Source organism: Lepidochelys olivacea (assembly GCF_965140295.1).
Source record: "Lepidochelys olivacea isolate rLepOli2 genome assembly, chromosome: 6".
Lineage (NCBI taxonomy): Eukaryota > Metazoa > Chordata > Testudines > Cheloniidae > Lepidochelys > Lepidochelys olivacea.
The window spans coordinates 68,691,288-68,763,102 of NC_140416.1; the positions used below are offsets into that span (position 1 = coordinate 68,691,288).

Here is a 71,815-nt window from a genome sequence, read left to right on the forward strand (position 1 = left end):
CATTCTCTGTTAAATTCCTGCTTCCCAGGCCTTGATGCATTCTCTGGGTCAGGTGTAGTAAAGCAAAGCTCCCAGAAGAGTTTAACAGAGCTGCCAGCAGGGGCTATCGCTGTGGTACTCCTGGGAGAATTCTGTGCCAAAAAATTAAAAATCATGTGCACAATATTTTAAAATTCTGCAGATTTTGTGTGTCAAAACAAACAATATAATCACACCAGTTTCAATTATTTTGGTAATTTATTTCAAAACACCTGTCAGCAAGTATGTCTAACAGTAGAGAAGACAAAGATTCAGGAATTTTTGACAAATAGATTCTAGGCATACTTATACTAGGCATATTTATACAGAACTCTGAGTAATAATTCATTCAAACTACAATACAGAACCATATTTCCCACACCCCCAGAAGCAGTGCAAAGACTTGGGGGAGTCAGGGATAATGGAGAAGCTCAGGGAGAGGGAAATAATTGCTTGAAAGAAGTCTGGGTGTGAACTTGGAGGGTTGTTGGGTATGGGTGGGAAAAGTATGGAACAGGTTTTTTTGGGGGGGGACAGCAGGGTGGGATTATTAGGGAGCTTCCCCCATGCAGACCCTGGCTGACCCCAGCCTCTCCCATTCAGGCACATCTTCCCCTGTCTCCATATGTCCCTGCACCCCATCCCTATGTATTTCTGTGCCCCCGCATTCCCCCTACCTCCCCTCCTCCATGTAGCCCTAACACCCCATCCCCATGTCCCACACCCCTCAGCCAGCCCCCTCCCCATCCCGATATAGCTCTGCACCCATCCTGTGTCCTTGCACCCCCTCAGACAGCCCCCACCCCTCATCCCCATGTGTCCCTGCACTCCCTCCCCCATCCTTGTGTCTCTGTGCCCCAACTCAGCCACCCCCCCTCCCCCATGTGGCCCTGTGCCTCCACTCCATTCAGCCCATGCCCCAGTCTGTCCTCCCCCACTAGCCCTTATGAGCCCCTGTCTGACCCCCAAGCAGCCCCATGCTGTCTGTCTCCCCATATCCCCTTTCTCCTGACCTGGCCCGACAGGCCCTGTGAAGAAGAGACTGCAAGTTCTCTCTCTTCCCTAGCTGACTGCTCTGTTCTAGTGCCACAGCTCCCTTGGGTGGGCAAAAGGCAGAACTGCAGCAATTTTCTGGCAGAAACTATTTTTTTGCGGAAAAAATATAAAAGTACGTGCAGCACATTAATTATGCACACATGCAGAATTCCCCCAAGAGTAGCGTGTTCACGCATATTGGTCTGGTGTGTGGCCATCACTCTACAGGTCCCGGTTCATTACTGGGATTCCTGTGCACTACAGCAACACAAATAAGTGGTGACTTGCATGTAAAGGTAACCAGCCTCCTCTGCCACATATTCTAGTCCCTGTTGACCCAGGGAGCAAGGGATGTATTTGCCTTCAGCAGCCCCAAGCTAAAAGCTGCTGCCTGACAGTGCATGATGCCAAGATAGCACGCTGGCCAAGTCCAATCTATGGAACCCACCCAAAGAGCCTCATCCACATTAAGACCAGAGCCTGTAGCATTCACATCACACACACAAATATCACAATTAGCCCCCCTTGTTGTCAGTTTAGCACAGAGGGCCAGGAATGAATGAGTCACAAGAGACTGACCAGCCAGCAGCCTCTTTAGATTATGGTTAAGGCACATTAGCAAATGGGCAAAAAGCCTGTACTGTTGTTGTCACTGAAGTTCTCTCTACAAAGAACAGGTATAGCAATCTCAACAATCTTCACTTTCCCCGAGCATCATATCCACCTACATGAAACATGCACAGAATCACTCCATGACGAAGGCCCGCTACCCCATGGTTTTAGCTTAGAATTTTTTTTTTTTTTTTTGCTTGAATCAGTCATAGAGCAGGGTTTATGGTAAACATGTTGACATCTTTAATTATACTACCTTGTAATTGCCTTTGGTATGTTCAATTATCTTTACAAAAAGGAAACAGATTGGACTGCACAAATCTGGCTATCTGCATACAAATTACAACTCATACACACACAATATAACGTAGACAGCAGCTTTTAACTCAAATAAAACAATGAATTGCAATGTTCACAGGGAGGATGCTTGAATAAAAAAACCGTAACCTCCCACAGTTCAAGTTGTTTTGGGGCCAGTAATCACAGGCAGTTTCTCTATCAGCAATGGGACACAATAAATAATGTGGTGGTGTATGAAGGCCTTAATAGTAACTGTTAAGCATGGCCAGAAAAAATGAAGTGGAGATATAGCACTCAAAATATTATCTGTACTTACTCCTTCCCCCAAATTTTCCACAATAGGTCTTTCAGTCTTCCGTTCTCCACATAGGAACATAAATTACTTCCACACTTTAGCATTATAAAGTATTTGCTTCATGTGGTAGTCTTCTTACAGAAGAGATAGAAAAGGCAGCAGAATTAAATTTGGGATTACAGTTGGCTGAAATTTGGAATTTCCAGGTCATGGGAAATTTCAACATTAAAAATTTCTCATGAACTGGAGATTCTGAAAAATTGTGTTTCAGAAACACTAAAACAGTATTTTCAAAATGAAATATGAAGGGGGTGCTGAGAGTCATTAAACCAAACTGTAAGCCCTGTATACAATGGAAACCATTTCAAGGCTGGGGGTGCAATATCACCCCTAGATCCAGCACCTATGGAAATATGCTCCCAGGTAATTGCTTAGTGAAACTGAAATGATTCGCGTCAGTTTCACTACTTCCCCTCACTGAATAGCAGCTATCAAACTGTCATTTTCAAGGCTACCATTCAGTCCTGAGCAGCCATGAAATGGACATGAACCAGGTCAGCAGCTGCCAGGGATTCCATGGTCCACTAGCCCCATGACAGCCTGACCACATGGATGGCCCAAGGCTGGCAACCCTAGGGCTACCAAATTCCCATGCCAGCTGGCTCCCTGAGCTAATAGAGTATAGGCATCTGGGGCGCAAGTTGACCAGGGAGCCTGGCTCAGTGGCAGACAGCCTGGAAGCCCCAGCTGGAGATGTGGCTCTCCGAGCTTCCAGGCTCCCTATGGTACTGGGAGTCCAGATCCTGAGAGCAACAGCTTGAGGTAGGCCTGCCATGCCCTCATTAGGAATCATGGAAACCCTGAGAGCTCCAGCTGAAGCTTTCACGGCTTCCAGGCTCTCTGCTGTAGAGCTGGGACCTCAAAATTCATTTCTTCAAAGGATGGACAGAAGAGTTTGCCTATATTGATAAAACAGCACTTTGTTCTTTACCATCAACTTTATGCAGTGATCCACCAAGGGTTTTTTTTTTTAAAGTGTGTGTGTGTATTATATATGTAGGGTGGGCTGGTTTTTTTTTTTTGTTTTTAATGTGTGCATGCACTCTCAGCAACTCTGGTCTTTCCTGGTGTTGCTAGAGGACCTCTGTGCTGGATGTGTTTATTCAAGTGGCAGAATGATAAATTCAACACATTCTTCAACGTGTCAGTCAGCAAAGATAAACCAGAGTTAAAAAACCCCTTCCCCTGGTGGTGTTACCCTAATGATCTTTCATTTTGCAGAATGGGGCACTGTGACATACTAGCTGGTAAACCATGGAGCCTCTGTACTCCCCCCCCCCCACCACACACACTATAGCCACAGAATAATAAAGAAAGCACTTAGCATTAACACACAAATTACTAGGGAAAGTGGCAGTTGTGCAGTTTCTTACTTTAAGTCATCTTTGTATTTCACAGGGCCAAGATCATGAATCCTGAAGAAACCCTCTTTGAAGATATCACTCCTGTTTGGGCATATAGAAGACTAGATGCGAATGTTCACAGTTAGTCTGTAAACCTGAACAGGGCAGGGGCTACCTTCTTATTAGGTGTGGGAAATGCATACCATGGTAAGGCTCTCGTCAAGGCCTCTAAATGCTGCTATAATAATAAAGGGACTATGTATGTTGATCAAACATAGCACTGGGTAGTGAGCGAAGATTTTTGTTTGGCCAAAATCCACACACACTTTTTTCTATTCTAGATGAACTCTTGGCATCGTCAGAATAAGCCGATAACATTCTAGACTTCCTAATATCAACTTACCAGCAATGCACTGGCTTGTACAGGTTTGGGTTTACTGTCTAATGCAGGGCAAGTACAAGCAGCTAGCACACATCTACCAACATTAGCATTATTATTTAAGGTTGGGATGGAAAAATCCACTTTGCCATAGCAAACAGGAAAAGTCCCAGTGAGTACATCACTGTCCTGCCCTTCAAAAAAAAAATAAATAAAAAAAATGAACACAAAAAAACAAAACAAAAACCCCACACAAGGTTAACATTTTTTTACATCCTAAAGTGTCTCACACACAAACAGATGGAGTGTTCTAATTCTTGAAATGCCTCAGGTGTGGGTTAGAACTTTCAGAACAAGCTGCAGCAAAGTGAAAACTAACCAAAGTATTTTCAGTTTTACTTCTACTATTCAGAACCCTATCACTGCTGCAATCAGGTGTTTCATTCTGCGGCAGCTCACAAAGTTTCTGAGTAATAGCAGAGGCTGATACTGAAACTCCTTCTACGGAGGCTGGGAGCTGCAAAATGAAGGCTAGGGTAGTAGAAACACCCCTACTTAGAACAACCAAAAAGTCAAGAGGGTGGAGTAGAGCCATCCCTGAAACAGCAAGCCCCTGCCACCTTCCATATCAGACTTAGCTTTCTGGCTATTATATGTTTGGCATACTTTCTAAGCCCTGTGTGTGGGTACATGGAAGGGGGTGGTTAAGATATGTTAGAAAAGATATGCACAGTACAAGATGTACAGTAAAAGGCATAATGGGCGTTAAGTAATAAGGAGAGAAACTATATGGGAGGAGTTAAAAAATATAGGGAAAGGAAACAGAGACTGATTAAAATATGTAGAGATTGTTTTGGATGGGAGTACCTACAGATATGGACTCATTAACAGCAAAGATGACAATTTCTTTGGGCTACTGAATTTTTAGTTGGAGCAGTATGCTTTTCCAAGGAATTTTGCAAAGCTGATTTAAGGACAGACTATACTCCATCTAGAACAAACAAAAAACGGAATCTGGAAACACACACAAGGATGGAAACGTCTTAATGAGAACTGCACAATGCAACAGAACTCCAAATAAAATGAATGAAGATTAACCTGCCAGGAAAAGAACCAGCCTGCACAGTGCCTTGGTATAAACAAAACTACGAACATAACTGAAAGTGATCTGGGTGTGACACCTGAAGTATTTTAGATTGACTAACATCTCCCCAACCCTTACCCAGAAAGACAAGGGAGTTAGATGACAGACACAGGAAAAGGGCCAAGATGCTGATTGTCTTAGTTGTATGCATTTAGTAAGCAACTGCATTCAATCTGCAAACAAGGATGCACCCTGAACACCATGTGGTGAGAAGAGGAAGCAATTGTTCCAAGCTTCCCACCTTTGAGTAATATTTTTTACCCATCACTGTTACCATCTTAAAGGAAAACATAGTTAAAGTGTCTTGGATTAACCATCTCTCCCTTCAGTAGCTGTCAGCAGGTTCATTATTAGGAAAGAGTTCTCAACGCTAATCAGGAAGAACTCTTCCCACCTCCTCAAAATTCACAAGCAATCCAGGCACAACACAATAAATAATGATGGAAGATCGCAGTAGCTCCAATGAGATATTTTTACCGCACACAAGTTCAGGACTTTACCAAATACTTTCATTTTAGCTTTGTTGGAAGGAAACTAAAAAATCTCAGTATCTATTCTTAGCTCTCATCCCAGTCCTCTAGAGCCCAGTCTGGCATCTTGGAATTGTATTCAAACTCTGCTCCCTTGTAGCGTAAGGCATGCAGGTACATCACAAGCTCCCTAGGAGATGGGTCCTGCCTCACTATTTTACACTCCTCACACAGAGGGTCCTTTTCTTCTGTATGTCCATCCTGATTCCCACTTGAACTAGCTCCTTCAGGATTTGCTTCATGTGTTTCTGGTCTGGTGTCAGAATTCTGCAAACAAGCCTGTATTTCAGCTTCTTTCTGATCCTTAGAGTCCTCAGTTCTGCAGGAGTCTGCGCTTATAGGCATAATCTCAACTGGCTTAGTACAGTAACCTGAATGGTCACATTCTTTACTTCCCACAATGGGCTTCAGGTCCTCCTCTGAAACATCCAAGATGCTCAAGCTCTGTTTGGAACGATGTTCTTCCACTAAAGCCCTGAGAAGCTCCTCATCTGTTTTATTAATCTCACCACCCTTACCCTTAGTAGGACCCCAGGCTTCCATATTGTAGATGGGGTCATTGACAATAGGATATCCCAGGAATTGCAAATGGACCCGGATCTGGTGAGTGCGACCTGTGTATGGAAAACACTTGACCACACTGGTCTTGCCATTATAACTAAGCCTTTGGAAGACAGTTTTACAGGATTTGCCTTTGGGGTCCACACGACACACCCCCACTTTGTAAGAAACAACCAGGATGGGTTCCTCGCAGGTCACTTCATTTTCTGGAAACTCCCCAAGCACACGGCAGACGTACTCCTTTTCCAGCTACAGGGGAAAACAGAGTGAATATCAGAAACACATCAATCCAGACAATGTAAATCGCTCTCGAGCTCCAAATACATTAAGCTAAAACTAACCATTCCTGCCCTCCCCTCCACTTACAGATATGTGGGGAAGTTCAGACATTTCAGTTATAGGATTGCAGCTAAACAGGAGAAGCAAACAAGCATCTCAAGTGTACCTCATTACAAAGTGAAGTCTTCGATTTAGACCTACAGCGGCTTCTGTTCCATTCAGGTGTACTTTATTAATGGAATTTGATAACTTCATAATTCAACATTTCAGCTAAGACCTAGGAAACTATTTTAACATTAAACCCAAATTTATTTCAAGATTTATTCTCAGATTTGTGTTATATCCCTTACTTTTGTGCCCTTGCTGCAAATCTTAAAAGCCAGAGTCCCACACTGGGATTGGCAGGTTGCGGGTGTGACACCCTGTATCAGACGTTCAGCATTTTTAGATGGTTATGATATATTTTGAACAAAGCATGCCTTGTGAGGTATCTACAGAACACTGTCCTGTCAAAATTTGTGTATCAACATTGTATATGGAGCTTTGAGATTTTACTTTATGATTGTTACTGAAATATGCTGTAGTTCTGGGTAATGCCCACACACTATTTTCTCAAAGACAAAGGCACACTGGCACGCCAGCTAGGTGCCAAAAGGCCATTACCTGCTTAATCTGAGATACACCAGCAGGAAAGTTGTTAACAAGAAATTGATAATTCACCTGAAGGACAGTTGGCAGTTCACATACGCCATGGAACTGCCGACACCATGACCCAGCAAAGACTTTTCCAGTACAAAGAGTCAGAGTATAAGAAGGGAGAAAAAATGCCTCTAGAGACCTCTTTTCGCCCATCTTTACTCACAGAAGATCACTTGAAAGACAAAACGTGCATCACTAAACTAAGGAGAGCAGGGGTGCTGGAACAATTTTTATAGTGGGGGTGCTGAGAGTCACTGAACTAAGCTGTTAACCCTGTATATAATGGAAACCACTTCAACATAAGAACGGCCATACTGGGTCAGACCAAAGGTTCATCTAGCCCAGTATCCTGTCTTTCAACAGGTGCCAATGCCAGGTGCCCCAGAGGGAATGAACAGAACAGATAATCATCAAGTGATCCAGCCCCTGTCGCCCATTCCCAGCTTCTGGCAAACAGAGGCTAGGGACACCATTCCTCCCTATCCTGGCTAACAGCCATTGATGGACCTACCCTCCATGAACTTATCTAGTTCTTTTTTGAACCCTGTTATAGTCTTGGCCTTCCCAACATCCTCTGGCAATGAGTTCCATAGATGGACTGTGCGTTGTGTGGAAAAATACTTCCTTTTGTTTCTTTAAACCTGGTGCCTATTAATTTCATTTAGTGACTCCTAGTTCTTGTGTTGAGGAGTAAAGAACGTTTCCTTATTTACTTTCTCCACATCAGTCATGATTTTTTATAGATGACTTCTATCATATCCCCCCTTAGTTGTCTTTTTCCAAGCTGAAAAGTCCCAGTCTTATTCATCTCTCCTCATGTGGAAGCCATGCCAGACCCCTAAACATTTCTGTTGCCCTTTTCTGAACCTTTCCCAATTCCAATATATCTCTTTTGAGATGAGGCACCACATCTGCACGCAGTCTTCAAGATGTGCGCTTACTATGGATTTCTGTCTTATTATCTATCCCTTTCTTAATGATTCCCAACATTCTGTCTCTTAATGTTTTCCCAACATTCTGTCCCAACACCTTTTTGACTGCCGCTGCACATTGAGTGGATATTTTCAGAGAAACACCCCCCAGCTCCAGCACCTATGAGGGAGAGTGGTCCTAGCCTGAAGGTTTTTCCAGCCAGTAAGACTACTGAAAGTTTTTGGGTGAGACAAACTTTTTGCTTTTAAACTTATTAACCTTGGTAAAGTTTAGGAATTTGCTTGCGTGTTTATCTTTTTTCTTCTTTTGTAACCAACTCTGACTTTTATGTCTTATCACTTGTAAATCACTTAAAATTAGGGCTATCAAACAATTAACAAAATAATCACAATCGCAAGATTAAAAATAGTTGCGTTTTAATTGCACTGTTAAACAAGAGAATACCAATTTAAGTTTATAATAAATATTTGTGGATGTTTTTCTACATTTTCAAATCTATTGATTTTAAATTACAACAGAACAAAGTGTACAGTGCTCTCTATTATTTTTGAGTACAAATATTTGCACTGTAAAAAAATAGTATTTCAATTCACTTCATACAAGTACTGTAGCACAATCTCTATCATGAAAATGCAACTTACAAAGGTAGAATTATTATTTTTTGTTTTTACATAACTGAACTCAAAAACAAAACAAATGTAAAGCTTTAGAGCCTACAAGTCGAAGCATGAAGGGCATACAAATGTTTAGCCTATCTGGCACGCAAATACCTTGTACTGCCGACTAGAACAGTGCCATGCAAAAGCCTGTTGTTACTTTCAAATGACACTGTAAATAAGAAGCAGGCAGCATTATATCTCCCGTAAATATTAACAAACTTGTTTGTCTTGAGTGATTGGCTGAACAAGAAGAACTGAGTGGACTAGTATGAGGTGAACTGAAAATTACTATTTCTTTTATCTTTTTTACAGTGCAAATATTTGTAATAAAATATAAAGAGAGCATAGTACATTTTATGTTCTGTGTTGTAACTGAAATCAATACATTTGAAGATGTAGAAAAACATCAAAAATATAATAAATTTAAATTGGTATTCTATTATTGTTTAACTGTGTGATTAAAACCACGATTGTGACTTTTTTTACATCTAATTAATTTGTTTTGCGTTAATTGCATGCATTAACTGCAATCAATAGACAGCCCTACTTAAAATCTAAAACAAGTTTATTAACTAAGAAAGATACTGTTTTATCTAAACCAGTGTGTTTGGAAAGTCTCACTTGAGACAACAAAGGCTTTGTAGGAATGACGGACTAGTTTATGAGCTTGTACGGTCCAGTGGGCTACTGAAGGTACAAAGCTGGGACTCAGGGATATGCGGGTGTCTCCCTGTATCTAGTTATTGATGGCAGGGCATATCATTAATGTACTCAGCTGAGAGAGACTTTGCATGCTGGTGGCTGTGAGTGATCAGAGCCCGGAGGTTTGCTGTTTACTAGCAAAGCAACGTAAAAGGCATCCCAGGCTGGAGAGCTAAGGGGCCATAGCAATTCAGCATGCACCCTGGGGAATGTCAAAACAGGATATTGCATAGAACATTTACAGGAAAATTTGAGTCCTTCAAAATTGAAATAGACTTATTAAAACACCAATAACCTCTCAATTATTGTCTCACAAACTAGCACACTTATCCACTATACAACCTACTAAGGCACCCAAATTCTGCTCAGTGGAGCACCACATTAGCATTGTACCAGGAGCACAAGGGGTGCATGTAATTTGTACCTGTCTTCATCTTAAAGAAGGCTGCTTGTAAACTTTGGGACTTGTGTTTGCCCAACAGTCTGTACTTGGACCAAACCTGCTTCGAAAGCTCTTTAAAGATGTACTTTAAAAAACACTTAAGTCCTCAGCCCTCACCTGTCTCTGCCGAACTTGCTCATCAATCCTCTTAGACACTTCTGCAGTCTTGGCAAACATGAGCACACCGGAAGTCATGCGATCAAGCCGGTGAATAGTGTGCAACTCCTTCAGGTTATGCTCTTTGCCCAAGATGAAGATGACAGTGTTGTGTCGAAATCTGCCGCATGGGTGTACGGGTAAAGACGAGGGTTTGTCCACGACAACCACCTCGTCATTCTCCACCAAAATCTGGATAGGCTGAGCAGTGACTGGAGGCTCATGGCGATGCACTGTATTCCTCAGAAAATCATTATTCTACAAGCAAAACAGATTATTAGAGTAGATAGGATTTCCCCAAATAGCTATCTGTGAGAAATAAGGGACAGAAAGCACAGGTCAAGAACAAAGTGGGACCCAACATTAAGAAACCAGCTAAATATATACTAGGAAATAGGACTGTATTATAATCATTAAGCATACTAGTTTATCAAATCCTAGCTCAAGCACTGCTCGCATGCCTAGTATTCTTTAGGCAGGGGGAAAACTCAATACAAAAAGTCACTTGCGTGCAATGCTGTCTGAGGGAGATGAATGCCTTCCTGACTCGTGCAGGCGAACAGCCTATGCCCTGAAAGTTTGATCAATTTTAACTAATACAGCTTCAAATACTGTCATGAAATTACATCCAGCACTTTTGGTTTAAAGTCACACCTTAAGTTATGCTGAAAAGCATCCCCAGGCAGAGAAAGCCTTACTCTGTGCTCATCAGATGAAGGACTAGTTCTTCCTGGATGTTTGTACTGCACATAGCTTCGGGTCCTACCACAATACAAACTACTATGTTTAAACGTGGTTGTGGCCAAAATATATTACATTATTTTCTTTTCCCATATGAAGAGAAGAACAAAAACAACATCATGACATGTTAGAGAACTAGGCTCTCTTTATGTAGGCTAGTCTCCTCCCCACTCCAGGTCACCACAAATTAGCTACACACATTTCAAAATATTGTTTTAATGATCAGTTTTTTGTAGTCTAGATAGGGTCTTGGGGCTCTAGCTGCTCTTGATTTCTTCTAGAGTGGGAAACATGATACCCCTTCCTCCACACACGGAGCCAGGCAATGAACCCGCAACTGCAGTCACTGTTGTAGAGAGCCACCCGGCCAGAGGGCAGGGCTGCTCCCCACGGAGGCAGCCAGGAGCGGCCAGCTGGGGCCATGGGGGTAGCAGGAAGGAGTGTGTGAAGTAGACGAGGGGCCAGGTGGGGGAGAGGGGAGCTCCACGCGGGAACGGATCTCTCCCCCCAAGGGTGGGGAGCTTGTTTCTGAGACTAGCAAATCGATGCTCCTTCCGCCCACCCCCCGAGAGGTAACCTACGGCCGCCCCCGCCGGTGCCAAGCCGCGGGAAGGTAACCCGGGGTCTGGCGCAGGCGGGCGAGTGGTGGGGTGGCGCCGGGGACCTGCCTTGAGCACGACGCTGAGGTCCCGCACGGGCTGCTCGTTGAGGCGCAGGCGGCCGGCGCTGGCCGCGGCCCGGTAGGAGTCGAGGGGCTGGGCGCGGAACTCGGTGCTGAAGACGTGCAGCAGGCTCTTGCCCACCCAGCGGCCCTTGCAGTAGGTCTGGAAGTCGAAGTGGTAGGGCCGCACCTTGCGCAGCCCGCCCTCGAAGTAGTAGCGGGTCTCGGCGAAGTGCGGCTCGCTGAAGCTCACGCCGGGGTTGCGCTTCCTCGGGGGCGGCACGTAGCGCTCGCCGTGGCCCGGCCGCTTCTCCTCCCCGGCCAGCAGCCGCCGCCTCTTGGCCGCGGGGGGCGCGTCCCCCGGGCCGGGCTCTTCCATGCGGCCGCCCACGGGCGCTAGGGCGGCGAGCGACCAGCGGACTCTCGGGCCGGCGAGCAGCAGCCACGGCTCGGCAGCCGCCGCCGGCCTCGCCCACATGGCCTCGGACTGGGATACGCCGGCGCGTGACGCCCCGGCAGGCCAGCCAATCACCCCTGCCCACTCTCGGTGACGTTGAACACAAGCGGCACGAAACTCCCCGCCCCGAGAACTAGGCACCGCCCCTCTGCCATTTCCGCGCCGCGGCCGCCGCCCGCTCGCGGGGGGAGCGTGGGCAGAGCGGCGCCGCGCGTCTCCCCTGAGTCCACAGGCGCAGTTTGCGGGGGGAGCCTGGGGGCCCCTCTACGCTGAAGCCAGTTCCTGGGGGGGGGAGGGGCGAGACCCTGCTGCTCTGGCACTGGCAGCTGCGGTGATGTGGCTGCTTCCCTATCCCATTTCCCCCCCCACTGTCCCCGACCCCCCTGCCCCCTCAACCCCATGGACACTCAGTTGTAGGGGTGCCGATTTTGGTGAGACATATTCCTAGAGGTTTCATCACAGGAGAAGCTATAATGAAAGATTAATTTTGAACTTCAGGGGACTCCAGGGCAATCCTGCAGAGTTGGCAACCCAAGCTGTTGTACAGGAAATAGGTGGAAAGAAAAGGAGTACTTGTGGCACCGTAGAGACTAACCAATTTATTTGAGCATGAGCTTTCATGAGCTACACCTCACTTCATCGGATGTGGTGGGCTCTAGAACCCAGGTAGCAGCATCCAGCTGCAGAGACAGCAACCCGGAGTAGATGCTGCAACCTGCTCCCTGCCCGGCCCCACTGCGCAGACAGGGGCCCGGGGGTGGGTGCGGGGATGGAGGCAGCACAGCATAGGATGGCTAGAGCTCCCCTCCCCTGTTGCTTGGCCCTCACAGAAAATCAGGGGTAGGGAGTGGCACATGACCCCACATGCCTCCCCAAGCCTCTCATCTGTTTAGGGGAGCAATAACCCTCATGTGGATGCAGTTAGAGATGTAAATATTGTTTAAAAAGTTAACTGGTTAAACAATTACAATTATATAGGTTAACCGAAGTCCCTCTAGGTGGGCCCAAGGCCTGTTCCAGCCAGCACACCCAGGCTGGAGTTGGCCGGGCCAGGAGTGGGGGGAAGCTGGGGTCCCTGTGGGGGTTAACGGTTAAGGTCGGTTAACGGTAAGCTGAATGCTTACCATTTAACCTTTTACAGCGCTAGTGGGAGCTTCCTTATTTCAGCCCTATTAATTCGATCATCACCCTTCAGGGCCCAATTTGAGGAGAGAAAATAATTCCAGCTCCTAGAACATGCACAATTCAATTTCAGAAAAGATTCCACAACAATGGTGCTAATCAGCATCATATGAAACATGGGACCTGTCTGTTTCATCTTGAAGAATACCTATTTTTTTCCTCTATTGAAAAGAAGTGTCTCATTTAGGAGAGTCTTAGGAGCCTGTATCTCAATTCTGAGTAAGCATACTTGATTGGTAACATCAAGTCCTGGCTTCATCAGGGGAATTGTGTGTTGATACAGCTGATTAACTAGCTCACCAAAAAGGGGATGAGAAAAGAATACAGGAACTCCTCGCTTAAAGTCATCCCAGTTAACGTTTTGTTGTTACGTTGTTGATCAATTAGGGAACATGCACATTTAAAGTTGAGCAATGCTCCACTCTTACATTGTTTACCTGCCTGCTTTCTCCACAGTAGGCAGCCTCCCTACACTCCCCGCTTTTTCCACAGCGGGCAGCCTCCCTATGCTCCCCCCCGCCTCACAGCATTCCCCAGCCCCGGCAGCGCTTTTCCCCTCATCCCCCCCCCGCGGCAATCAGCTGGCTTGCTGTATTTAGGAGGCAGGAGGACTGGGCGCGCAGGCTTCCTTTACCTCCCCTGCCTCCTATGAGGCAGGGGGTAGGAGCAAGGAAGCAGCCTACGAAGTAAAGGGGGATGAGGTAGATGGGGGAGGAGGGGAAGAAGAGGCGGGTCAAGGGTGGGGACTTGGGGGAAAGGGGTGGGTGGGTGGGCTGAGGGTTAAGCCCCCTACCTCTGGTGCTTGCAGAGTAGGGGAAGCTGCCACTGCTGCTGCGCAACGTGCTTCTCCTAGCGTACAGCACCTTCAGCCTCCTTGCCTGCCTCATTAAATCCTGTTAAGTCACTGGAGACAAAGATATTGTCCCCACTCTGAAGAAAGATATCCTTGGCTTGGCCAAGAAAGCAGGTTTTGATGAGGTGGAAGAAGCTGATGTTACACAATTTCTGCAATCACACGGAGAAGAGCTAACCAGTGAAGATCTGATGCAACTAGAGGTGATGAGAGCAATGGAAGAAGAGGGCCAAGAAGTAGAACAACCACCAAGCCATCGAAATTTGACTGCCAAACATCTTTCTGAAGCTTTCCAAATGATTGAAGCTGGCTTGCAAATCCTGAGTGATGACGATCCTGACCGGGAACGCAGATCCAAAGTGATTAGGGGAGTTGGTCATCTAATGACTTGCAAAAAAAAATTTACCAAGAAAAAAAGAGGAAAGCAAAACAACAATCTCTAGATGTGTTTTTTCGAGTTCAGAAAGTTCAGCAAGAGGAGCAGCCAGACAATCTACCCTCTTCCATTCTCTGACTCCACCACCTCAACCAAGCTTCATACTCAGCAATGATTGTAGTATTAAATTGCTTGTTTAAAATGTGTATAATGCCTTTTGTCTGGCAAAAAAAAATTTCCCTGGAACCTAACCCCCCCTCCCATTTACATTAATTCTTATGGGGAAATTGGATTCACTTAATATCGTTTCACTTAAAGTCACATTTTTCAGGAACATAACTACAACGTTAAGTGAGGAGTTCTGTATGTTAAGATTAAACAGATCACATACATATCGTAATTTTTCTTCAAGCATCTGATGAGCAAGTGATGAATATAATGCACTACCATTTAATCAAGTACAATACAAATGAATTCTCAAATCTGAGACAGTATTGCACATTCTCCATTCTTTATTTACATAGATATTGCATGTGGAGCCGACCAAAGAGGACAACTGGGCTTATCTGGTTTTACTCAGTCCAGGAGGAAATCAGACAAAATCTCCACAGCTTAGGAACTGGGTGCTGATTGATCTGGAGGAATATTCTTCTCTCACTCCTCCGTATTGAGTTCTTTAAAAAAAAAAAAAAAAAAAAAAAAAAAAAGGCCTCTGTGATGTGTCCAAGTTTAAAAAAAAAAAATTGATTTATAAAGCAAAGCCATACACATCTATAGTTGCTTCTTCAGGAACTGTTTCATGAGCTTTTTGTAAATGACACTCTGTCAGACTTCATCCCTATGGGTGGAAAAAAAGGCAACTGTGTTACTGCTATGGATAAATTCAGAATCTTCCTTTACAATGATAATGCACATGAATAGAATATTTATGAAAACAAAAGGCTAGATTGTGATGGAAGCTAGCAATCTCCATTATTCTTTAGTCTCTAAAATACAAGGAAATGCACACAGTTCTCTTGCTGTGCCCGAGGATGTATGCCCCTTCCGTTCGTCTTGCTGGCTGCACCTGCTAGGATTCTGGGGATGGATCTTTCAGCCAGCGGATTCTGGAGGAATGAGCGTCTGTCAACATCATGCCAGTGATAAGGGCAAGTGGAACAAAAGACAAATTACAATCAGGGAAACATATTTTTTACCGAGACCACTGCTTCTCCTTATCTGTCAGGGGAACATAGATCACGCCCATCAGTTGTGTTTCCACGATTTGCCCATCACTGTTTTTGTCATACTGCATCAGAACCTGGTTTGCACCTGCAGGCCCAACTGGCAAGATCAACCGGCCACCTGGCTTCAACTGTTTCAGCAACTGGCAAACAGAAGAGTCAATATCAGCAAGGACCCGAAACAGTTTAAACAAGGAAAGAAAGACAAAAGTAAAGCTGATTATGAGGTCTACTATGTCCACCAAAGGCATTTACAGGTTTGCCAGTTTCACACAGAACAGAAAGGAAGCTATTCCAGTTCTGTTACAGCCACGGGTGCGAGGGAATGAATGCAGACAGACGACATGTCTGTTCATTCTTACCTCCTTTGGTACAGTGTCTGCTGCTGCTCCAACATGGATGGCATCATAAGGTGCTTCTTCAGGGTATCCCTGCCTGCCATCTCCAACTGCAGAGAGGGAATGTGCAATGAAGATGCTTGTTCATGTGGCAACTCAACCTAGAGAGCCCTCTATCTTTCCTTTCACTTGAAAGGTATGCGAGGAAGGCTTTTGTATGTCAGTTGTGTTGGCAATTTGGATTTCTACAAGAAGCCTACTAAGACAGGCTGCTCTATAAAGTTAATTTTTAAAGGAAGATAGATTTTGGAAACAGGCAACACCATTAGAGGAAGGAAGAACCAAAGCTGGGACGGACCCTACGTGACAAAGGAGGTTAGTGCAGACACAGGACTCCAGAGACATAGGTTTAAATTTGATGGGTTATAGATTCAGAGATATTTAGGTCAGAAGGGACCATTATGATCATCTAGTCTGACCTCCTGCACAATGCAGGCCACAGAATTTCACCCACCACTCCTACAAAAAAACCTCACACCTACATCTGTGCTATTGAAGTCCTCAAATCGTAGTTTAAAGACTTCAAGGAGCAGAGAATCCTCCAGCAAGTGACCCGGGCCCCATGCTACAGAGGAAGGCGAAAAACCTCCAGGGCCTCTTCCAATCTGCCCTGGAGGAAAATTCCTTCCTGACCCCAAATATTGCGATCAGCTAAACCCTGAGCATATGGGCAAGATTCATCAGCCAGATACTACAGAAAATTCTTTCCTGGGTAACTCGGATCTCACCCCATCTAATAGCCCATCACATCAGAGTTGGTAGTTTCCAATGGAGATACAGTCAAAAACCAAACCCAGTTAATTGGTATTAACTGCAATCTTTACTTAAAAGATTAGTACTGACATAAAAGAGTTGTTGCACACCTATAAGGACAAAGTTGTATTGAAAGAGCTGCTTGGAGAAGGATCAATTGAAGGGCACCTGCCTACATTATATATGGCTTCAGTCAGTGCTATTAGCCACCTAACCTTTAATTTGCACTTACATGTGGAAATTTAGTTATTCAACAGAAAAATAGTTTCTTAATTAATACTACTGTGACCAGTACCTGAGTACTAAGAAAATTATGCCAACCATAGAAAGGCAGGTCTCCAGAAACAGCAAGGGCTAAGCACTGCCAGACTACAATGCATTCAGGTACAGAAATGAAACACCAAGGTCATGGGCTACAGAGCTCACCAAGAAATTTCACACGTCCAGAAGTGAGCAGAGTTGGATCATCTTCTCTGACATTTCTAATGGATTCATGGACCAGCTCTTCAATATGTTCTATGCCTACTGCTTTCCCTGTGGGACTCACCTGAAAACAGACAGATGCTTCATTATGTGCATACAGAGATTGTGCATTTTACAGGGTGTTTTACTGTTGCAGTGGAAGGATTAGAGAGAATTTCCAGGGACTTGTCTATTATGGGGAATATCGGATTAGGAGGTGCAAATTCTGTATTAAATTAGTTTTAATGATGGGTAATTCTGTTTACAGAATCATAGGACTCGAAGGGACCTTGAGAGGTCATCTAGTCTAGTCCCCTGCACTCATGGCAGGACTAAGTATTATCTAGACCATTCCTGACAGGTGTTTGTCTAACCTGTTCTTAAAAATCTCCACTGATGGAGATTCCACAACCTCCCTAGGCAATTCCAGTGCTTAACCACCCTGAGAGTTAGGAAGCTTTTCCTAATGTCCATCCTAAACCTTCCTTGCTGCAATTTAAGCCCATTGCTTCTTGTTGATTAGGAATCCGCATAGACTGGGCTTGTCATCTTTCAGGTAACATGTATGTGTGTGTATGATGTGTGCACGTACGTACACACACACACGCTTACCCAAAAGATGACTAGCCCAGTCTATCGGGATTCCTAATCAGCATTCATTAGGAAAGATGTAGGCATCCGCTACAGGTGGATTGGGAAGAGGAACCAAAAGCCTTCCTTGTCAGGATTTCTTTTTGAAAATGTGACCAATTCCCTGGTAAGAGAGTGTCGTGGGCAATCTTCTAGTGCTCTAAGAGTCTATTTTCAGAAACTCTTTTCATTAAGTCATTTTCTGTAGAGTATGTTTCTTAAGTTCAACAAAGCAAGTGAAAGTCAGAAAGTGACCGTTTCTGTATATGGCACTTAATTCACTCCCTTTTCAGTGTATACCGGGTTAATCTGTCTACTAGATCATACTTCTGTTGGCAGATACACCATCTGTTTATACTCAAACTGACTGGAAGGATCACATTTATCTCTTGTTTAAGCTGATCTGGGGAGAAAAACCACAATAGCTTGCTTTAAGAAGCAGATTACTTCTCTTCATATTTTTTATCTCAAGCAAAGAAGCAAATCTTGTACTTTGCTCACCATTCTAGCGAAGCAAGCTGTGAGGTAACCACTTCCTGATCCCACATCCAGGGCCTTTGCTCCTTCCACTAGCTGATCCTTCAGCAACTCCAGAGCATGGGCATGCTATGGGGATAACACCAACAAGATGATATCATGATGCACACTTTCACACAGAGATATTAATTTCTCTCATGCCCCTCCCCCAGTTTTTCCAGTCAGAACTGTGCTAAGTGTGCAAGCATATTATGTTTAAAACAGAACTTTTTCCTTCCCATGACTCATTTTGCAGTGGTGTCCCAATGTTGAGTTTGTAAAATCATTCTGATGACAGCACTTTCGAAAGTTGTTAGGGATATGGATTTCACTAGTGGAATGTTTAGCAGAAAATATCTGGCTTGTGAAGAAGAGGATCTCTTGAAAAAATAGAAAACTTCAATTATTAGCCTTCATAAGACAGAGTTATTGTTTAAAGTAATTGTTCAAGGTTGACTGTCCTTCCTTAAAACTGTTTGTAAGCATTTCACACAGTTGTACAGGACACCAGTAATAAATGACATGTGGTACAAGACAGTGTCCAATGCTCAAGCATATAAGACCTATGTCAACTTGCTATTACATCTTTTAAATTAAAGCTACCTTTAAATTAAAGCTATGAATAGAATGGAAAGTTTATCTTACCATATGGGGTGCACTGATTGTAGCCTTATATCCTGAAAAGAAACCACTGACAGTTAAACACAAGTAGTATGAAATTATGACCATGTCTGAATAATTACTATTAACTACTTTAAAAGCAGTTTGTTTTTATTTTTCTTTCAATATTGCAAACCTTTTCTGTTCTCCCTCCTATCTGAGACCATGTACTGACTTAAACTACCTCCTCTAGGGGGTGTTAATGACAGCAAAACAATATTTCAGCTCCTGACTGTTCCAATCACCACCTAAGTGTTCCAATCAACACAACTTTTCAGGCTCATTCACAACCAACACAGTTCTGTTGCTTAGAGCCCACTTTTGCAACCACTCCAATCAATAAGAATTCTGAGCACAGAATTGACCTGTTACAAGTTTGTTCATAAGGAAGGGGAGGGGCGGGGGGAGGTAATAGCCACCAAAAATAGTTAAGTACTGTAATACCACAAATCGTCTAGCATTAAGCCACAAAGTGGATAAGCTCAAAATAGAAGACCAAAAAAAAAAATCAAACAGATATTTCAATATGCTTGGTGTAGAAAAATAAGTTGTCTGAGAAATCAACAGAGAGGTGGTAGTGGAGGCAGCAGGGAGAAGTCTCAGAATGGATAATAATAATTCAAGGTTCACCCCTCAAGATTTCAGGAAAGGAGGAGGAAAAGCTACAAACACTATCTGCCCGTGCTACAGATGTATGTGTCTGGAGGAAATTTAGATGTCTGTGCTGTGATACCGCAGTGAGAGAGATTTCAGCTTCAGTTTATTTAAAATGTTGATTTAGACCACGTTGCGAGGGAAGCTTTCAGGGCTGAGTGTGCATGGGTGAAATATCAATGTGAAGTATGGTTACTATGCCTTGTGACTTAGGGAAAAGACCTGTCCCGTAGAACGGAGTAATACTAAAACAAAAGTGTGGGTGTAGTGTTTAGCTGCAGTCATATCAGTTATATGTACCATTCATAATATTTTCATGGAAACTATTCAGTTAATGTGGACATTCATGAATGAGGAGTCCTTGTGGCACCTTAGGGACTAACAAATTTATTTGGGCATAAGTTTTCGTGGGCTATAACCCACTTCATCAGGTGCATGGAGGGAAAAATACAGTAGGACTGTATTTTTCCACAAGGACTCCTTGTTGTTTTTGCTGATACAGACTAATATGGCTACCCCTCGGACACTTGTATTCATGAACGAGCAAGTCACAAAATGGCTTCATCCGTCAAATGCAGGAATTCTACAGCCTAACCCCAAATTTTTTATTTTCCCTAACATCCCCTCCCCCAATTCAAACATGCCTTGTGATTCAAGGTGATAGGTGCCATGGATTTTATTGCAGAGTCAGGATTTTTCCTATTATCTTGGAGCTATCCTTTTTTTTAAAAAAAAATCCCATTTTCTGACTTTGCATGTGGAAGGAAAAAGTTATTTCCAGGAGGCTTTCACTCTAAGTATCACAATCCAGTTCCTGAGAGCACCAAATACTTTACTCAGGGCATACAGAAATACTGTTTACTATTTTCTCCTTTGAGTTTACACTGTTTGCATTTATCTATTTGATTTTTGGATCTACAGATGTTTTAAGGATTTCCTCTTTTCTGGCTCACAAATGACTATTCTCAAAGGTACTGAGTATGCACAACACAACTCCTACTGAAGTCAACTGGATTTGTGGGCACTTCTGAAATTCACACCAATGGCTTTTTGAGCAGTGTGTAGCATACACTCACTACACATGTAGCTGCAGCCTGCTTTCACTGCAGCCTGTATCCACACTTGCCACTACAGTGTGTGGCTACATGCAGCAATGAAAGGCTGCAGTCGGGGAGGCAGCAAAGAAAGGCTTGGGTGGAGGGGAGCTGCCGGAGCCTTTCACTACAGCAGGGAAATGCTCCAACAACAGGACACTACACTGCTAAAAACAGCCATGTAGACGTGAGCTGGTAAGGTATATAGCCTAGAGTTCAGACATACTGGGCACTCTACTTGCCCACCCATGCCAGCGGGACATGCAAGTGTCAGTATACCATACACTGCCCTAAATGTAGACATACCTTGTGTCAAGAAACAATGGTCTACCAACCATCAGGGCTAATCTTCCTATGCTTCATAAAGAGTTTTGTTCTTTAAATATAGTGGCCCCATGATCACATCTGAGCATTCCCAGCCTCCAAAGGGCAGATCCTTTTTCTGTTTCTCCCAAAGAAACCCTCAAGTAGTCTCATGCTGATACTCTTCTTGATGAGCCAGCAGTAAGAGTGCACATGAAATGTTCCTCTTTCCCATTCTTGACACTATTCCATATAGGCAAGACTTGCTAGCGTTGTAAACCAAGACGTACAAACTCACCCTGTGTCTTCCCTCCACTGTTCAATCACTGAGATTAGTGCAGCCATTACACACACCATAAAAGTGTCAATCCGCTACAAATTTCTTACCTATTGACTGAGGAGAATCCATGTATGGGAAATACTTGGTGTAGTGGGCTCTATCTGTGGCCATTAACACATCCAAGACCCGTTGAGATTTAATCACTCCATTTTCTTAAATAAAAAAAACCACAGAAAGAAAGATTTCAGCTATTTAGTACTGTAACATATTCAGGTTTGGACAGAGGCAGTGGAGGGTTTGGGAGGGATAGGCAATAGAGCTACTTGCATGTCTCCAGGTTTGTGGTTCACATCTATCCCAGGTAACTAGTGAGTAAAAGTAGCTACCCTCCAATAGCAGTTTGATGCCCTGCATCAAATAAGTTGACAATCTCAGGTCAGTTCCTAGCAGGCAAGTGCCTGCATTACCAAGCAACACACTTGGCAGTATCAGCAAAGAGGCAAAGGACCAAATGGACAGATTTAATTACACTCTGACCCCCTTACGTGGTTTCTTCAAGTCATATTAAGGCACCTTGGCAGGATGTAAAATTATGAAGTTAAGGAGAATGACTGCAGAGAAGTTCACAGTTCCTTCATTCCTAATTTCTCTGCAGTAACTCCCGCTGAGAGAACAGCTGTGTGGCTCTAGCAACAGGGGAATTCAAAGCTATTACCGTTACAACCCAAATCATTTGCCCAAAATGGAGTGGGAATACCAATAACTATTCTAGTCCCAGAACAGCTCATTGGAGTTAACCGCATAGAGCACTGACTGTAAAAGTCAGTTATATCAGCTTCAGTCTCCCTATGCTCTATGTAATTGATTTCAGAATCATACAAGAGGTGTTTTGCACATACCCAAATAAGTGACACATATGAGAGACTTTGGGTCTGGATAGTTTTTCCTACTAATCCTATCATCCTGTCCTGTTTAGGATTAGAAACAGAACAGTTTCAGGCTGTGACATCCAGATTCTGAAGTGGCTGAAGATAAAAGTGCCAAGACTACTGCAGGACATTTTAGAATGATGGATTACAATCCCACTCAGTCTAATGTGAAAATCAAACCTACAACTGTTAAAGTACTGAGAAGTTTCATTATCAGCTTTAAATGTGAGCCCTGAGGGGCTGCTGGTGGTACTCACTGTAAAGATTGTTGAGTAGCTCAGCATGTGTTTTCCCACTTGAAGTCCAGGCCATGGTTCTTGTGAGCAACAGTCCCATGAGCACAGTAAATATAGCACACTGCAGCACACGGCTCATGTCTCAGAAATGCACAGTGGCCTCCCAGGCCTTGCATGCCAGTCATTGGGGGAGGGGGCGGAAGAGGGTGCAGAAAGCAAGAGAGAGAGACAGACAGACTTTAAAACAAGCTCGGATAACACCCAGCAAAACTCAAATCCTTCCCAGTCACAAATGGCCAAGATTAAAATGATATACACATCCTATAGCCATTAAACAATTTTAGCAACCACTACATTTATGTTACATGATGTGCCTCATTACCAACCCTGAAGAATCAAGCCCTCTGACCAAACAACAGACAGAGCACGGATTGCTGCAATGCAAGAATTCCTCATATTTCTTTGCCAACACGTCTTAATGTGGACCTAGAGAAAGCACCTCCATGAATAAAAGGGTACTTCAGTTTAGGAACAGAGATGTCAGTTAGGGCTAACTGATGATTGTTCATATGATGTGGACACTTATTCCCAGAGAATATGGAATTAAATGCCCAAACACACATGGCAACAGCTTTCTGTCACCACTAACCTGGGCTGGATTCTAACTAGCAGTATAGAAATAAAAGGTTCTGTATCCAGTTATCACTTTTTTGCACTTCTCTGTGTTATGACCAACAGTGACCTCTGTTTTTGAAGATTCACCCATTCCGAAGATATGAAGATGTCCCTGGACTCACATAAGCCCTTAAATTCATTTTCTTTAATTAAAAAATTAACCAACATTACAAACACAACTTGAATGTCTAAAGAAGGAAAAAACTAAACACTATTGCTACACAAGTCTATAAGTATACAGACTATTATAGCACATAAACACAGCTCCTGCATTTCTATATTTTGCAGCAACTAAAAATTGCTTCTCAAAATTCAAGGAAGTGGGGAGGAATCTGTGTCATTTAAGGGCTTTATAACAGTCCCCTGATTACTGGGGAGCTACTTCAAGTACAGTTCTGCTTTGAAGAGCGTAATGGCATTTTCTTACTCCTTGTGTATATGTGGTCAGTTGTACTGTACTTTTTTTAACATTAGAGTCAGCACATAAGTTTTTATTAGCTTGTAATCCTTTTAGTCTCTCAAAGCCAACACAGCAATGGGAGAGTGAGCTGCAGTTCCTGTTCCATGATATGCACCAGAATTTTTTTCTAACTTCCAGCCAGTGATATCAGTGCAACCTACTGTCTTCAGATTCTGCTGTAATGATGTCTGTGAGGTAGCAATGCTTGTGCAATCCCTTCCCCTTCAATGTAGTGCACAGATGTCACTGAGCTTAATTTGGCCTGAAGAGCTATTTTTGCTAATGATGATGTGCAAGATGGTAAAAACCCAGATTGATTGTCAGAGCCTACGCTGAGTTTGCAGGACTGGGTGTTGGAAGAGACTCTGACCTGTAAATTAAGCACATTTGATGCAGAAGTATCAAGACAAACAAGAAACCTACAATGTTATTTCAGTAACCTTTCAGAGTAGAACTACACCTTAAACCTATCACCCTGTGTAACAATATACAGCAATGCCACTGTGACACTCTGCACTTTTATGTTCATTCCTTTTTCCAAGAGTGTGCTAAATTTTGTCATAATTGGATAAAAAATTATTTGTATCCAATTATTATTTTTATGCCTCATTACTTGTAGTCACTTAAAATCTTTCTGTAGTTTAGTCATAGAATATCAGGGTTAGAAGGGACCTCAGGAGGTCATCTAATCCAACCCCCTGCTCAAAGCAGGACCAATCCCCAACTTTTGCCCCAGATCCCTAAATGGCCCCCTCAAGGATTGAACTCACAACCCTTGGTTTAGGGGGGCAATGCTCAAACCACTGACCTATCCCCCCCCATGAAGTTAATAAAGTTGTTTTACTCAAATCAGTATGCTTGGATTGAAGTGTTTAGGAAACTTCACTTGGGATAAAAGGATTTCTGCATATCATTTTCTATTAATAAAATGATAGATTTTATATGAGCTTGTATTATCCAGGAGAGGGCTGGGCAGTATAAGATGCACATTTCTGGGGAAAAGTCTGGGACTGGGAATTTGCTGGCGTTGCTCTGCAGTGTAATTCAAGTATAGCTGGCCATGGCACTCATATAATATAGCTGGGAATATATGTGAGGCCAGACCAAGAGTGGTTGCTTTCACAGCAGAGCAGTATAAAAGCCACCTCAGGCTGGAGAACTGAGGGGACACAGCTGTTCAACAGTCCAGATTATACCATGTGTAATGTCACAGCCACACACCAATTTAGGACACGAAGTAAAGAATGAATCCAACCAAAGCTGCAGAGGGAACCTAAGCAGAAAAGACATAAGCGAGATAAATAGGAGTTTGGCCAGGGTACTGGAGCTCAAACACCTATTTTCACTAAAATACCACCACATCATCCTGATTTTGACTTTTTTCTCCCACATGCCACAACAGTTTGCAGAATATCAGTTGCCCAGCTTTTACTTTAAGTGGATTTAATGCTCTTGATGTGTGGACTGATGGAAGCCATTAAAGATTGCAGCTTTGAGAGTCCAAATTTTACTTTATAGATGGCTGCTAGGTAGATGTAGAGTCTTTGCCAGGGTGGATTTTCATATCTCTGAACCTTCTGCTATCTGTACATTTAGTAAGGGGGAATAACCTTTAAATCTTTGTACTTCTCAATCACAGTTACATACAGCCTTCTGTACTGGTCAGTCATTCCCATCCCCTGCCCTCAAAGCAAAGGGAAATTAGAATTAAACCATAGGGTCTCTATAATTACTCAACTTTCATGACCAGTGTGATCTACATATGCAAACAATGATGAAAAGGAAGCGACATGCAGTCAAGTAAGAGATGGAAAAAGCAAAGAGAAGGCTAAAACATGGCTTTCTGCCTTGGTCTGACCCAGAATGCTGGGAAAGGCAAGGGGAATGCCCAACTCTGCCCCCATCCCCACCAGGGCTTACTGCAGGATCCTGTTAAAACTGAAAATTACAAATAGCGTTGAGCTAGTAACAAGTTCTCCATGTCCGCTACCTGTTCCTTGACATACTTTATTGACCACCCAGAGACAAGTTTAGTTTTCAAGGACACCTTCCTCTCAAAAAAGTGAGAGTGAGGAATTCCCTTCTCACCTCAAAAGAGAGACCATTACTCTCTCCAGGTTGTACCATGATTGGCAGAAGGGTGACCCAAAACTCCAGGCTCACGGCCATAGGCAGAGGATATTTTGCACGTCTATAGCCTTTCTTCCAAGGACATCTTTAGGGTCAAATTCACTCACAGAACATCAAACTCTTTTTTCAGACCATTTTTTTCCCCTACAGAAAGAACAGTCTCACACAAATCATGAGTTGTTTTAAATGAAATCTTATAACCTAGCTCTAGGATTTATCACAGGCAAGTAAAAGAAAGAATTACTTTTGTGACTTATTATATCTGGCTAACTCCAGGTTACCTCTGCCCGAAACTCATAACAAAATAATATCGATACCCATACAGGATTTCTAGAGATTATTAATTTTTTCAGTTATTCCTTTTGCCATAAAGATTTTACTCGTTCTGTAGAAATCACAAGTGGAGCTTAATATTGAATAGTAGTGAAATTAATGCTTTAACATATAATATTTTGTGATTAAAGTACAGATCTCCATGGTGCAGAATGCAGCGCTGAAATGGTATAAATGTGATGTCAGTTAATATTACAAGGGTGAGGTGGATTATTTATTTTCAGTTTTAAAACTTTACTTGCAATATGAAAGTTGACTAGCATTTGTTCAGCTGAGAGATTTCCTCTCCCCTGCCCCACTGGTTTTAAAAGATGTTAAAGAAAATCAGATGGGAGAAGCCTGAAGGCAGTCCCACTGTGACATGTACTGGGAATGAATCCTTAATTCTGATGTACAATTATAGATTCATAGATATTAAGATCAGAAGGGACCATTATGATCATCTAGTCTGACCCCCGCACAACGCAGGCCACAGAATCTCACCCACCCACTCCTGCGAAAAACCTCTCACCTATGTCTGAGCTACTGAAGTCCTCAAATCGTGGTTTATTTGAAGTCAATGTGAAAAAGCAACCACTCCCTAGATAGGAATAAGATCAGTCCACTGACTCCATCTGATCTGGTATCTGACCAGCAGCAATGGCCAAAACTGGTTTCTTCAAGACAAGGCCCCTTAAATGCACCCCAATCAATTGTGCTGTGCTGTGCATTAGGGGCAGAGGAGGAAATGCCTTCTATACCCCTACAAGCAATGAATCTTCAGATCACAAACTATTTCAGTACCTCACTTATTTTAACTTGCATAACTATAGATGCTATTGCGTTGTGGAGCTGAGAATTAATGGACTGTGGGAATTTTCCTAAAAGAGAAAGCCTTAAGGCAAGGGTGCATGTGTGACAAACTACTCCATACTTAAGTGATAAAAATGTTTTTCCATCTCTTTACAGAACTTAAAATAACTAAAAAAAACCCCACTCTTTAATATTAATCAAAAGTTTGTTAGTTTTAAAGGGTGCACCTGGAGAACACATGGCAACACTGGAATGGGATAAGTGAAAGCAACAGCAGGGATTCAAGATGTTATGTAACATACTAATTTGTCAGAAGATTCCCCCTGAGAATATTGCTGATTATTACTTACAGCGTTCTCCACCTAACTACAGATTGCTTAATTACACAATCAGTTTACGCATATAAGAATCAGAGCATGATCAGTGGCAAGTTATTACAGTAGAACCAGTAGGAATACCAGCGTTAGGAACTGACTAGTCAAGGACACACTGCATTTGGAACCGGAAGTATGCAACCAGGCAGCAGCAGAGATTAAAAAAAAAAAGAAAAAAAAACAAATACAGCACAGTACTGTGTTAAACATAAAGGGAAAGCAGCACTTTTCTTCTACGTAATAAAGTTTCAGAGCTGTATTGAGTCAATAGTCAGCTGTAAACTTCTGGAAGAACCACCATAAGGGTTTGTTCAGAGTTAGGAGCAGCCTCCACTCCCGAGGTGTTTGTAAGGCTGAGGCCCTAGTGTAAAAGTTAGCTACACCAGGGGCCTTTTAAAGATTCACTCTTCAAAGTGAGCTGTAAACGCTGCTCGCTGATGTGTTACAGCTTCTGCCCCTTCACTTCTCCGAAGAGGTTTGGTCCCCCCGCGACCTTTCCCACCAGCGATTAGCAGCTGCAGCACAGTGCAAGGCAACACGTCACTGGGGTATAAAAACATCCCGTTGGGAAACAACACACGTGTCTCACTGGCCAAGGGAACGTGCAAGGCCCTGAGAGGGCTGGACAGTTTCCAGCTCTCTCCATGCCTCCCTCCCTCCCTTCGCGCTTGCACCCAGGAGCGGGCGCGCAGCGTGGGGCAGGTCCTGGGCTGTGCAGACAGCGACTAACCAGGGTTTGTAAAATCAAGCCTCTGACTCCGGTGCCAGCGAGTTAAAATCGGAGGCAAACAAAACAAAACAAACCCTCCCACCGCTCGAGCCTGCGGGAACCGGCCGGCGCTGGCAGCCCTCGCCCCGGACTGGCTGGGGGCCCCAGCGCTGGGCGAAGGAAGCTGAGGCGCCCCCCACGGGCTCGGATCGAGGCGGGCAGGTGGCGCCGCGGGAGGCCGCGGAAGGGAGCTCTCCGATGGGCGGCAGGGCGCGGCGCAGCTCAGCCCCGCCCAGCGGAGCAGGGACTCCGGTGCCCACCGAGCCCGCGGGGAACGGCCACTTAGGGCGGGGGAGGGGGCGGACAACGCTACGTCCCTCCCTAGCATACCCGACCAGGACCCCGCGCTGCCCCTGCGGAAGTGGAGTGGGTCAGTGCATCAGCCTCACCTGCGCAGGCGCACTAGGGCCTCCCCCTAGCCCTCATACCGCAGACAGACCCACTTTCACGACCCCTGTGCTATGTGTAACAACGACTTGCCCTCCCGCGCTCCGTTTGTTATGAGAAGAGGCCAAGTTCCGCCCGGTTTCAAGATGGCGTCATGCCAAGAACCGCGCAACGTTTCCCGCCCCTTCTCTCCAGAAGGAGGAGTAATAGGCACTTTCCTGTAGCCAATGGCTGGCACGGCAGGGCTGCCCTTCCATTCGCTGATTGGTCAGGCTACACGTCAGAGAAACCTCAGTACGTCCCCATTCGTCCTACCCTGGAAGGAAGAGGGGGCAGCAGTGAGGGACTCAGGTAGGTGGGGGTCTTGGGCTCTGCGGGTATTGGGGTGTCGCTGCTGCCTCTGTGCCGGGAGGGGCTGTCACCGCACCTCTGGCTTCAGCTGGGGAAAGGTCTGGGAGGCTGTTCCCCCAAGAGGTGGTACCAGCTCCCCGAGGCTGATGGGCCTCCATGATGAGGCCATTGGCGGCTCCACCATCCTTTGGACTTGACCCTGCTGAGATTTTGAGCCTTTATTTTTATGCCTGGCCCATGCCCCCGAGGCAAAATATGTGCCCTGCATGGAAGATGGGCAGCCTCCCCCCAGTTATTTACTCAGCCCTAGACTCTCTCTGAAAGGGGATGTGCATAAAATGTGCATGAAGTGTGCAAAAGCCACACTTGGCTTTTTGGGATTTACATAACCTGAGCAACAAGATTTTTGTAATCATGCCTTTTTGGTCCATGTGACTAGGCTCTGGCAAACCTGAGACTTTGTTCACTGTGGCAGAATTGCTGCATTATGAAGTAGTGTTTGGTTTGAAAATTTCAGGTTTAGCTGAATGGCCTGTAAATCACAGGATGGACCTATCAAAATCAGCGTGGCTCTTTACAAAATATAGTGTAAACTGGAGATTATTTGAAACTGACGGAGGTGCAAGCTTTTCTGAATCATTCTATTATGACTCATACAGCATAGATCACATAATCCCAGTATGCAAATACAATCTATTAGTACAAATTTCCCTTTATGGAAAGTGAGAAACAAGACTTTGTGATTTTCTGAAAGGAGCTTTCTAGAAATCTAAAATCTATTTAGACTTAAGGCTGGGGAAAAAATCATGTGTAGATGGAAACATTGTTTTACAGGTGACGCTTACAATTCATCACATGTATTTTTTCAGGATTTCTGCATAATGAAAATGATTGAGAATGTTGACTCTGTAGTAACTAGGTCAAGCCAGGACCTCTGGGCTGAAATCTGTTCCTGTCTGCCAGATCCAGATCAGAAAGAAGACTTTAGTGATGCTTTTACAGATTGCTTCACAGATTCTTACATCAGTAGAGAAAGCCAGGATGAAGAACCAGATGGTTCTTTCCAAGCAAATCTGAAGCCCTGGGCACCTCTGAAAGATTCAGAGACATATTTAGCATCGCTAGGTGAGTAGATATTAAAATTCTGATTTCTGAGTTTGCTTCAGTCAGAAAGTAAGTTGAGAGAATGGTGAGGGCTTCTGTATCTCTGTTAATGTAATTGTAACTCAGGGGATGACACTCATCCCTTTGAATTAAAAGACTCTGGACTCAGGCTCCCATGAGGATTTGACTTGTACCCAATGTTGATAGTGCACTGAAGTACTGGCAATCTGAGGAGCTGCAAAATTAGCTTGGTTGAGCTTCAGCTGGACGGTTAAAACTGAGGCCCTTTCTACACATTTCTGGGTATTTCTATGGGTGAATTAAAGATCCCACACCTTCTTTCAAAAATAATTCAGAGTTAACCACTGTTCCTCCTCTAAAAATAGTTTCCACTGCATTTAACTATGAATGGGGAATGTGTTCTGAATTACCCATATCTAATTTGTTGCTTTGTGAAACATTTTGGGACACTTCTAATCATTCTGTTAAATATGTTGTGTGCTTATGGAGAGAAATGCAGTTTACTCTTGATCTGTGACCACTGTCCAGCTTGGGGGAGAAAAACTTAAAACAGATACCAGTGGTACTTTCCTAAGTCCTGCACACTAAAGAGACCAAAAAAAGAAGTCACTCACAGTAGTTGCGCAGATCTTCATAATGTGATTATCTCTCTTCTTTCTTGCACACTTTACATGTCCTGACATCAGTTCTTCTCTTGTGCTTTGATCAGGTGTCAAATAGTTAGTTGACACTTAAGTTCTTATGACTAGGCTTCGGAGTCAGTACCTTGTTGCAGCTAATAGGAACTCTTTGTACCTCACAGTTACGGTTTCAGCCTGTGTGCAGAGTTGCAAGGTTTCACAATTTTTGCAACCACAAGGGCTAGAGACTTATGTCTTAAAACGACAACTTAGCATCTGGAGCACAAGATGACAGCCTCCAAAAAGAAATACTGGCCTGTTATGCCACCACAAGCTGGCCCAATTTGACTCCTTCCTATGACGTTGTTCTCTGTCAAAACTACAGTGAGCACAAGTTAATACATGAGCCAAATAAAGAAGAAATCCACAATAATGGAATTTTTAAAAAACAACCCTATTGATTTAAACAAAAGAATGCACTCCTCCAGATTTCAAGTAGTAGTAAAATAGTTAACTTTTAAATATCATTTAATCATGTAGAGTTAATCTAACCCTTTGGATTTAAACTCTCTCACCATAACCTCCTGTTTTTTCTCTTTCTTCAGTAAAACTTCTTTTTCTTCCGCCCAGAGAGAAGACTGATGAGAATTAAGGGTTTGTCTCAGGAAGTGACCTCCAAGGATATGCTGCATACTCTGGCCCAAGCAAAGAAGGAATGCTGGGATAGGTTCCTGCAGGAAAAGTTTGAGTCCGAATTTTATGTGGAGGGACATGAATCTGAAGAGAGGTAACAAACGTGATGAGGAAACGCCAGTCAGACTGATTCAGGGATTACCATTAGCAAATAGAGCAGAGCTTTCTTTTAAAAGAGTAAAATAAAATTGTTGGAGATTTCTAGTGAAGTGTGTGTGTGTGGGAATTACAGCATTACAGTAATATTGTTACTTAATGCTTTGCCTCTTCCGAGCAATTCACTGATATTATTACAGCATTTCAGTGAGACAGGAAAGTAGCCATATCTCCACCTTATACATAGGATGACTGTGGCAAAGAGGGTAAGGCCTGAATTTTTAAAAGTCCACTAATTTTGGGTGGCTCAATTTTGGGGTGTCCAACTTGACACATGTTGCGCCTGCTTTTCATAGGTGCTGTGACTTCAATTGCTTTATTTAGAATGGTGGGTGCTCAGGCATGCTGAAAATATGGCCGAATATGTCTCCGTTTGGAAATATCTAAAAATTTAGGTCTAATCCTAGAGTGAGAAGCTCCATGCAGGCCAGCTCCTGATTCTGTGCAGAGCCCCACTGAAGTCCACACTGCTCCAGCAAGAGAGATACCTGTGAGGAACTTCTTGTAAGATCAGGTCCGGGCAGGACTTGGTGTCAGAGCTCAGATTAGAACTCTTGAGTTCCTGGCTTCTGTTTCTATGCTTAGTCTGTAGTGCTCCTGTGAGCTCTCTCCCTTGAAAATAAAGTTTTATATAAGTGCTAAGTATTAGCATCCTCATTAGGTAGGTCAGATAAAGGAAACAGAAATTGTTCTGGCTTGAACTGCATGTTCTCCTCCATAGCACAAAGGTCCTAGTTCCATCTCCTGAAAGATGCCATTTTCTATATATTGAACTGCAGTCCCTTAGAGACAGTGTCCTGACTTGTGTTACAGATGCCATTAAAACATCATGTGGGGATGTCAGGAACCAAACATTCATCTTCTTGAGCACAGTGGATTCCTGTTTCTTCTCTGGCACACAGATTAGTCAGTTAATAGATCCTTCCTGTACCCATAGGAGAGCCTATAAAATGGAAGAAAGGCCTGTGGAGGGTTAACACCACCAGATTTTATAATTCAGTACTGGCTTTTACTGCTGCCTTATATTTAACTTCTTACTTCTTTCCCTCAGCACCCTGGAACATTTAAAGCGGTGGCTGCAGCCTGATAAAGTGGCAATCAGTACTGAAGAGGTACAGTACCTGATTCCCCCAGAGTTCCATATAGAGAAGCAAGAAACTGAAGAAGAGTCTCCAGCAGCAGAACAATGAAATGCACTCCAACCATGCAAAGCTGCTGTCCAAGGACTGACAGAGCTGCATTCAGTGGCAGTAATAAAAGGGTAGGGTGAGGAAATTGCCAATTTTTGGTCAGCAAGGGAAAGAGCTATGGACATCCAGAGGATAAAATTGCATTTGTTATCGACAGGAGTGAAGTGTCCTGCAACTTTGTGCATGCTGGACTTAAATCTTGTTTTTAGCTACGTGGTTTCCCATCTTGTAGTAAACCAGTCATTCCAGTTTAAAAAAAAAAAAGTTTTATAATTCACTGAAATGATTACTGAACAAAAAGAAGCTGGTCAAAAAAGGTGATATCCTTGAGTAGTGCAGCTAATAACTCAAAAGACTGAGTCATTTCTTCCTCCTTTCTTGTACCCTCTCTTTGTGGCTATATCTTTCCTGTTGTTAGCTTCACAGGCGTTATTTGTTGATCTGTTACAACAATTCCGCTGTAAAGTTATCTGTAAAACTCCACAATTTGTGCTTGAGTTGGCTCTAAACGGTATCCTGGAGAGATGAGAAACATTTGCTCTGTTTGGTTTTGGTGCAAACTAAATGGGATTCTACTCTCCAATGATAATTATCAAAGCCTGTTTAAAATTCTTCTCTTTATAATGTACCAGCCTGGAATATCACATTTATTGGACCTTCAGACAGTCTTGTATGAAAAGAGGTGTTTCTCTACCTTTTTCTTCTGTTTGATTTGTTTCCCACTCCCCCCCTCCCCCAAGAGGGGCAGGTTAGATTCTAAATCTAAATGATAGATTCTAAATCAGTGGCAGTGACAACCGATCAATGGATTATTTTCATGTTAAATAATTCCTTGTGAGTCTTACATTAAGCCTGTTTCTATAGATACTTGATCTGTTTTATCTACAGCAAGTTGTCCCCGTCCCCCATCATTACTCAAAGGGTCTGTAATCCTGACCTTTGTATGAGACTGACTCTTATAATTATTGTATAGCTGCAGTTTCTTATATGGTATCAACAGCATAGGGCAATAGAGAGCAATGGCTTACATCTTCTGCTGGGGACAGTACTTAAAACTGTAGTGATTAGTTCTAATACTTTATACCGATATAGACGTTATGTAGCAAATATGGATCTGTGAAAATGCACTTGCAAAACAGCTTCTTGAAATACCTACCCGTTTCTATGTCTCCATAATTGAGTAGTGCTATTGTTTGTTTTGAAGCGAGCCATAGTTTTACTGCTACTTGTGAGCAGGAAGTCCAGTAGGATGACTTGGGACTTGTCTAAATGGGGAAATTTACCTGCAGAACTATACTGGTATAGTTATGGCAGTATAAGTCCCTGCATGAACACACTTATTCCAGAATAAGTGTCTACATGGGAAATTTTCCCAGTATAACTATACTGGTCTGGTGCTGTCAGTAAATTTTCCTGTGTAGTCATGAGAAATACAGCTCATCATTTGAACATACAGAGTTGGGTCTTTTATTGGCCCACACAGCTGGGAAGAATTTACAGTATTAGTGCCAGTGAAAACCTGGACTTAAGTTTTCTTCAGTGCAAAGCTATTTATTTGAAAGAATCCGACAAGCAGCAAAAAGGTTATACAATGCTTTTCCCTAATAAGCCTCAATTCCCCAAGCATAAACTCTCTTAGTAACTATGCTGGCCCTACGCATTATCCTGATTGGCAAATAAAGCAGGTATAGCTACCAGTTCTAGATGAAGACTTCTTTTCCTTTTCTTCTCAAGCACTTGGTCTGTCAAATGTCCCCAGGGCAGCGTGTTGGCTACCCTGAAACCCTGTGACCTAAAAATCTCTCGCAGAAGGGTGTTGGCTATAGTGGCCGTCCTACAGCATCACAAGCCTCCTTAGATATTAGTTGGGGTGGCAGTGGCACATAGGATTATTCTGCAGTACTTATACACTTATCTCCAGGGAGTCATATGTCCTCGAAATATGCCCTGTTGGCATTTCATGACTTGTTTTTTTTCCTGCTTAATATTTTCGGAAGGGACTACAGGCACAGACTGAAGGCCGACTAACATTTACCTTTTCATCAGTCATTCACCTGAGCTCTTTTTGTTGTGCTGTCCTAAGGAGTCAGTTGATGCAAGTCAGTTAGTACCAAGTCCACCATCTGTATGTTTTCTGCCTGTTTTCTAGGTGGTCTGACCATTGACTGACCGTGACAGTTCTTCCAGATCAGCACAGATACACAGAGCCCCAAGTAAACATCCAAAGTACATAGTTGTGTCAGCATACAAATGCAGTTTCAACACTCTCACTCAGTAACTTTTGATACCACTTGTCGGATGCTAAGGGAATGCTGCTCCCAAAATCCCCTAGCAAATTCATATTTACTAAGCTGTACCAGACCCAGGTCAACCACAGTAATTCATAATTCAGCACCATCTCAACATTAAGGACAGGAGATTTATAAGATGTGGGTTTTTAAAATTAAATTTCCACTATTTAACTCCCCAAATTTTAAAATGCTATTTAAAAATAGAATAAGTGTAAATTTAAAAATCTCTTGCTTTATTATACATTGATACTGAGTTTCTATTCTGTAGCTGAAACTATGTTGTCAGACTATAATGAGGGTGACTTCCTATTTGATACTGTTCACAAGAACATGTAAATGATTTCCTCTTTTTTGTAATCAGAGATTGTGGTTAGGATATTTTATGCTACACTGTAGTTTCCCTTTAAAGCTGCTAGTAAGGAGATTATACACCTGGAATCAGAAAGTCTCAAACTAAGTTGAAGTTTCAACAAAATTTAAATATTTGAACCTACAGAATGAGTAACTGAGGTAATCTCGTGCAAAAATAAACCAGTTTCTATGAGTTAAATTTTAAGTATAATAAAATGAAGCTAAATATATGAATTGACTCTTCTGTTTTTCCAGAGGGGGAAGCTTAGAGCAAGCAATTTTGGTTTTTGATCTTTCCATTTTAAAAAGTATCGAGATCCCCAAGGAAAAGGAGGATTGGTGGATAAAGCTTTGTTGTCTGAATACATCATTAGCAACTGAGCTCTTCCTGTTTACACTGATGTGCCACCAGTCACATAGCATCCCCACTGGATGTCACTGCCCTGAACAGTGTACATTAGTAAGGTGGTGTAGATTACACACTGAACTATGGACATGTAGTCCTATGTCCTTTTGAGCCAATCTTGATACCTCAGAGATGGGAAAACTGAAAGGGGAAGTGGGCCGTTGTAGTCTGTAAATAGTTCCATTCAATTCTATCAGTGAAGCCAGTTGTGTGAGGGGCAGAGTACCTTCAGGTCCCACTCAGCTGAGTCCCACATGCAATAATATCAATGGGAGTGTTTATTGGCTTCAAAGGGTGCAGGATCAGGCCCACTGACTAGTGTACTAAGCCTTTTGCAGGACAGTGTGAAATATGTCTTTGCTATAATTTAACTCTAAACAAAATGCAGAAAAACTTATAAAAACATACCTGTACGAGATTGTCAGGGAGGTAAATGGGTGTACAAGATTCAGGATAATGATGAATCAGGCCCACAAAACTCTCCACATCTTCACAACAGAGAATTAAAACTATCAAAACTTAAAGCCTCTCTATTAAATGGCTTTTAACTGGAGATCAGACTCGGATAAAACACCAGATCCAACCCTCCCAATGTTGGTAAAACCTCAATCCAAAGTCTCTGTCTCAGGCTTATCTCTACATCTGACTTGATCCGGACATATACAGTGTGGCAGAAAGAAGTGGCATATTAGCCTGAGAATAAACAGAGAAACAAGGGAAATTGGTTGATATATCAACATTGAAACTGATATGGCACAGTAATATGTTAAACAAAGTACAGAAAAATTTAGATGCACTACAGCTGAGTAAAAATGTATGTGTGTATACAGTAACTCACAGAAATTGTACTTTGACTGGACAACATGGATAAATAGAGGAACACCAAAACTACTATACACACTTTTATACAAGTGATAAAATATGACTTTCTTGCAGCTAGGGGGAAAACACAACCACCAAGGAACGAAAGCTAGCGTGCACCATGAACAACTTCCAAAAATGTCCAAAACAAGTGCTTTCAGGAAATCAAACAAAAACAAATCCAAACTGGAGAAAATACCACCCCATAAACCTACTTGAATTTTACCCCAGTGCATCCGTGGGAAAGTGAAAATGAATGAGCTGTATAAGAATCAAGTTTGAATCTAATATGCTTCAGGATACTGAACAATAGAATAAAGCACAAGAACAAATCCGCATAGACACTCCCCTGGAACCCCCACCAGGGGTATTCTATCTGCTACCCAAGATCCATAAACCTGGAAATCCTGGATGCCCCATCATCTCAGGCATTGGCACCCTGACAGCAGGATTGTCTGGCTATGTAAACTCTCCTCAGGCCCTACGCTACCAGCACTCCCAGTTATCTTCGAGACACCACTGACTTCCTGAGGAAACTACAATCCATCGGTGATCTTCCTGAAAACACCATCCTAGCCACTATGGATCTAGAAGCCCTCTACACCAACATTCCACACAAAGATGGACTACAAGCTGTCAGGAACAGTATCCCAGATAATGTCACGGCAAACCTGGTGGCTGAACTTTGTGACTTTGTCCTCACCCATAACTGGGGACAATGTATACCTTCAAATCAGCGGCACAGCTATGGGTACCCGCATGGCCCCACAGTATGCCAACATTTTTATGGCTGACTTAGAACAATGCTTCCTCAGCTCTCGTCCCCTAATGCCCCTACTCTACTTGCGCTACACTGATGACATCTTCATCATCTGGACCCATGGAAAAGAAGCCCTTGAGGAATTCCACCATGATTTCAACAATTTCCATCCCACCATCGACCTCAGCCTGGACCAGTCCACACAAAAGATCTACTTCCTGAACACTTCCTGAATAAGCGATGGTCACATAAACACCATCCTATACCGGAAACCTACTGACCGCTATGCCTACCTACATGCCTCCAGCTTTCATCCAGACCACACCACATGATCCATTGTCAACAGTCAAGCTCTACGATACAACCGCATTTGCTCCAACCCCTCAGACAGAGACAAACACCTACAAGATCTCTATCAAGTGTTCTTACAACTACAATACCCACCTGCTGAAGTGAAGAAATAGATTGACAGAGCCAGAAGAGTATCCAGAAGTTACCTACTACAGGACAGGCCCAACAAAGAAAATAACAGAACGCCACTAGCCATCACCTTCAGCCCCCAACTAAAACCTCTCCAACGCATCATCAAGGATTGTTTACCTTACCTGATCACTCTCCTTACAGTGTGTATGGTAACACCCATTGTTTCATGTTCTCTATGTACATAAATCTCCCCATTGTATTTTCCACTGAATGCATCTGATGAAGTGAGCTGTAGCTCATGAAAGCTTATGCTCAAATAAATGGGTTAGTCTCTAAGGTGCCAAAAGTCCTCCTGTTCTTTTTGCGGATACAGACTAACACGGCTGCTCCTGAGACCTGTCAATAGAATAATAGATACTGATTACAGGATACTGACCTATAGAATAATAAAAAGGTGTTACCTGTTCTGACCACTGACTGCACTCCTTCCACATAAGAAAAAAACCTCATGACCGTATCCTTATGTGCACTAGGAGACGTGACAGAGCAAATAGCACAAGGAAAAGGATGGATGAAACAAATCAACTGCTGGAAGAACAAACCAACAATAAAATTCTTGACCACAGCATTAACAGTAGCATCATGTGAAAGGTTAATATTCAGATGATAAAACAAATACAGGACAGTTACCATGAAATGTAGAAGCTGTTTCTGGACTACAAAAAAACAAATTAAATTTCCTATTCTCTCCTCCACCCCCCTATACATCTTCTAACTCTCCTTGGCTTCTACCTTTTACTATTAGTATTTTTCTTTAATCACAGTATGGAATGACTTTTTTTCCTTAAATTTGTCCAGAAATGTGGATAATTCTGGTATATGTGGCAGCTCAGTATTACTCTGATAATAGTTCATATTTAATCTGGAGGAGAATAAAGTTAAAAAGGCATTTTAATAAAATAGGAATTCTTGCTGTTTAAAGGAAAATTAGTTTAAGGTGGACACCTCTGGCCAGGACTACACTCCAAAATCAGGTTGATATAAGCTGCCTTGCTTGTGCTTATGGCACCTTAGAGACTAACAAATTTATGCTCAAATAAATGTGTTAATCTCTAAGGTGCCACAAGTACGCCTTTTCGTTTTGTGGATACAGACTAACACAGCTGCTACTCTGAAATTTGCTTGTACTTGTGTCTACGCTTAAATTTGTCTCCCACCGATGTAAATGCCATGTTATGGTAATGCAGTAACTCCACTGTGACGTTATTGACATGAACTGTGACCATATAGGTTTCAGAGTAGCAGCCATGTTAATCTGTATTCGCAAAAAGAAAAGGAGGACTTGTGGCACCTTAGAGACTAACCAATTTATTTGAGCATAAGCTTTCGTGAGCTACAGCTCACTTCATCAGATGCATTCAGATCATATAGATCATTGTTGCAGTCAGGGTCCTATGGTTACACCAGGTCTTGTACAGAGGAGGTCAAGTGGGGTGTTTATAGAAAGGTTGTAGTTTGCTGGTTATGATTATGCACTCTGTATGTGCGTATCATTTTTGTATTTGAAGTTATGAATATTGGCTATGTACTTGTATCTCAAAGTGTTTGATTCTAAGTAGACTCAGTGAAGCATTTGGTCAGCTTCTTGAGAAAGGACTATTCTCAGTAAGTGCCCAATTAAGAAACACTTAACTGACAATGGACTTTGGGAGACGCCAATCCACATCTGAGCTTTCCTGGGAACGTTCAAGCTAACAAGTAAACAGTGGTGTCGGCCTGCAAAAAACTGAATCATTCATGAACATTTGACTTGCCTGGTAGCTACAAACTCCATCTCGTTGCTGTGACTTTGCACAGAAGAACAAAGAGGTTTCTGCTCACAAGAGAGAGAATATAAAAGGCCTTGGAAACCCCTCCATTTTGTCTTCAGTTGGCTTAAGAGATGGCCTCTCCATCCCCCAAAAATGCCTGAAAGAAACTGGAACAAAGGACGGTAATTGGGGGTGTGAGTGATTGCTGGACCCAGTGCGAGTGTAACCCTTCTGCCCGTCAGAGTTGGCAGCAACAAGGGCCGGGTTCAATATCTAGGAGTTCCATTCCAATAACACAATGCAAACCGGCTCGAGCCCCCACCCAGCGACCTGGGACAAATATATACCACCCCCGCTGGGCGCCTCCAAGAGGCAATACTTCCCCTCTCGCAAGCACATAGTCTGAGTGTAGCAAAAGTCTTTTAATAACAGAGAGAAACAATGTGGCATTATGTTGGGGAAACACCACCAACTGGATTCATAACACAACCCATGAGCAAAAACAACCCCACCCCAGGCAAATTGGGGCATGCCCTTTTCCCTTTGGTTCTTGAGTCCAGCAACCCCAAAAGTCCAATGCCCCAAAAGTCTCTGTCCCTGGTCAGGGCAGCCCCAGAGTTCGAAAGTTTATCGGCGGAGCTTTACCTCCCAACCTGGGTGGAAATGGGACGGGGGTAAGAGGCACCTTACGTGATCTGAAGCTGACCGCCCCATAGCTCCATAGCGGCGCTCCGCTCCGCCAGCCGCCCCACAAAACTCCTTCGCGCAGCTGCACTCCGCTCCACCAGCCGCCCCACGAACTCCTTCGCTCAGCTGCGCTCCGCTCCACCAGCCGCCCCACGAACTCCTTCGCTCAGCTGCGCTCCGCTCCGCCAGCCGCCCCACGAACTCCTTCACTCAGCTCCACGGCCCACAAGCAGCTCCTGCCATCCACACACTGCTCCGCGTCGAACTGCTTCACCAGCCGTCCCGCAAACTGCTCCACAATATATCTTCAGGCTCCCCCACTACTTAACACAACACTCAGTGATTTCAGCTCTTAGGTGAATTCAGCTTATAGTAGGGGAGCCCCAGTGCTGGTGCACTGTCAGCCCAAAGTGAGCTCAGCAGCCTATAACTAGACTTCTAATGAAATCAAAATTAGCTCTGATATTCCACAGTGGAGAGAGGAGGAAGTACAATCAGCATGTAAGGCCCTCACCAAGGGGCCCATGCCACCAAGTATTAATACTTGTCCCCAGCCTCTCTCCATTCACACAGTTTTGGAACCCATGACCCTTGCCTAGCGAGTGCTACTTAGATGATGGTGAATCCCTCCATCGTAACAAAAGGCCACGTACAGTTCCAAGCACAGTTCCCATAATCAGGGTAATAACAATTTATTCTTCCTGCCCCAATAACAGAGACACTGGGGATCCCACAGCGGCCAAAGTGACCATTTGGGCAGCTATGGTCTCATTCTAGGCGTGGTGGGTGTGCCTATGCAAATGAGATCTGCCCCTGAAGTTCTTTTCCACAACTTGCCACACCTCACCACCAGATGTCAGGGTGGAGCTCATCCTGACACTGCTTACATCCTCCCCCCAGCCAAGACTTTGTCGTCCCGACAAATCACACTCCCTTTATACCAACTCATTGGTTTCCTCCAAAGGGCCTCAGGAAGCCCACTTTAGCTTCCACAAGCCTGTGTGCTAAATGTATTGGCTCCTCACTAGTCACCCCAGGTGCATCATAAGTTAACCGTTTCACTGGTCTTATCACCCTGTCTCGTCTATTGAGAATCTCTGTTGCCGAAGTAAGGGGAACATCCTCTTGAGTGACGGATGGAGAGGCTTCCCTGGAGGGTCCCTCGGCTACTGGCGTAGGCCCCTGCACTCCTAGTTCTAACGCTGGAGGGTCCAAGGTGCCCAGGACATCCTCTACCTGTCTGTCCCCATTGTCCAATAACCTGTGTGTGTCATCACAGGGGGGTCTCATCAGCAGCACCGGGGTATCAGAAAGGGGCCTAAATAGTTCCGCCATTGGGTTTAGGGCGGAAGAGGGAAAACTCTCGTTTGGTTCAGCTGATCGAGACTGAAATCTTGTCTCCATCCCAGGATACACCAGGGTTGTGTCTTCCTCCTCAGACTCACTCTCAGATGTGCAGAATAGGGGTAAGTTAGCTGCAGGGGGCCCACTGTCTGTGTTGGATGGCGGCTTTGGTCTAGCACCTCTGTTCTGCCCGGCGGCCCTGCCGTGGCCCATCTCACAAGGGGTGCTTACCAATTCCCCCACAGGGAGCAAAAGGTTTCTATGCACCGTCTTTATTTGCCCTGGACCGTCTTCAGGTTTGATCTTGTAGACCGGCAGATCTCCCAGCTTTTCCATCACCAGGTAAGGTATTGCCTTCCATCTGTCAGCTATCTTGTGTTTGCCAGCAATACCCAAATTTCGCAGCAAGACTCTGTCCCCCGGCTGGAGCTCCTGCGAACGCACTCTAGCATCATATCGATGTTTGTTGCGGTCTGCGTTCTTCCGAGCCGCAGCGGTAGCTAAGCGATAAGCATCCCGCAGCTTTTCTCTTAGTCGGGATACATATTGCTGATGAGTTTCATAGCTATCTCCATCCTCTGATACACCAAAGCACAAGTCTATGGGTAATCTTGGTTCTCGCCCAAACATCAAGAGATATGGGGTGACTCCCGTAGCATCGTTCTTTGTGGCATTGTAGGCATGCACCAGAAATGCGACATGCTGGCTCCAGGTTGCCTTCTGCTCTGGTCGCAAAGTTCCCAACATATCTAATAGGGTTCGATTGAACCTCTCTGGCTGAGGATCACCTTGGGGGTGATAAGGCGTTGTCCTAGACTTTTTAATTCCTGCTATCTTCAGCACCTCCTTCAGAAGGTGACTCTCAAAATCCCGCCCCTGATCAGAGTGTATCCGAGCCGGGAATCCATAGACTGAGAAATATTTGTCCCACAATACTCGAGCAACGGTGGTGGCCCTCTGATCACGTGTGGGATATGCTTGTGCATACCGTGTAAAATGGTCAGTCACTACTAGAATGTTTCCAACATTCCTCTTGTCTACCTCTACAGACAAGAAATCAATGCATACCAACTCCAAAGGTTTGTTGCTGGTGATGTTCTTGAGATATGCAGCCCTCGTGGGCAGAGTTTTCCTTTGAACACATCGAGCGCAAGTCTCACATTTCCTGCGAACATCTTCAGCCATTCGGGGCCAATAGAACCTACTACGAATAAGTTCCAGGGTCCTCTCCATCCCTAAATGCCCAAAGTCATCATGCAGGGCCCTCATGGCCAGGGCTCTGTACTTTTTTGGCAGTACTAGTTGTGCTCGTTGTTTTTGTAAAGGGTCAGTGGTCATTCGGTGTAGCACTCCCTGAATCAGTTTTAGTTTGGTCCATTCTCTCAATAGTAGTTTACCCTCCGGGTTAGGTGGGACAACCGCAGTTGGGCTTCGCCCCTCCCTTTTGGCAAGTAGTGTATCACGAATGTCAATATCTTGCCGCTGGGCTTCTTGCCAGTCAGCCGCATTGAGCATGGGCAAAGGAGATTGGTCTAATGCAATATAGTTCACCGAAGCAGAAGGCATGCATTCAGGGGGCAGGCCCAAAGCTTCTGCAACACATCCCTGAAAGTCTTCACGGGCCTCTGGCTCTCGGCGACTCACACTGCAAATAGCTCTCACTCCATCTGTGGGTATCACAGCAACTTCTGGAGCCTGCGGACGCCTGGACAATGCATCTGCATCTACATTGCTTCTCCCTGATCGGTACTGAATGCTGAACTCATAGCTAGCCAAGGCGGCCACCCATCTCTGCCCTGTAGCATCCAGCTTAGCACTTGTTAACACATAAGTCAGTGGATTGTTGTCTGTCCACACCTGGAACTGAGCACCATACAAGTAGTCTCGAAATTTCTCAGTGATGGCCCATTTCAAGGCCAAAAACTCCAGCTTGTGGGTGGGATAGCGAGTTTCACTATCAGACAATCCTCGGCTGGCAAAGGCTACAGGTTTACATTTGCCTTCCACTTCCTGGTACAGGACTGCTCCCAGACCCTCCAAACTGGCATCAGTATGCAGGATAAATGGTTTGCTTGGGTCAGCAAAAACTAGGACTGGAGCATGAGTTAGGCAAGTAATGATTTCTCGAAAAGCCCTTTCACATCTCTCATCCCACCGTGGCCCAAATGGTGCAAAGGGGCCATTGTGTCTCTGCACAGGAGGCTTTGGGGACCTCCCCTTATTCTTGGACTTAGATTTGTTCTTGCTGGACTGATGTCCCCTGGTAAGATCATTCAGAGGCTTTACAATCGTAGCATAGTTTTTCACAAATCTGCGGTAGTAGCCACTAAATCCAAGGAAGGTCTTGAGTTCTCTGTAGTTACTTGGACGTGGCCATGTAGTGAGTGCTTCTATTTTATCAGGATCAGTACTCACACCTTCTTGGGACACAATGTGACCCACATACTTCACTGAGGTTCTGCAGAACTGGCATTTGTCAATTGAAAGCTTCAGACCATAATCCTCCAACCTATCAAGCACTTTAAGAAGTCTTTCTTCATGCTCCTCTAAGGTTCTTCCAAACACAATCAGGTCATCCAAATAAACTAACACTTGCAGTAAATTCATGTCTCCCACAACTTTCTCCATGAGACGTTGAAAAGTGGCAGGTGCTCCAGAAATCCCTTGGGGCATGCGTTCGAACTGATAAAACCCTAATGGGCAGATGAAGGCTGTCTTCTCCTTATCTTCTTCTCCCAGAGGGATCTGGTAGTATCCACTTCGAAGATCCAACACAGAGAACCACTGGCTTCCCAGCAAACAGTCTAAGGCGTCTTGCACTCGAGGCATAGTGTACTGGTCGACCACCGTACGGCTGTTTAGGGTGCGGTAGTCAATACACATCCGGATTTTCCCATTCTTTTTGCGGACTACCACAATGGGTGAGGCGTATGGGCTGCGGGACTCTGTAATGATGCCATTCGCAGCCAGCTCCTGAAGATGATGTCGCACATCTTCCATCTCAGAGAGAGCAATCTTCCTAGATCTCTCCCTGAAAGGTCGAGAGTCATGTAGTCTGATATTGTGCTCTACTCCTTTTGCACATCCCACATCCCACTCATGCAGTGAGAACACCTTGGATCTTTCACAAAGTTTCTTCCTCAGGCGATCTTTCCAGTCCTCGGACACTGGTGAATCTCCAAAGTCAAACTTTGCTGGGTCTATTGCCGGAACTGGAGTTTCATACTGGGGTTTTACAATCGACTCAGGCTCAAAGAGGTCTGCTATCTTTTGTCCTTGCTTCACAAAAATATCACGACTCGTTTCATTAGCAATCAGTATAGTCACCCTTTCCTGGGCTTCAGCAGGTAGGGTTATGACTCCACTGGGGACCAGCACTCCTTCAGGGAGCTCTCCTCCCATCGGCTGCTCTATCATTGCTAACGTCCCTTTACTGCCTTTCAGACAGGTACTCATGACAAGCACTTCTTGCTCCGTCCTTGCAGGCACTACTAAGGGGGTTGTGCCCGCGTACTTCAGTGCCCCAAGCGGTAGCTCAGATGTGTCCCTTTTAGCGCTCTCAATTTTCCTATAGGCTTCAGCACAAAGCGTATGGATCATCAGGGTATTCAGGTACTGGTCTCCAGCCCGCCTTCTGCAGTAATCCGCGAGTACCTTGAAGAGACTGGAGTTGGTCCCTATCAGCACAGACACATCAGAAGTCCCTTTAGGGTCAGGGCATATTAAGGCAGCTGTGTCTACCTCTTCTCTTACCCCAGCAACCTCCTCTGGGAATTCCAGGTGCACTATGACATACCCTTGATAGGGGTATTCATCCATGCTGAGGCCACATAGGCCAAGGCCAGTCAGTGGCTGTATAGGCAGGTGCCTAAGCATCTGTTGGTAGAATGACTGAAATATAATAGTCACTTGAGATCCAGTGTCAAGCACTGCTTTACACTCCACCCCTTCGATCCTCACCATGACCTCTGCTCGAGGCCCTATCAGTCCTGCAGGGATCCCAGCTGGAAAGTCTTTTCTGGGGGAATCTTCAAATCCTGCAGACCTGGGGGGTCCCCGTCCCCAGACCCTCTGGCAGCTACCGGATCTCTCCCAACTGATCCTCAGCTTTCCATACACTAAGGAGGGGTTTTCTTCATTACGGCACTTGGCAGCACTGTGTCCATCCTGACCACATCGGTAGCAGAAGAATTGACCTTTCCCCCTTCGCCTGGGGGGGATGGTGGCTCTAAGTGCGGGCTTCTCAATCGCCACAGTTTGAGGCTTCTTATTCCTAGAAGTCTTAACTCGGTCAACGGTACTTTGCAGCTCAGCTATCCGTTCCGTCAGGACCTGCATTTGTTGGGCAAGTTCCTCTCTGGTGCTCACCATCAGTACACTGGCCATTTGCAGTGGTGTTGTGCTGGCTGGCTCCGATGTTTGGGCTTCCCAAAACTCACTGGCAGCCTGCCTTTCTTCCTCCTCTCGGACCTCTTTTATCAGCTGGGAGTAACTTGGGGGATGTTCCCGTCGTTCTCTTAGCCGGAGATGAAGTAGAATCGGGTTCTGATACTGAGTTCCTCTTACAATTTGAGCCAGTCTGGTCTGATCCATCTGCTCAGCAGTCACTGCTCCCCTCATGACAGCTCTCTGAAGCAGTCTCTCCAGTCTCTGTATGTAGGCTGAAGCCTTCTCGCCCTTTTGTTGTCGGGAATTAAGGAACTTACAGTAGCTGTCTTCAGGGCCCTCTACGCTCCCAAAGTTGTGTTCAAGGGCCTCTAGGCAGTCCTTCACACTGACCCCAGGGTCAATGAGCTTCAGGGTGCGAATCACATCTAATGCTGGGCCGCCAAGGCTCTCTATAAGGCATCTTCGCTTTTCTGCATCTGGTACGGCCCACTCTTGCAGCATTTCAGTGGTATGCTCTAACCAGGGTTCAAACTCCTCCTCCCCAGCAAATAATCTTAACTTACGACAAGAGTCTGACTCAGCATGGGGCAGCACAACCTTTTCCAATATTTGCCCCAGAGCTTTTGTCCAATCATCAGCCGAGGCTGCAGCCTCCGAGCTAGAAGCTGCTGAGCCAGGGCCCAACAAACCTGACATATTAGCCATTATACAAACAGTAATTTCCTCAAAATATAAGCACAAACAAAAAAAATATATAAATTGTTTCCCAATGTAGTGGATCACTCAACAGGTGCTTGCGAGGGGTACTGACCCAGGCGATCCCGGACGAGCCCCCAAAAATGTAACCCTTCTGCCCGTCAGAGTTGGCAGCAACAAGGGCCGGGTTCAATATCTAGGGGTTCCATTCCAATAACACAATGCAAACCGGCTCGAGCCCCCACCCAGCGACCTGGGACAAATATATACCACCCCCGCTGGGCGCCTCCAAGAGGCAATACTTCCCCTCTCGCAAGCACATAGTCTGAGTGTAGCAAAAGTCTTTTAATAACAGAGAGAAACAATGTGGCATTATGTTGGGGAAACACCACCAACTGGATTCATAACACAACCCATGAGCAAAAACAACCCCACCCCAGGCAAATTGGGGCATGCCCTTTTCCCTTTGGTTCTTGAGTCCAGCAACCCCAAAAGTCCAATGCCCCAAAAGTCTCTGTCCCTGGTCAGGGCAGCCCCAGAGTTCGAAAGTTTATCGGCGGAGCTTTACCTCCCAACCTGGGTGGAAATGGGACGGGGGTAAGAGGCACCTTACGTGATCTGAAGCTGACCGCCCCATAGCTCCATAGCGGCGCTCCGCTCCGCCAGCCGCCCCACAAAACTCCTTCGCGCAGCTGCACTCCGCTCCACCAGCCGCCCCACGAACTCCTTCGCTCAGCTGCGCTCCGCTCCACCAGCCGCCCCACGAACTCCTTCGCTCAGCTGCGCTCCGCTCCGCCAGCCGCCCCACGAACTCCTTCACTCAGCTCCACGGCCCACAAGCAGCTCCTGCCATCCACACACTGCTCCGCGTCGAACTGCTTCACCAGCCGTCCCGCAAACTGCTCCACAATATATCTTCAGGCTCCCCCACTACTTAACACAACACTCAGTGATTTCAGCTCTTAGGTGAATTCAGCTTATAGTAGGGGAGCCCCAGTGCTGGTGCACTGTCAGCCCAAAGTGAGCTCAGCAGCCTATAACTAGACTTCTAATGAAATCAAAATTAGCTCTGATATTCCACAGTGGAGAGAGGAGGAAGTACAATCAGCATGTAAGGCCCTCACCAAGGGGCCCATGCCACCAAGTATTAATACTTGTCCCCAGCCTCTCTCCATTCACACAGTTTTGGAACCCATGACCCTTGCCTAGCGAGTGCTACTTAGATGATGGTGAATCCCTCCATCGTAACAAAAGGCCACGTACAGTTCCAAGCACAGTTCCCATAATCAGGGTAATAACAATTTATTCTTCCTGCCCCAATAACAGAGACACTGGGGATCCCACAGCGGCCAAAGTGACCATTTGGGCAGCTATGGTCTCATTCTAGGCGTGGTGGGTGTGCCTATGCAAATGAGATCTGCCCCTGAAGTTCTTTTCCACAACTTGCCACACCTCACCACCAGATGTCAGGGTGGAGCTCATCCTGACACTGCTTACACGAGCGTAGACACTGTGTGGCCTATGTTTACCTTACCAGTCCTCCAGCAGCTGTTCCACAATCATAGAATATTAGGGTTGGAAGAGACCTAAGGAGGTCATTAGTCCAATCCGCTGCTCAAAGCAGGACCAACACCAACTAAATCATCCCAGCCATGGCTTTGTCAAGCCGGGCCTTAAAAACCTCTAGGGATGGAGATTCCACCACCTCATTCCAGTGCTTCACCACCCTCCTAGTGAAATAGTGTTTCCTAATATCTAACCTAGACCTCCCCCACTGCAACTTGAGACCATTGCTTGTTGTTCTGTCATCTGCCACCACTGAGAACAGCCGAGCTCCAGCCTCTTTGGAACCCCCCTTCAGGTAGTTGAAGGCTGCTATCAAATCCCCCCTTACTCTTCACTTCTGCAGACTAAATAACCCCAATTCCCTTAGTCTCTCCTCGTAAATCATGAGCCCCAGCCCCCTAATCATTTTCGTTGCCCTCCGCTGGACTCTCTCCAATTTGTCCACATCCCTTCTGTAGTGGGGGGACCAAAACTGGACGCAGTACTCTAGGTGTGGCCTCACCAATGCCAAATAGAGGGGAATAATCACTTCCCTCAGTCTGCTGGCAATGCTCCTACTAATACACCCCAATATGCCATTGGCCTTCTTGGCAACAAGGGCACACTGCGGACTCATATCCAGCTTCTCGTCTGCTGTAATCCCCAGGTCCTTTTCTGAAGAACTGATGCTTAGCCAGTCGGTCCCCAACCTGTAGCGGTGCATGGGATTCTTCCTTCCTAAATGCAGAAGTCTGCACTTGTCCTTGTTGAACCTCAGATTTCTTTTGGCCCAATCCTCCAATTTGTCCAGGTCATTCTGGACCCTATCCCTACCCTCCAGCATATCTACTTCTCTCCCCAGCTTAGTGTCATCTGCGAACTTGCTGAGGGTGCAATTAATCCCATCATCCAGATAATTAATAAAGATGTTGAACAGAACCGGCAACAGGACTGACCCCTGGGGCACTCCGCTTGATGCTGGCTGCCAACTAGACATTGAGCCGTTGATCACTACCCGTTGAGCCCAACAATCTAGCCAGCTTTCTATCTACCTTATAGGCCATTCATCCAATCCATACTTTTTTAACTTGCTGGCAAGAATACTGTGGGAGATATCAAAAGCTTTGCTAAAGTCAAGATATATCACAACCACTGCTTTCCCCATATCCACAGAGCCAGTTGTCTCATCATAGAAGGCAATCAGGTTGGTCAGGCATGACTTGCCCTTGGTGAATCCATGTTGACTGTTCCTGATCACCTTCCTTTCCTTCAAGTGCTTCAAAATGGATTCCCTGAGGACCTGCTCCATGATTTTGCTGGGACTGAAGTGAGGTTGACCGGTCTATAGTTCGCCGGGTTCTCTTTCTTCCCTTTTTAAAATATGGGCACCATATTTGCCTTTTTCCAATCGTCTGGGACCTCCCCCAATCACCATGAATTTTCAAAGATAATGGCCAATGGCTCTGCAATCACATCAGCCAACTCTCTCAGCACCCTTGGATGCATTAGATCTGGACCCATGGACCTGTGCATGTCCAGCTTTTCTCAATAGTCCTTAACCTGTTCTTTCACCATTGAGGGTTGCTCACCTATTCCCCATGCTGTGTTGCCCAGTGCAACAGTCTGGGAGCTGCCCTTGTCTGTGAAAACCAAAGGCAAAGAAAGCATTGAGTACTTCAGCTTTTTCCACATCTGTCACTATGTTCAGTAAGGGTCCCACACGTTCCCTGACCACCTTCTTGTTGCTAACATACCAGTAGAAACTCTTCTTGTTACCCTTCACATCTCTTGCCAGCTGCAACTCCAGTTGTGCCTTGGCCTTCCTGATTACACCCCTGCATGCTCTAGCAATATTTTTATACTCCTCCCTAGTCATCTATCCAAATTTCCACTTCTTGTAAGCTTCCTTTTTGAATTTAAGCTCACCAAAGATTTCACTGTTAAGCCAAGCTGGTCACCTGCCATACTGGCTATGCTTTCTGCACTTTGGGATGGTTTGTTCCTGTGCCCTCAATAAGGCTTCTTTAAAACATAGTCAGCTCTCCTGGGCTCCTTTCCCCCTCATATTAGCCTCCCAGGGGATCCTGCCCATCAGTTCCCTAAGGGACTCTAAGTCTGCTTTTCTGAAGTCCAGGGTCCGTATTTTGCTACTCTCCTTTCTTCTTTTTGTCAGTATTCTGAACTCAACCATCTCATGGTCACTGCTGCTTAGGATGCCACCCATTTCTACTTCCCCTACCAGTTCTTCCCTGTTTGTAAGCAGCAGGTCAGGAGGAGCACTCGTACCAGGAAGTTGTCCTCAACACCCTCCAAAAACTTCCTGAATTGTCTGTGCACTGCTGTATTGCTCTCCCAGAAAATGTCAGGGTGATTGAAGTCCCCCATTAGAACCAGGGCCTGTGATCTGGAGACAATGCCTGACACTGACTGGTCTGGTCAAAACTGTGACCTCTTCTGTCCAGGGATCATGGAACTGGAAGCCACCTCCCACCTCCACCTTTGAAACCCCCACATATTTTTGAAATGCCTTTTCCTGACTTGCCCAGTTTGGCAAGCATAGCTAGCAGCTCTCATAGACTTATAGGCTTTAAGGCCAGAAGGGACCATCATGATCATCTCATCTGACTTCCTGCACATTGCAGGCCATAGAACCTAACCCTCCCAATCATGTAAGAGACCCATAACCTCTGGCTGAGTTACTGAAGTTTTCAAATCATTATTTAAAGGCTTCAAGTTACAGAAAATCCACCATTTACTCTAGTTTAAACCTGCAAGTGATTCATATTCCATAGGATGGTGAAAAATCTTAGGGTCTCTGTCAATCTGATCCTGGGGGAAACTTCTTTCCTGAACCCAAATATGGTGGTCATTTAGACCTGAGCTTTTCTGCAGGACACAACAGTGGACATCTGGGAAAGAATTCTCTGTAGTAACACAGAGCCCTCCCCTTCTAGCGTCCCATCACTGGCCATTGGAGATATTTGCTACTAGCAGTTGCAGATTGCCTACATGCCATTGTAGGCAGTTTCATCATACCATAAACTTATCAACTCTCCATAAACTTATCAAGCTCCTTTTTGAAGCCAGTTAGGTTTTTTGCCCGCACTGCTCCCCTTGGAAGACGGTTCCAGAACTTCATTCCTCTGATGATTAGAAACCTTCATTTAATTTCAACCCTAAACTTGTTGATGGCCAGTTTTATATGCATTTGTTCTTGTGTCAACACTGGTGCTTAACTTAAATAACTTCTCTCCCTCCCTGTTATTTATCCCTATGTTGTATTTACAGAGAGCAATCATATCTCCCCAGAGCCTTCTTTTGGTTAGGCTAAACAAGCCAATCTCTTTGAGTCCTATGTCATGAGGTAGGGTTTCCATTCCCTGATCCTCCTAGTAGCCCTTCTCTGCCCCTGTTCCAGTTTGAATTCATCTTTCTTAAAAATGAGAGACCATGACTGCACACAGTATTCCATATGAGATCTCACCAGTGCCTTGTATAATAGTACTAACATTTCCATATCTCTACTGGAAATACTTTGCCTGATGCATCCTAGGATTGCATCACATTGGTGGCTTATAGTCATTCTGTGATCAACCAATACACCCAGGTCTTTCTCCTCCTCTGTCGCTTCCAACTGATAAATCTCCAGTTTATAGCAAAAATTATTGTTAGTCCCTAAGTGAATGACCTTGCACTTTGCACTATTAAATTTCATCCCATTTCTATTTCTCCAGTTTTCTGGGTCATCCAGATCTTGTATGGTATTCTGGTCCTCCTCCATGTTGGCAATACCTCCCAATTTTGTGTCATCTACAAATTTTATTAGTACACTTGCATTTTTTGTGCCAAGGTCATTAATAAAAGTGTTAAGATTGGTCCCAAGACAGATCCCTGAGGAACTCCACTAGTAACCTCCCTCCAGCCTGACAGTTCACCTTTCAGTATGACCCGCTTCCCTTTCACCAGTTCCTTATGCATCTTTCAATTCTCATATTAATCCCCCATCTTCTCCAATTTAACTAATAATTTCCCATGTGGAACTGTATCAAATGCTTTACTGAAATCCAGGTTAGATTAGATATACTGCGTTTCCTTTGTCTAAAAAAATCAGTTATTGTCCCAGAGAAAGAGATCAGGTTGGTTTGGCATGATTTACCTTTTGTAATACGTTGTTGTATTTTATCCCAATTACCATTTATATCTATAACCTTAACTACTTTCTCTTTCAAAAGTTGTTGCAAGATCTTGCATACAATTGAGGTCAAACTAACAGGCTTGTAGTTTCCCGGATCACTTTTTTTCCCCCCTTCTTAAAAATAGGTACACCGGACCCTCACTAGAACGCGCGTCTATATAACATGAATTCGCATATAACGCAGTCGTGGCCATGGATCCCAAATTTAATTACTTTAACTGGAATTCATTTTAACGAGGTCCCCGCGTTAACGCGGTACTGCGCATGGATCCCAAATCCCGCGTTCTAGCGAGGGTCCAATGGACTATATTAGCAATCCTCCAGTCATAGGGTATGACCCCTGAGTTTATGGATTCATTAAAAATCCTTGCCCTTAGTCTTGTAATTTCAAGTGCCACTTTCTCTAATATTCTTGGATGGAGATAATCAGGGGGCCTGATTTGGTCCCATTAAGCTGTTTGAGTTTGACTTCTATCTTGGATGTGGTAATTTTTACTTCCATATCCTCATTTCCATTAGTCACCCTGCCACTACCCCTAAGGTCCTCATTACCCTTATTAAAAACTGAGGCAAAATATTTGTGATGATGTTGGGCCGTGCCTAGATTATTTTTAATCTCCCCCCAATCCTTTGTGTTTAGCAGTCCCATTTCTTTCCTTGTTTTCTTTTTATTTATATGGCTGGTGAAGCTTTTACTATTGGTTTTAATTTTCTTTGCAAGATCCAACTCTGCTTGGCTTTTGGAAGTTCTCACTTTTTCCTTGCACTTTCTGACCTCCAAGAGGTAGCTTTGCTTGCTGATCAGTCACATTTTTCATTCCTTTTAGGCTTTCCACATTCTCTAAATAATCTGTTTGAGATGCTTACTCACCCAGCGTGATCTGCAACCCTGCCCTATAATTTTTTCCCCCTTGCTTGGGATGTAGGCTTCAGATAGTTTCCACAACTTTGACTTAAAGTAATTCCCTCCTTCACATTCAGATCCTTAAGTTCCTCATTCCAGTTTACATCCCTATTTCTCTTAACTTTTAAAGTTTTCTCTTTTGAGATCAAGGACCCTAGTTGCAGATCTATTTTTGTTTATCCTTCCATTTAGTTTTAATAGAATTAGCTCATGATCACTCAAACCAAGATTGTCTGGTCTGGGGTTCCGTCTGCCGGCTTCTGCCTGCCAGGGTCCCGGCTGCTGGCCCCGCTCAGCCGGCTGCTGGTTTGGGGTCCTGGACCTGTCCATGTAGAGTAGGTACCTACCTTCTCCCTGGTTCTAGCCATTCTCTTCCTCTCTCTGCACTGAGATGAGGGTGAGAGAGCACAGAGACCAGGGCTGGGGGTGAAGGAGCAGGTTGGGGTGCAGGGTCTGGCCAGGAGCTAGCATGAGGGAGGGGGCTCAGGGTTGGGGCAAGAGGTTTGGGTGTGGAGCGCTTACTTGGGCTGTTCCCATTTGGTGTGAGGGGTGCAGGTGGGAATGTGGGGTGTGTGTGTGTGTGCAGGAGGTCCCGTTTGGTGCTCAGGGCAGGGGGCTGGGTATGTGTGGGGGGTGCCAGAGTCAGGACTGGGGTTGTGGGGGGGTGCAGGGGTCAGGGCATGGGGCTGGGGTGTGGGGGAGGATGTGGGGGTGAGGGCTGGGGGTGTGGGCGTGCTCCCAGCCCCCTGCCCTGAGTGGCTCACGGCAGGGGGCTGGAAGGGATGTGCCCGATTCCACCCCCTTTCCCAAGGCCCCTGGAGCAGAGACCGTGCTGCGTTTTCCCTCTCCCCCACTGTAGCAAGGGCTGATCGGCAGCAGGGAGGGAGAGGAGGAGGGGCAGGAACCCAGCGTGTTGGGGGAAGAGGCGGGGGAGGGGGAAGCTTGCCTGCCCTGCAAGGAGAGAGTGGTGGGCGGGGGGCAGAAAAGAGCGGGCCGGGCCGGGCAGGAATTTTAATGGCACGCTGCTGTCTGCTGGGGTCTGGCAGACAGCAGCGTTCCATTAAAAACTGGCTCGCATGCTGTCTTTGGCACGTGTGCCATAGGTTGCCAACCCCTAGCATCTACAAGATTGAACTTTGTGTCTTTCTTCCCCAAAGTGATTTTGACCCAAACAGAGTCTGTTTTATCTATTCCATAAAACTTTTAATTTCTTTACAGTCTATCTCATCATTAATATACAACACCACTCCACGACCTTTACCTTTATTTCGGTCTTTCCTGAACAGCACATACCCTTTAATACCTGTACTTCAGTCATGACTATGATCCCACCATATTTCTATTCTCCCTATAAGATCTGGTTTCACTTCCTGTAGCAGGAGTTCTAGTTCCTCCATTCTGTTATCCAGGCTTCTTACATTAATGTACAAACCTCTTAGTTGTTTCTGCTTGACTTTGCCCAGATTCCTCACCCAATTAGATAAAATCATTCTACTGCCAATATTGCCTACCTGACTGTTGATGTCATTGGTTTGGCACAATCTTTTCTCTTAACGTCCATTCTCCTACACACTGCTGTTCCTTTCTCCATTGCTGTATTCTCTCTTTCTTGATTTTCCTCCTGGTCAATATTAGAATCGGACATGGAGATTACATGAGCATCTCCCAAACATCCCCAGATTCCTAGTTTAAAGCTCTTTTAATCACGTGTGTCAACCTCTCTCCCAGATGTTTATTTCCCTCCCTACTCAGAAGGAGTCCATCCTATGAGAACAGTCCTCTGTCTATGAATGCCTCCCAGTGGTTGAACATCCCAAAGCCCTCCTTATAGCACCACTGCCTGAGCCATCTGTTGATCATCATAATCTTGTCTCTCCTTCATTCTCCTCCTCTAGGGATAGATAGAATCCCACTGCAGATCACCTGGGCTTCCATTTCTTTAAGAGTCTTCCCAGCCTGGCATAGTCTCCCTTGATACATTCCATTGATAATCTAGTGCTATCATTTGTTCCCATGTGAAGGACAATCAGTGGATTCTTTCCTGCTCCAATTTGGAACCTCTTCAGCCTCAGGTCCACATACCATATCTTAGATCTCGTCAGACAGCACACTCTTCTGTTCTCCAGATGATCTCTGGTGACAGGCCTGTCTGTTCTTCTTAGTAGGGAGTCACCAATCACATTGACCTGCCTCTTCCTCGTGTTGTGTGATTCTCTGGCCTTCTTCCTGTTCTTGCTGACTGCAAGTTCTCTTGTCTTTTGTTCTCCCTTGCAATCTTCTGCAAGTCATCCTCTGTCCTCCTGGGGCTTAACACTCTGGCTATCTCCATTGACTCTTCCCCTCTTCTTGTAGGATTACCCGCTCTTCTCTTCTTCCTTGCCCTCCCATCTTCTGTTACTGCTTGCTGTGCCCCTTCTTCATTTACCAACTCAGCAAACCTGTTGCTCAGCTTTATTTCTCCTTCTCTAGCCAGACTTTTCCTCTGCCTAGTTTGCATAGTCACATGCTTCCACTGGCCACTTTCCTCATCCAGCTGTCTACTCTCACAGTTCTCTAGTCCAGCTTGTATCTGTGAGTCTTGAGTTTTCCCTTCTGTCTTCTCTCACCTTCCCTCCATTATCTGCTTGAATCCCCTCCAAAACTCAATCATTGTTTGCACCTGCATCTCCAAAACTTGGATATTCTCTTCCATCAGCTCTATCAGGTAGCACTTCATACAAATAAAGCTCTTTTTGGGTACCTGCTCCAGGATAATGTACATCTTGCAGTTTCCACATCCGGTCATCTTCATTGTCTCTTCCATTCCTTGGGTCACTACAACTATTGCCTCTATATCGGTCATAAGTCTTCCTGCCTCACCTCCTGTCAAGGAAAAAACAAAACAAAAACAGAACACTCCTCCACCAAACTCACCTTACAAACTTCCACTCAAACTCCCCTATTTTCAGCTGTTTCCTGGCTGCTTCACTATGTTTATAGGCCCCTAATCAGAGAAGCCCTGTCCCCTAATCAGGGCTCTGCTGTGATCAAAGGCTCTTCTTCTCTTGTGGCACACTGCCCCTTTCCAGCCTCTGCAAAGTGAAGAAAAGAACACCACAACAAAACAAACACAAACCAGTTAGCAAGGAAACAAACTGTTGAGAATTCACTCATTGCCCCTCAGGAACAGGAGCTAGCCTCCTCCTTTCTTCTCCAACAGAACTCCCACTCAAACTTGCCAGGTTTCAGGTCTGTTTGCTGGCTCCTCTGCCGCTCCTCCTCTGTTGTGTGTTTTCTTTCTGGCTATATGCTCCAGACATGCTTCTGCCTGGAGGTATTGGGTCTCCTGGGCCTGTGTGGAGAAAACGCTGTGCAGGCACAGCTACAAAGCAGTCACAGAAACTTGGACATCCACGAGCAGATTGCCTGGGGGAATGCAGGTGAAGGGGTACTACAGGGATCAGCAGTAGCGCCGCTGGCGGTGTTTTAATTAATCCACTTTGGAAGTGAAATTATTAGTTTGGAACGATTTTTTTCAGGGTGAAGTTCTGTAGTGCAGATTAGTTATTCTGCTTCTGGCAGTCCTCCTACTGCAGTTGCGCGCCACTCTGCCTTATGTCTGGATCGGCCCGTCCATTTATATATCTTGACACAGAGTCACCACCCTGTTTAAATGCTGGAGCCCAGCCAGGTGCACGCCTTTGCAGTTCCAGCTTGTAGCAAGTCCATACGCCCAGAATCACATACCCATGATTGTAGCCATACCCAGTGCTTCTGTGTGGTCCTGTCAGGAGGCCCTGACCTTCCTTGCCCTCTGGGGAGAGGAGCATGTCCAATTCCATTTGAACAGCAGTCACTGGAAAATAAAGAGCTGCAAGTTGCTGGTAGAGCAAAGGCAGGAGAAGGAGCACTTCTGGGACAAGGACCAATCCAGCTTCAAAGGAAAAGAGCTCCAGCAGAACTACAAGAATCTGAGGGACAAGAACATGACCTCCGTTAACGCTCCCATAACCTGCCCAAACTATGAGGAACTGGACCGGCTTTTTGCAAGGGAGGTCACCACCAAAACCTGACATGAGGTGCTGGGTAGTTTGGAGTTGAACATGTAAGGCACCTATACAACCCCAGACCCAGACCAGGAGGAAACTGCTGTGGGGAGTGTTACTACTACTAAGTATTATGTGCTGTATTACAATACAACTGTATAGGGAGATTTAAACAACTTTCTTCTGGCTGCCTGCTGAGCACTGCCATGTTGGACGGATGTGAGCGATGAGCTCCGTCCACCTGCTCCCCTGCACTTAGTATGCTCAAAAGTCCACACCAGAGATCTTAAGCTCCACTGGATTTCTCTCCTTAAAGTATCAAATCTTACAACCACTGGCCACATGTGCCACCCTCCCACCCCACTTCCCATGCCGCATAAGTCTCCCTCTCCTTGTCTGTGTCCCTCTGTCCCTCCATTCAAGATGGTGGCACCGTGGGGGTTAAAAATCAAACACACTGCATAGCAGGCATGTTTATCATAACCGCAGACACAGAAAAAGCAATTGAAAAGGTACTTTGGCTCACAGTTTGACCAGTGCCCTGAAGCGTTAGCTACTTTTACATTTTATAGGTAAGTTGCCAAAATTAGGCTACAGAGACATTTTGAAATAGAGATTATCAGGCATTCATGGCTATTTTGAATCAGCTCCTCACAGGCTCGTTTACTCTTTGGGTTCAAAGTAATTATTGCAAAAGTCTCTTTATTTTGTAGTGCACTTTGAGCTGATCTGTAGGAGTTATAAAAAAAAGAGAATGTAAGGCAAAGAGAATGCTCTATTTTGGCACACACATTGCGAAGCAATGCAGCCTTCCCTGGGCTGCCCATATAGGTGGTCTGCATCTGACAAAAGTCCAAGGGAAGCAAAAGAAGACAGGGAAAAGATGTTTGCTGACTTTGTGAGTGTACCTCAGCAGTCGAGGAAGCAGATGGGCAGAGGGAAGGTTTCCCTTAGCAGTCTGAGAAGCTCTGAAGGGAGCACCTGGGACACAGAAAGGGAGCACCTGGACAAAGAAAAGGACATGCAGGACAGGATGCAGAGGCCAACAATTCTGCTGGAGAACATGTTCATGCTCTGCCCCCAATAGCCATGTCATGCACTTGTGGAGAACACAGGATACTTGGAGCCCCCTCACTCTCCCTCAAATATCAGGCCCTTCTACACCATTCAACTGCCCCCTCTACCCCAGGATAAGGAGAACAGTTTTGACCCTCCACCTACCCATTTTTGTGAGCCCATCAGTGCAAACATGTACTAACTTAACATGTTCTGCCACAGCTCCACTAATCTGAAGTTTGCACTCTTATGTTGAATCAATGAAAGTTTTTATGATGCAAAAGTCATCTGAAAAAATGTCACTGCAGTACAACTCCCCTCAATCACATCAGTTCCTCATAAAGTGTTTTCATCAGCACATTTCATTTCTTACTTTGGTTACAAGACACCACTACACCCTGATCTCAAAATACATTTTCCCTCATACTATCAAAGTGTTTATGAACCCACATTTCATTCATTTCCTTGTTACAGTACATTGCTGTACCACTAGTACACCCTGGCCTACAGAAAGGAACACAAGGCATCCCTGACCCTGGTCCTCTGAGTCATTTGGAATGTTTTGTAGGAGCATCATTTTGGGCTGCTCGTAACATCCAGACTTCTTTTGGGAACTCACCTTGGAATATTCAGCCTTCTTTCCCTACTGGCTGAGAGTCCTCCATAGGCTGACACACCAACTGAGGGGAGGTAATTTGTTCCACCTCTTTTCAGGGATTGCTAGTTGGTTCAGCCCCTGGGGCAGGCTAGAGCAGCCCTCAGGGGTGCTCTAATTTGTAAACGCTCCCTCCTCATCACTGCCATGGCCCCCGCGGTGGGAATCATCAGGGTGTAAGATTGGCACAGCAATGCCTCTTCTTGCCTCCTCCGGCCCACTCAGATCTACTTCTGACATCTCTCTTGCCCCCTGCTCCAGGGGGCTTTGCAGGGGGAACAGAGCTGGCAGAGCCTGTTCTGAACAGAGTGATGGTGTTCTGTTCAGGGACAAATCTCTGAGTGTGCTTATTCCTGCCTTTGGCCCCGTTGCCTCCAGCACCAAAGATGAATTCCTGCACTGGGTCTGTTTCTGCTCTCTCACACAACAGTATAAGAAGTAATTCTATTGAAATCAGTGCAGTTACACCAGTGTAAAACCAGTGTGAGGGGAAGATCAGGCCCAGTGGGGTAAACTGCAGTTGGCTATGGCACTTCATTTACTAATGTGACATGCCTAGTCCATGTTAACTGTCAAAGAGACGTATTGCCAGTGAATAAGTAGCTTGCTTACTAGCCTGCTCACATTCTCAAACATCCCTAGAACTGTAATAATAACCAAGAGAAAACAACAGTCAAGCAAAATATAATCTATGGCTGGTAAACAGGAAGGTTGTTGGCAAAGCACTAGGTTGTTGGCAAAGGGCATGCATACAGAAAAGCTTATACAACAATACATCACGCTTAAAGACAAATGAATGGCTTCATGGCAGAGGTGTTCATATTTACAAAGCTAATGTGATTTATTATTCAACAATCCTTTCTAAATTAATTTGCTTTATTTGATGAGAATTTTTTAAACATAAGTAGGAGGCAAAGCGGTGTTTGACTAAAAACAAATTAGCACAACACAGCGTCTGTCTCTGACTTCTACATAAAAACTAATTGGGGGATAGGTGGGGGAAAGTGATCTCTCGAGCAGTGGAGCTGCACACAATAAAATTGGGTACATTTGCTTGTATTTGATAATCTCGGATTCTAGAAGTTTATTTGCTGAGGAAAAATGCAGAATTTACAGTTTTACAGAGAATCTTTAGTTTTTACATTTTGTGAAAAAAAAAAAACATGTACAGTAGAACCCTATTTATCCGAGCCTCCATTATCCATCTCTCTGTACTAACTTAACCACCAACAGCCCGGATCTGATAGTGGCATGGCTGGCGTGGTCTGCTTGAGTCCCTGCCACCCAGGACAGCCTGCTGAGTCCCCGCCACCTGGGGTGGTCTGCCTGAGCCCCCGCCGCAGTCATCCCCAGGCCGCTGGTGGTTTGGTTAATATGGAGAGCTGGATAAAAGAGGCTCAGATAAATAGGGTTCTACTGTATATCAGTAAAACACTGTGTTCAGCTGATACCTATATATATTGTAGCGAGGGAAACTAAAGTTCATTGTTTCATTTTAATCATGGAAATATGTAGATATTTGTTTATAAGAGAAATTTGTTTTTTTTTTAAATCACAGAAAACTAGGATCCCTGTTGATAAATGAACTGTACTATTAGCATGCCATGTACGTGCTCTTAGAATACTTGCAGGTTTCCAGTGATGATTCTATTTTCTTAAACAAACAAACAAACTAAATGCTTATCCACCAAGAAATGAAAAGAAGATAGCTACCGTGTATTTAAATAGCCCAAATCAGTATAATTAATGCATGGACTGGCAACAGTATATAATAATGATGATCATAAAGCTTGCACTTCTATATGTTCTTTCATCTGAGACTCTTGATGGGCTTTACCAATATTAAGGAATGAAGCGTTACACTTGATTGTGAGGTAAATAATTATTATTGTCATTTGGTGGCTGGAAAAACTGAGGTATGCAGAGATTCAGGGACAATGCTTTCAGACGTGACCTCTGACTTTAGGTGCCCAACTTGAGACACTTTGGATCTGATTTTCAGAGTTGCTGAGCACTCACATCGCTCCAGAAGCAGAGGCCATGTGTGAAAATTTTGGCCCGAATTGTTCTGATCTTCCTCTGTTATCCTGTTGCAGGTCTGATGCATAGAGACATACTGTAACAAATCCACAGCAACCTGGGCCTTCTTGATTGTCATCTGTGCTGCACATGATAGAGATCCAAACACTTCACAGCAACAGTAAGGCATAGGCATAATTTGACTTCTATATTTGGGGGGGCAGGGCTACGCCTGTGGGGGGCAAATTCAGATAATATCTTAGTAATTATCTGATAGGAGCATTGTATCTAATTCCTACATCAAGAAAGAAAATTAAATAAATATTAGACCCACTCAGCTCTAATACTAACATGTTCTGACATCTTGTGGCAAGTCACTTAAGGGACACTGGTTAGGTTTAAATTGTAATGTATATTCTTACTCAGATACTCTTACTAAAGTCAGAAGGGGCCATTGTGATCATCTAGGCTATTCTCCTGCACAATGCAGGCCACACAACCTCACCCACCCACTCCTGTATTAGATCACTAACCTCTGGCTGAGTTACTGAAGTCCTCAAATCATGATGTAAAGACTTTAAGTTACAGAGAATCCATCATTTACACTAGTTTAAACCTGCAAGTGACTCATGCCCCATGCTGCAGAAGAAGGCAAACCCCCACCCCACTGGGTCTCTGCCAATCTGACACAGGGGAAAATTCCTTACTGACCCCAAATCAGTTAGATCCTGAACATGTGGGCAAGACCCAACAGGCAGATACCTGGGAAAGAATTATCTGGAGTAACTCAGAGCCCTCCCAATCTAGTGTCCCATCTCCAACCATTGGGGATTTTTGCTACTGGCAGTCGTCGATGGGCCACATGCCATTGTAGGCAGTCCTATCATACCATCTCTTCCATAAACTTATCGAGCTCAGTCTTGAAGCCAGTTAGGTTTTTTTTGCCCCCACTACTCCCCTTGGGAGGCTGCTCCAGAATTTCACTCCTCTGATGGTTAGAAACCTTCGCCTAATTGCGAGCTTAAATTTGTTGATGGCCAGTTTATATCCATTTGTTCTGGGGTCCGCATTGGTGCTTAACTTAAATAACTTCTCTCCGTCTCTGGTATTTATCCCTCTGATGTATTTATGGAGAGCAATCATATCTCCCCTCAGCCTTCTTTTGGTTAGGCTAAACAAGCCAAGCTCTTTGAGTCTCCTCTCAAAAGGTAGGTTTTCCATTCCTCAGATCATCTAGGTTGCCCTTCTCTGAACCTGTTCCAGTTTGAACAACTCTTTGAACAACTTAAAGATGGGAGACCAGAACTTCACACAGTATTCTAGATGAGGTCTCACCAATGCCTTGTATAATGGTAGTAACAGTTCCCTGTCTCTACTGGAAATACCTTGCCTGATGCACCCCAGGACCGCGTTAGCCTTTTTCACAGCTGCATCACATTGATGACTCATAGTCATCCTGTGATCAACCAGTAAATCCAGATCTTCCTCCTCCTCTGTCACTTGGAACTGATAAGTCCCCAGCTTATAGCAAAAATTCTTATGGTTAGTCCTGTGACAAAGTTCCTCCTCTACCTTGGTGGGTCTTGCGCTTATTGACGGATTTTCTCACCTTGGAGATTCACGGCAGCCCTCAGTTTGGCTGTTTTCACGAACCCACAGTCCAGGTCAACTCCTCCTGTGTCTGACCAGGAGTTGGGAGGTTTGGGGGAACCCGGGCCCACCCTCTACTCCGGGTTCCAGCCCAGGGCCCTGTGGAATGCAGCTGTCTAGAATGCCTCCTGGAACAGCTGTGCGACAGCTATAACTCCCTGGGCTACTGCCCCATGGCCTCCTCCCAAAACCTTCTTTATACTCACCATAGGACCTTCATCCTGGTGTCTGATAATGCTTGTACTCCTCAGTCCTCCAACAGTCCGTGTTCTCACTCTCAGCTCCTAGCGCCTCTTGCTCCCAGCTCCTTACATGCACACCACAAACTGAAGTGAGCTCCTTTTTAAACCCAAGTGCCCTGATTAGCCTGCCTTAATTGATTCTCGAAGCTTCTTGATTGGCTGCAGGTGTTCTAATCAGCCTGTCTGTCTTAATTGTCTCCAGAAGGTTCCTGATTGTTCTGGAACCTTCCCTGTTACCTTACAGGGAAAAGGGACCTACTTAACCTGGGGCTAATATATCTGCCTTCTACCACTCTCCTGTAGCCATCTGGCCTGACCCTGTCACAGTCCCTAAATGTATGACTTTGGACTTTGCAGTATTAAATTTCATTCCATTTCTATTACTTCCATTTTCAAGGTCCTTCAGTTCTTCTATGATATTCTGGTCCTCCTCCATACTGGCAATACCTCTCAACTTTGTGTCATCTGCAAATGTTATTAGCACACTCCCACTTTTTGTGCCAAGGTCAGTAATAAAAATGTTAAGTAAGATTGGTCCCAAGACTGATCCCTGAGGAACTCCACTGGTAACCTCACTCTAGCCTGACAGTCTCCCCTTTAACCAGTTCCTTATCCACCTTTCAGTTCTCATATTAATCCCCATCTTTTCCAAGTTAACTAATAATTTCTCATGTAGAACTGTATCAAATGCCTCACTAGCATCCAGGCAGATTAGATCTACTGCATTTCTTTTGTCTAAAAAATCAGTTATCTTTGCAAAGAAAGATATTAATAACTTTGTTATTACCTCTTGAATACAACAATTGAAACAATTGTAAAAAAAATCTACAAATACTCTCTATCTTTTAAGCTACTTACTTTTTGCAGCTCACCAAGCTTGGAACAGATCATTTAACTTTAGGAAACATCCTAACAGCCCTTTCTTATCTTAACCACCTGTTAATCACTCTGTTTAGAAACAAAATTCGGACTCCCTGCCTCAGGGGTGCAAGCTGGAAGCAGCATTCTCCTGTCCTCTGCAGAACTCATTACATTGCACACTCAGGCTGCCTGCCTGAAGCTTGCAGTTGGGGGAGAGGGGGGCAATGCTCTCCCCAGCCCCAAACTCCGCCTTTGCAGTCAGGATAGAACTCCAATCTTCCTACAAAAGCAAAGGCCCCTACTGGAGAGTCTCTGGGTCTTTTTGTAATCACAGGGAGTGACTGCAGCTAGAGTAGACACCTCTGAATTAACTTTTGTCCAGCTAGCTCAGGGCCTTGAGTAGTGAGGCTGTGGCAGTGGGTGCTTCATGGCAGCCTTGCACCATGAGTAATTACCCTGGGCTCTGGGTGGGCTCATACAGCTTGTACTGACACACATGCTGCTGGTAGCTTTACTGCTCTGGGATCTGAGCTAACTAAATTAGCACTAGGTTGATATGTCTGCTTGAGCAGCAATCACAGCCTGTGATGACAGTATCTAGGGAGACCCTCTGTTAGCAGCATAGGGCTTAGGAAACATGTCATAAATCATTCAGCTTTTATCCATCCAGCTAACCTGCTCTCTGATTAGGGCGGCACTGTGTCTTAATAGATGGGACATGGAGTTAGGAGACTATGTTCTGATCTTTGCTTTGCCACTTACCTGCTCTGCGTGAGCTTGGGCAAGTCCCTTGACCCCTCTGTATTGCTGTTTCTATGTTCATGGATGGGTGTTGTGATTTTGATAGGGCTGGGAAGGGCCACTGCCACTTGAGCAGCTTATACACATTATTTATTGTCAGCTCACCAACTCGATACTGATCACAAAACTGTTGTCCGTTGTTGGCAGTGCTTTGGCTATGTCTTTTAGTTTCAGCCTGATGTAGGTGGCCATTCCATGTTTTGGATGGTTTTGGTTGGAGAGAAGGACGTCTCCTGGTATCTTGAGGCTGATGTCATTACAAGGCTGCTGATGGACAATGACACCAATGTCAAGAAACTCCTGTTGCAGAAGATGACTCAGCACAGATCCAGTTAAATATCAACTAGTGACTTGTTCAGTAGTTAATAGAACTTGCTTCAAAGTGAATCCCAAAGAGAAACAAGGATTTGTTTTTTCTGCAAAGCAAAATCAAAATGAGAAAAACTCTTGAATTTCATGGGGAAGAACAAGTCCAGGGCAATAATCTGACATTTCTGTCTGATGGCATATCTTTGAAAGGCTGAGAGCTTTTCAAATTTATTGATTGCCATGGTGACTGTTAACAGCAAAGGTTACACCGTGTACTTATTTAACTGAAATGTGTGCTTTGGTTGTTTGTTTGGATTATTTCTGAAGCCAACTATACAGACAACATAAGACCAGATGCAAATCCACAACAGATTTCTATGTGTTGGTGCCTCTGCCAGTGGTACTGTTTGTATTTAGTTTAAATAACAGAACAAAGAACTCCTGTTGATTGAGAGTTCGTGGAATAACGTCTGAATTTAGTATTCTCGGGAACTGGTCAGAGATGGTGTTTTCTCATTCTCACGTGGCTTTGCCTGCTCTCTCAGCCTGGGACTTGGAAGTCTACCAGGAGGTAGGTTTGTGTGGTGAAAGTTTTAAATGGATTCCTTAGGGATGTGCACACTATTAATGATCCACTGATTTAAAAGAAATGATAAAACCCCCATAAAGTCCTCTGGAAATTCAACTGTACTGTCTTGCCGGAAATACATTTCTTCTGCACTTAACAGCATTTCCAGCTTTGCTTCTCTCAGCTTTCCCTCTGCCTGAAACCACGATTTCTCTTATTCAGTGGAAATACTGTATTACTGTCACTGACACCCTGTTGAGAGAGGGGTGCAGGCTGGAGAGAAAAAGTGAAGTTGCCATGTTGGCCACCTGGGCTGACTCCATGCTGCTGATTCAGATCTGGCATTGTACTAGGTGTGGTGTTTCTGTGGCATTCAGAGAACGAACAGAGTCTCCAGGGTGTGGGAGCTGACAGTGGGAGCAGGCAGTTGGTTTTAGATAAGACTGAAAGATTGACCTGAATTAAGATGCTCTGTATATATGTTAACTATGTATCTAATAAAGATTGTTAAATTACTAGCACTGAAATATTATTAAGACTAGTGGATTACTTGAATATAAAACAACAAGTAGTACCAGGAGCGAAGGAAGAAGTTAAAAAAACAAAACCAAACCCCAGAAGAAAACTTGAAGTAAAAGTTACTCAGAAGTGAAAAGCAAGTTTGAATGTAATAAGATGGATCAATAAAGAGTTCCTACATTTCCAAAAATGTTGAGAAATGCTGCAGAAAATTGGAAAAGGTTTAAACAAGAATTTGATTTATTTTTGAGGCCATCAGGATCTACTCATAAGGAAAATGAATAAAAGATTCCTATTTTTTTTTGAATATTGCAGGTAATGAAACAATTTCAGCATATAATGCATCGGCATTTAATGTTAGAGAATGAGCTGACTATGAGTTTGTCTTAAAAAAAAAAGAGGAATTCTGTTTATCAAAAGGAAAAGTAACATTTGAAAGATTTCATTTTCACTCAAGAAGTCAGATGGAGAATGAGACTTTTGAGATCTAAAGATAAGAAGTCCAGAATCCGAGTTAATGATAAAAGATCAAATTGTGATGGACATAAAAAAAGATATCAGTGTAAAAGACTGTTTGAAAAGCCAGATCTAAATCTAGAATAAACAGTGAGAATTTGCCAAACTGCTGAACTTAATCAACAATGATTGAACATTTTAGAAAGAAAACAAACTGATGTGAATATAGACTTAATAAGAAAAAATAAAAAAAACAAGTCTCTGGAGAAAAATAGAATGAAACTACTAAAGTTAAAACATATGATCATGTGAAAGAATGTTCTAGAAGTGGAAGGAGGCACCAACCTAAACAACGTCCAGGATACGGTCAAACCTGTCATAGCTGCAAGAAACAGCGGCACTGATTTTCTAATCTGTTGGTGGTGGGTGCTTAACCCGTCCTGGCTATGCACCAGACCCCCACCCCCACTCCATCCCTTCCCCAAACCCTCGCCCCACCTCTTCCCACCCTCACTCTGCCCCACCCCACTCTATCCCTTCCCTCAAGCCCGCATCCCCACCCCGCCTCTTCCCACCATACCCCCACTCCACCTCTTTCTACCCCCTCCCCTGAGCTCACCCCACCCTTACTCCTGCCCCTCCAGCACCTCCTACATGCAGCAGAACAGCTGATCACAGCTTCGGGAGGCCCTGGGAGGGAGGGGAAGGTGCTGATTGGCGGGGCCGCTGGCAGGAAGGAGATGCTGGGCGGGTGGGGAAGCTGGCTGCCAGTGGGTGCTCAGCACCCACCATTTTTTCCCCATGGGTGCTCCAATTAGTTCCCCGTTGTTAGCCACAGGGAGGGGGGAAGGTTGAGGGGGTAGCCACGCGGTGGGGGGAGGCAAAATGCGACCTTGTAACGAAAGCACATGTGCTATGTATGTAATGTTAACAGCAAGGTTTACCCTGAAAGAGTGTAGCCACTGTTTTATAAAATGTGTCTTTTTAAATACAGCTGTCCCTTTTTTTTTCTCCACCAGCTGCATGTGTTTCAAAGATCACAGGATCTTCTCCTTCCCAGAGGCTAGTGAAGCTTAGAAAGAAAAAAAAACGCACTCGCGATGAAATGTTCTCCAAGCTCATGCTGTCCTCCCACACTGACAGAGCACAGACGAATGCGTGGAGGCAAATAATGTCAGAGTGCAGGAAAGCACAAAATGACCGGGAGGAGAGGTGGAGGGCTGAAGAGAGTAAGTGGCGGGCTGAAGACAGGGCTGAAGCTCAAATGTGGCGGCAGCGTGATGAGAGGAGGCAGGATTCAATGCTGAGGCTGCTGGAGGACCAAACCAGTCTGTGCTCCAGCTGCCTTTGCTGCAGCTCAACCATACACTGGAGCATGGTTGAGCTGCAGCAAAGGCAGCTGGAGCACAGACTACCACTACAGCCCCTGTGTAACCAACCGCCCTCCTCCCCAAGTTCCATAGCCTCCACACCCAGATGCCCAAGAACGCGGTGGGGGGGGCCTCCGGCCAACCAGCCACCCCACCACAGAGGATTGCCCAAAAAAAGAAGGCTGTCATTCAATAAATTTTAAAGTTGTAAACTTTTAAAGTGCTGTGTGGCATTTTCCTTCCCTCCTCCACCACCTCTCCTGGGCTACCTTGGTAGTCATCCCCCTATTTAATGAATAAAGAATGCATGAATGTGAAGCAACAATGACTTTATTGCCTCTGCAAGCGGTGATTGAAGGGAGGAGGGGCGGGTGGTTAGCTTACAGGGAAGTAGAGTGAACCAAGGGGCGGGGGGTTTCATCAAGGAGAAACAAACAGAACTTTCACACCATAGCCTGGCCAGTCATGAAACTGGTTTTCAAAGCTTCTCTGATGCGTACCGCGCCCTCCTGTGCTCTTCTAACCGCCCTGGTGTCTGGCTGCGCGTAACCAGCAGCCAGGAGATTTGCCTCAACCTCCCACCCCGCCATAAACGTCTCCCCCTTACTCTCACAGATATTGTGGAGCACACAGCAAGCAGTAATAACAGTGGGAATATTGGTTTAGCTGAGGTCTAAGCGAGTCAGTAAACTGCGCCAGCGCGCCTTTAAATGTCCAAATGCACATTCTACCACCATTCTACACTTGCTCAGCCTGTAGTTGAACAGCTCCTGACTACTGTCCAGGCTGCCTGTGTACGGCTTCATGAGCCATGGCATTAAGGGGTAGGCTGGGTCCCCAAGGATACATATAGGCATTTCAACATCCCCAACAGTTATTTTCTGGTCTGGGAATAAAGTCCCTTCCTGCAGCTTTTGAAACAGACCAGAGTTCCTGAAGATGCGAGCGTCATGTACCTTTCCCGGCCAATCCATGTTGATGTTGGTGAAACGTCCCTTGTGATCCACCAGAGCTTGCAGCACTATCGAAAAGTACCCCTTGCGGTTTATGTACTCGGCGGCTTGGTGCTCCGGTGCCAAGATAGGGATATGGGTTCCGTCTATAGCCCCACCACAGTTAGGGAATCCCATTGCAGCAAAGCCATCCACTATGACCTGCACATTTCCCAGGGTCACTACCCTTGATATCAGCAGATCTTTGATTGCGTGGGCTACTTGCATCACAGCAGCCCCCACAGTAGATTTGCCCACTCCAAATTGATTCCCAACTGACCGGTAGCTGTCTGGCGTTGCAAGCGTCCACAGGGCTATCGCCACTCGCTTCTCAACTGTGAGGGCTGCTCTCATCTTGGTATTCATGCGCCTCAGGGCAGGGGAAAGCAAGTCACAAAGTTCCATGAAAGTGCCCTTATGCATGCGAAAGTTTCGCAGCCACTGGGAATCGTCCCAGACCTGCAACACTATGCGGTCCCACCAGTCTGTGCTTGTTTCCCGAGCCCAGAATCGGCGTTCCACAGCATGAACCTGCCCCATTAGCACCATGATGCATGCATTGGCAGGGCCCATGCTTTCAGAGAAATCTGTGTCCATGTCCTGATCACTCACGTGACCGCGCTGACGTCGCCTCCTCGCCCGGTATCGCTTTGCTAGGTTCTGGTGCTGCATATACTGCTGGATAATGCGTGTGGTGTTTAATGTGCTCCTAATTGCCAAAGTGAGCTGAGTGGCCTCCATGCTTGCCTTGGTATGGCGTCCGCACAGAAAAAAGGCGCGGAATGATTGTCTGCCGTTGCTGTGACGGAGGGAGGGGCGACTGACGACACGGCTTACAGGGTTGGCTTCAGGGAGCTAAAATCAACAAAGGGGGTGTCTTTACATCAAGGAGTATTTCAGGCAGGACTTCACGGAGGGTTCCAATAAGAAATGGTGCACCTAAGTTATTGTTCTTTTTGGAACAAGGAGGTTAGCCTGGCCTCTGATTGATACATGGCTAGATTTACTTCGCTGCACCTTCCCTGTGAGTGACTGCAGTGTGACCTAGAGGAATGAGTCCCCTAGTCAGGGGAGGAGGCAAATGAGTACAAAACAAATCTGGTCTATTTCTTGTTTTGATCCACTTCATCTATCTTTTACATCTTTGGCTGGCAGTAGACGGTGCAGAAGGACTGCATGCCATCCACATCTCATGGCTGCTCGGCAGAAGATGGTACAGTACGACTGCTAGCCATCCTCATCTCTTGCCTGCCTGGCAGAAGATGGTACAATACGACTGCTAGCAATCCTCATCTCTTGCCTGCCCGGCAGAAGATGGTACAGTACGACTGCTAGCAATCCGTATCGCCTGCCTGCTCGCCATAAGACTGTTCAATAGGACTGACTGCAGGACTAAAGAGAATGACCTGGTCAAGTCACTCCAAATTTAGTCATAGAATCATAGAATATCAGGGTTGGAAGGGACCTCAGGAGGTCATCTAGTCCAACCCCCTGCTCAAAAGCAGGACCAATCCCCAATTAAATCATCCCAGCCAGGGCTTTGTCAAGCCTGACCCTAAAAACTTCTAAGGAAGGAGATTCCACCACCTCCCTAGGCAACGCATTCCAGTGTTTCACCACCCTCCTAGTGAAAAAGTTTTTCATAATATCCAACCTAAACCTCCCCCACTGCAACTTGAGACCATTACTCCTTGTCCTGTCCTCTTCTACCACTGAGGATAGTCTAGAACCATCCTCTCTGGAACCACCTCTCAGGTAGTTGAAAGCAGCTATCAAATCCCCCCTCATTCTTCTCTTCTGCAGACTAAACAATCCCAGTTCCCTCAGCCTCTCCTCATAAGTCATGTGTTCCAGACCCCTAATCATTTTTGTTGCCCTTCGCTGGACTCTCTCCAATTTATCCACATCCTTCTTGTAGTGTGGGGCCCAAAACTGGACACAGTACTCCAGATGAGGCCTCACCAATGTTGAATAGAGGGGGACGATCACGTCCCTCGATCTGCTCGCTATGCCCCTACTTATACATCCCAAAATGCCATTGGCCTTCTTGGCAACAAGGGCACACTGCTGACTCATATCCAGCTTCTCGTCCACTGTCACCCCTAGGTCCTTTTCCGCAGAACTGCTGCCTAGCCATTCGGTCCCTAGTCTGTAGCTGTGCATTGGGTTCTTCCGTCCTAAGTGCAGGACCCTGCACTTATCCTTATTGAACCTCATCAGATTTCTTTTGGCCCAATCCTCCAATTTGTCTAGGTCCCTCTGTATCCTATCCCTCCCCTCCAGCGTATCTACCACTCCTCCCAGTTTAGGATCATCCGCAAATTTGCTGAGAGTGCAATCCACACCATCCTCCAGATCATTTATGAAGATATTGAACAAAACCGGCCCCAAGAACGACCCCTGGGGCACTCCACTTGACACCGGCTGCCAACTAGACATGGAGCCATTGATCACTACCCGTTGAGTCCGACAATCTAGCCAACTTTCTACCCACCTTATAGTGCATTCATCCAGCCCGTACTTCTTTAACTTGCTGACAAGAATACTGTGGGAGACCGTGTTAAAAGCTTTGCTAAAGTCAAGAAACAATACATCCACTGCTTACCCTTCATCCACAGAACCAGTAATCTCATCATAGAAGGCGATTAGATTAGTCAGGCATGACCTTCCCTTGGTGAATCCATGCAGACTGTTCCTGATCACTTTCCTCTCATGTAAGTGCTTCAGGATTGATTCTTTGAGGACCTGCTCCATGATTTTTCCAGGTTTCAGAGTAACAGCCATGTTAGTCTGTATTCGCAAAAAGAAAAGGAGTACTTGTGGCACCTTAGAGACTAACCAATTTATTAGAGCATAAGCTTTCGTGAGCTACAGCTCACTTCATCAGATGCATATCGTGGAAACTGCAGCAGACTTTATATATACACAGAGAATATGAAACAATACCTCCTCCCACCCCACTGTCCTGCTGGTAATAGCTTATCTAAAGTGATCATCAGGTGGGCCATTTCCAGCACAA

General features: G+C 44.9%; 3 protein-coding genes across 7 annotated transcripts; 1 reads left to right on the forward strand and 2 right to left on the reverse strand.

The window, feature by feature from the left end:
- Positions 1 to 911: 911 nt before the first annotated feature.
- On the reverse strand, positions 912 to 12,027 carry RPUSD2 (RNA pseudouridine synthase domain containing 2; the record flags this gene model as incomplete). Its single annotated transcript, XM_084630766.1, has 3 exons — positions 912 to 6,526; positions 10,109 to 10,405; positions 11,557 to 12,027. The coding sequence occupies 3 exons, from the start codon at positions 12,025 to 12,027 to the stop codon at positions 5,744 to 5,746; spliced, it is 1,551 nt and encodes a 516-aa protein (XP_084486892.1). The 3' UTR covers positions 912 to 5,743.
- A 2,884-nt stretch (positions 12,028 to 14,911) lies between these two features.
- On the reverse strand, positions 14,912 to 28,626 carry LOC311522296 (protein-L-isoaspartate(D-aspartate) O-methyltransferase-like; the record flags this gene model as incomplete). Of its 5 annotated transcripts, none has more annotated exons than XM_084631452.1 (9): positions 28,478 to 28,626; positions 22,577 to 22,724; positions 21,498 to 21,602; positions 19,045 to 19,076; positions 18,385 to 18,489; positions 17,218 to 17,338; positions 16,003 to 16,088; positions 15,614 to 15,783; positions 14,912 to 15,255 (listed from the first exon to the last, which is right to left on the reverse strand). In XM_084631452.1, the coding sequence occupies exons 2-9, from the start codon at positions 22,692 to 22,694 to the stop codon at positions 15,243 to 15,245; spliced, it is 750 nt and encodes a 249-aa protein (XP_084487578.1). In that variant the 5' UTR covers positions 22,695 to 22,724; positions 28,478 to 28,626. The 5 variants fall into 5 exon arrangements, with proteins under 5 accessions (XP_084487578.1, XP_084487579.1, XP_084487581.1 ...); XM_084631453.1 differs by having other exon boundaries at positions 28,419 to 28,478; XM_084631455.1 differs by lacking the exon at positions 28,478 to 28,626 and adding an exon at positions 28,050 to 28,348.
- A 104-nt stretch (positions 28,627 to 28,730) lies between these two features.
- On the forward strand, positions 28,731 to 35,445 carry CCDC32 (coiled-coil domain containing 32). Its single transcript, XM_084631457.1, has 4 exons — positions 28,731 to 28,826; positions 29,696 to 29,951; positions 31,202 to 31,358; positions 32,472 to 35,445. The coding sequence occupies exons 2-4, from the start codon at positions 29,708 to 29,710 to the stop codon at positions 32,608 to 32,610; spliced, it is 540 nt and encodes a 179-aa protein (XP_084487583.1). The 5' UTR covers positions 28,731 to 28,826; positions 29,696 to 29,707; the 3' UTR covers positions 32,611 to 35,445.
- The last annotated feature ends 36,370 nt before the right edge of the window (positions 35,446 to 71,815 follow it).

Coding starts and splice junctions, on each gene's coding strand:
- CCDC32 (XM_084631457.1), top strand. CDS start 29,708: ATGAAAATGATTGAGAATGTTGACTCTGTAGTAACTAGGTCAAGCCAG. Junction 29,952..31,201: donor GACATATTTAGCATCGCTAG/GTGAGTAGATAT, acceptor TCTTCCGCCCAG/AGAGAAGACTGATGAGAATT. Junction 31,359..32,471: donor GGACATGAATCTGAAGAGAG/GTAACAAACGTG, acceptor TCTTTCCCTCAG/CACCCTGGAACATTTAAAGC.